Source organism: Cannabis sativa, chromosome 2 (assembly GCF_029168945.1).
Source record: "Cannabis sativa cultivar Pink pepper isolate KNU-18-1 chromosome 2, ASM2916894v1, whole genome shotgun sequence".
Classification (NCBI taxonomy): domain Eukaryota; kingdom Viridiplantae; phylum Streptophyta; class Magnoliopsida; order Rosales; family Cannabaceae; genus Cannabis; species Cannabis sativa.
In genome coordinates this window covers 89,707,954-89,770,280 of record NC_083602.1, presented here as the reverse complement: position 1 = coordinate 89,770,280, position 62,327 = coordinate 89,707,954, and the positions used below count along the sequence as shown (strand labels likewise).

Genomic DNA, 62,327 nt, shown 5'->3' with positions numbered 1-62,327 from the left:
TCCCTTTTAAGGGGGTGCATTGTAGAATCACCCTATAAGATATTATATATTAGAATTGAAGAAAGAACTTTAAAAGATGTAAGAAGATTAGTTATTATTCTGTTAAGATTAGTTATTATTCTGTTAAGATTAGTTATTATTCTGTTAAGAGGCGGTTAAATTTTCGTTTTACTTGCATATAACTCTTCAAGTTTAAATTTTGGCTGTAATTTTTTTTTAAATTACTAAAGTATTAATAAATTTAAAATTTCATTCGGTTAATTATATGTATATTCGTGTATAAATGACATATTTATATTAGTACATTTAACATTATTATTTTAAAATTAAACAAAAATAAAATATTTTAAAAAAATTATTATAATTTTAAATAATAATAATATTAAGTGTATTAATATAAATGTGGTCGTGTCACGTGTACAAGAGTGGATACATAAACAATTCAAGTTGACAGTTAACGTGAGATTCAATTGTACCTATATTTGTTGGCCATAAAATGAGAAATTTTAATTATAATTTTTTATTACAACTTCTTTCTCAATATTTGTCTTGAAATTACATTGTATACCTATTTTATTTTAGTTATTTTAATTTTTATCTTTATTTTTCGTATTCTTTAAAATGTACCTACTTTTGTAGATGATGTTCCTATTATACCCTTAGGTTAATGTAAATTATGTATTAGACTTAAGTGGATGAAGAGAGTATATTGGACAACTCACTCATAAAAGTAGGTATATTTTAATAAAATATAATATGAGGGCATTTTTGATTAATGGACACAAAAAAAATGTATTCCTTAACTTATATATGTTGAAATATTATTTTTAATTTATTTTATGACGATTTTTTTTATACTTATAACATCATTTCTTCGTAAATTTTTGAATAATTTACAATGTTTAAAATAGATTTGAAATTTTTGAACACGCATGGTAAATTAAAATATTAGGAACTTTGTTGTTGATATTGTAAATTATTTGAATTTTTTTTTGAAAATTTACTTGTTTGATATTACAACTACAATGAACATTACAAAAAAAAAAAAATAGAAAAAAATATTTTGGCATGTGTTTTCGAATGGAGATTGAGAAAGAGGTTGAAATAGAAGGTTGACTGTAATTTTTTTTTTCTCTATACAAAAATAAGAATGTATTTTTCTGGCATAAATATTATTTTAAATTCTATATATTACAAAAATTACCATGAACTGTTTTTTTGTTAAATTAAAACTTAATAATAACTCAATCTAGAAGTATTATGACGTTACAATTTTTTGCATCTATTCGTGCTATAAATTACCTTCAAGTTAGTTATATTAAAAAAAATTATCGAAAAATTGAGCTCATACTATTATTATGTAACTTTTACACAAGCACAAATTCATTTTAGCTAGGGGTGTGCAGAAAGTCATCCAATTCAATCCCAACAGACCGATCCAATCCCAACTGATCTAATAAAATTGGATCGGATCGGATGCAAATTTTAAAAATCCAATTGGATCGGATCGGATGTTGGATGAGACATCCGATCCAATGGATAACCGAACCGATCCAATCCAATATCATCCAATGTCTATCCAAACATATTTAATATTTAATTATTTTATTTTAAAAAAATATATTAATTATTAATAGATTTTACTGTGCACCTACACACATGATTAAATAAAAAAACCCTAAATCTTAAATATCAAATCTCAATCTTCCTAAAACACTACAGTCGCTGCCCATCTTGAGAGTGATTGATTTAATATTTTATATAATGTTTGCATTTGATGTATTGGACTTGTTTATTAAGATTTTTGCTTATTAAGTTAGATGTGTTATATTTTTATTATGGGATCATGAAAATTAGGTTAGATTTCGATTAAACTATTATTTATTATCTATGTTGGATTATTAGGTTTTAAATTATGTTTTTTCATATATTTTTTAATGAAATCAGCCTAAATAGTGGCTAAAATGGATTGGATTCATCCATTGAATCCATTGGATAGATCCAATCTAATCAAATAAAAAATCAGTTAAAGCATCAAATGGATGGAATCAATCCAATCCAATACATCCATTGAATCGGATCGGATTGGATGACTCAATTCAATTAGATTGGATCGGATGGCAAAATCTAATATCTAATAAATAATTAGATTAGATCGGATGCGTCCAAATACATTGGATGTGATCCAATAAACACCTTTAATTTTAGCCCTTTTTCTCCCCTCTAATATTTATCATTATTCTTGCTGAAAATGAGAGGAAAATCACTTACAAAAAAACAAAATGAAAAGAAAAGTACAAGTGAGTAGAACAAGAACTAAAAGGTCCACTAGTTTGTTTATTTATTGAAAGAAAAAGGTCCACTAGTTAAACGTGTGTGAGTTGTTTGGCAAGAAGGAAAATATGATTAGGAAAGGAAAGTGTAGTTTGAATGAAGTTGGAATGTGTACTACACTAGAATACTACTCTTCTTACTTAAGACTCTTTACTTGTCTTAGACAAATGAATAGATGACCCTAAAATTGACACGTTATGTATCAAATAAACATAACTACAACACTTGATTAGTTACCATCACCACCACCAACCTTCAACTATTTTTTTATTCCATATTCAAAAAACAATACTATTTTCAATTCACAAGTTTTCCCACCTTGTTAATGAGAGAGCTTTAAATGCCCAATTTCAACTTATATTTTTTTTTTCTTTTATAAAAAAAATAATATAGGGTGTGAATTTTGTTCTGTTACGAACAAAATAGTTTTATAATTATTGAATTAAGATTGAGTTGATTTAATAGTTGAAAATCAAATATATCAAATTAAGTGTAGAGTACATTCTACCTCAATTAAAATATGTCAAAAACAAAATTTATAGTAGATTAGAGAATAATTATGTTAATTTATAATACATCAAAGAATAATTACATTTTTTTTATAATAAAGGAATAAAATACATTTCCTATATTCATATAATACAACAAGATAAAAAAGAGTTAACATCACATGAAGACATTTAAGATTTGCGTGTGTTTTGAGGATTGTGTGGTGTGTTTTGATAAAAAGTTAGGGTTCACTTCAAAAATTAAATGTCATGTGCGAACATTTATGTTATTAGTAAAAAGTAATTGAATAATAATAATTATTATAACAATATAATAATAATAATAATGTTAATTTCTGGGTTAATACTATTTTAAACATTATGCTTTACAAAAATTACTAATTAGATTATTTATTTTGTTAAATAATAAAATTGATTATGTATTTTTTAAAATAGTATAAATAAGATACTGAACTCAATTTTTGATAATTTTTTTAATATAACCAACTTAAAGACAATTTTTGATACTAACAAATATTCAAAATGTAATCAGTTTTGTCATAACACATTTATATTATGTTATTATTAAATTTTATTTTGACGAAAAATCAATTTAAAATATTATTTTAAAAAATACAAGGTCTAACTTATTATTTAATAAAACAAATAATTTAATCAATAACTTTTATAAAATACATTTTCATAAATCATCTATTTTGTCAAAATTGCCAAGTAATAGGCAGCTTTGGAATACATGACAAATTGTTTGGTTTGTTGTTTTTATTATACACGTCTATTTTATTTATTTATTTATTTTTTTCAAATAAGAAACTCTTAAATGGAAGATAATGGGCCCACACCAAAGTTTAAAACCAAAAGAAACGTTTAGGGTTTGGGCACTGACCACACCTTAAATATGGTGGACCCACCCACACACAAGCATGCTTTGCGGCCTTGAGTACCATAGAAATGGCTTTTACCATCTTAATTGGGTTGTCAATGGGCTACACAATCCTTGGGCCCCATGTGGGCCCAACTTAAGACACCAACAAGGTTAAACTACTTCTCAAATGTGGGCCATATCTTGACCCACATATCTTCCAAATAAAGAGGGACCAAAGCAAAGACTACACAATAACACATGGGGACATGTAAGAGTGAATAACTTCTCTATTTGATTTTAGGATATTTCATATTATGTAGTGTTGTTTGTATTTATTTCAAAAAACCTAAATTTTACTGAGCTCTTATATTTTTGTGTGTTAAGGTTTGTTTTTATATAATTTATAGGTTAAAAAAATTATATTCCTAGCGGGTGTGGGACAAATAACAAATTATTTTATTTATATTTTTCAACAATACTCATGGTGAAAATTTTATTTTGTATTAACATTTGTAATTGTTAATTTATTATTAATTTTTATGGAGGTTAAGACTTTAAAGATACTAATGAATGAGAATGAGAATATGAATAAAATAAAATTTAAAATACATTAAAAAATTGATAAAAAAAAATTATTATTATTTTTTTTTTCATATTGTATTGGAATGAAATTTCCTTCTATTTCAAAATGAATAGTCATTCTACTAAAATAGTGTAAAAGTTAATAATGACAATCTAATATGTTTGATTGTATTTTGAAGTATTGAAATACTTTCCATCATTTTAGTAGAATGACTATTCTATTTCGAAATAGAAAAAAAGATTATTTCATACTAAATGAGAAAAACAATTAATAATTTTTTTACGCATTTTAATTTTAATTTTATTCTATTTATTTTTCTATTCCTATATTTTCATCCTTCCAACCAAACGCTACTGTAATAGCTATTAATGAAAGTTTTTTTTTTTTTTTGCCATATTTAATACTTTTGAAAACATAATCAAATACTCTACATTAGTTGTAGATGGAGGTTCAAATGTCCCCTATTGTATCTCTATTTTTAGGTGAAGCTAACAAATGAATATGATTTTTTAACCAAGCTTTTTTTTTTCTTTCAAATATTTCAATTCCAAGCAATTTTCTCTTTGCAGAAAAAATAAACATATACATATAAAAAAGAAATTAGGTAGGCATTTCCATTACTAGTGGATATTTATTTATAGACGAAAGCTTTAATTACAAAGATAGAATCCAATGAAAACACTATGACAAATTAGAAATATTCAGATTCAAGAATAAGAACCTCTTTACTTATGGAGACTTGCTTCTATGTTTTGTACTTTGATTCCAAATTATTAGTGGAAAGTTTAAATTCCAAATGCTCTTAAGAGAATAATACTTGACAAAAGGATATATGCTCCATTCATCTCTATGACAATTTGTTGAAACAAAAATCAAATGAATTTCAAAGGCTGATAATTCGAAGATGATAACTATATCTAACTCCGCCCACGAATGTTCACCAAGACCCTTTGAAGCGAGTCGCCCCCATGAGCCCTAATTAAGCGGTTAGACTCTCAAAGGAGCCACCGAGATTCGAGAGTAAGCACTTTGTCACTAGACCATTCGCTAAGTGGTAAATCTAAACACATCTTACCAACAAGTTGGGTCAAGTAGTTTAGTCACTAGAATTGAAAGACAATTAGACATATTTGTGAAAGAATGGTGAATAGCATATCAAGCTTCATAAATTGAAACCAAGAAAAGAAAAATAAACAAAAAGGTGAAAAGAAGAAACTTGAAATATATAAAAGAAAAAAGCACAAAAATTACAAGAGAGTGAGACCCTATTTTGATTTCCTAGAAACCAAATCTTATGTAGGATGCAAAGAAAGAAACATATGCAATACAAGGAAAGTTAAGAGAAAAGGAAACCAAATCCCCAACCAAAGAGAAACACTATTTCATCAACAAATTAATTCTAGTCAATCCAATACACAGAGGATAGAACCCGAAAAGGGCCAGGTCAGATTGCAGAAACTGGTTCCTTCTTTTTGTGTTAATCTTTCTTTTCTTTTCTTTTTTTTGAGAAAAAAAAAATATAGAATCTTACTTCAACAACCCATAACTGCACAGTTGAATACAAAGACACCACCATGTTCCTTCACACCTTGAATCTTCCAATCCAAAACGCCATCCCTAACAACGCCTGAAGTTGGGCGCCAAGCGTTGAGAACAATACTTTCACCTTCGGGACCTCTTTGCCCACCCACAACTAGAAGTTCTTCACCACAAGCCTTGAAAGCGAGCCCCCAACCATTAGCGGAATCAGCTCTCACAGGAAGCCTTCCCAAAACATGCCATGTGTTGTTAACCTTGTCATACTTTTTAACCATGTTGGTGAGATGCTCAACTGCATATAACTGGTTACTCACAACTGCTACAAGAGGGGGCGCCTGAGCCGCCCTATTCGCCTGTGGATACATATTCTCTATCCTTCTCCATTCTTTCGTCTCAAGATCAAACTCCTCTCCACAAGTCAATGAGACAGTGGGACTTGACATCCCACCAATCACGTAAAACTTTCCATCCATGAAAAACCCCGAGCACAATCTTCGCGGGGTTTTCATGTTCGGTAGCATTTCCCACTCACCTGTTGCGGAGTCATATAACTCTGCTGATTTCAATACAGTTCCGTTTTTATCACTCCCCCCTGCAACAATGGCGATTGAACCAAGACTACCGGACCCAAACAGACAGCGAGGGCGGTTCATTCCCTGACATTTAACCCAACTACGACGTATCAAACTGTACTTCCAAATAGCAAAATCCAACATTTCACGACCAAACACCAACAACTGACTACCCACAGACAGAGATTCCTTATCTGCATGATTGAAACACTCATCACAGGGTATTCTAGGCAATGTAATCCATTTCTTTTTCGACAAATCGAATGCTTCCCAACCTCTTGGATCACAAACAAGATAAACCCAATGCTCCACAATCCCCAACTGTTTCCTCAACCCATACAAATACCCACTATTAATTAACGTACTATACTTTTTATTAATGCAAGCTAATGAAGCATAATCAGATCTACAAGCCCAAGCAAGACAGTTCAAAGCCACATCATCAACAAGACCAGGGAGAAATGAATCACTTGATCCCAATCTAAGACGACCATCATTCATTCTACCCTCAAACCTCACACTATTATGATTAGTATGTACTTCTCTTTCCTCTTCAATCATCAAAGAATTCCTGTTTGGTATCTCTGTCATGTTAACAAATCTTTAAAAAAGTATACCTTTCTCTTTACAAAATCAAAAAACAACAATCTTCAAAAAGATGTTCATGCAAATAAGAATCCCACTTATCCTGAACCAAATTCTCAGAAACCAAACTCTGATTTTTGCACACAATCAATTTCCATCAATCTATTATTCTCCATATGAATTTAATTCATAACAAACTTCAGGCTCCAAATCTCCCAAATATCACAGCAAAAATCAGTTTTTCGTATATAAAAATCACTGTTTCAAAAATTATTTCAGACTACCGAATTACCAAGAAAATCCCCGGAAAACTTTCTCCCTCGATTTCCAGCTATCCAAACAGCTTTCCTGAAAGAAAAAAAAAATCAGAAGAGCACAAATCAAAACGACAAAATAGAAAGAAAAAAAAATTCAGCTTCCACAACAAAAATCAATAAGCAACAAATTTCTCTCAACACGATCCGAATCTAATGGAGAAACGAACTTTCCGGATCGAAATTCAAACAAATTATTCGGATCTCGTTCAAATAAATAAATTAATTAATGAATAAAGAAACAAAACTTAAAACACTTTTCATATCTGAGAAATGTTTTGAATAATTATATAAGGAAAATCAAATCAATGTCTCCATACCTTACTGTATGGATGAAAGTTCCGATCTCATTTTCGGTTCACCGGAGAATCTAGCCGGAAAACAATTGCATCGAGCATATCGCCGACGCCGGCGAGAAAGAAAAGGTTTAGAGAGAGAAAGAAGAGAGAGAAAGAGAGAGAGAGTTTGTAACGAATAAAAACTAAGATAAAAGCCAAAACAAAGGCCTGGCTTATAAAACAGGAATAAATAAAATATATATATATAAAATAAAATAATAATAATTTATAATTATATAATCTGAGAAAGAAAAATTCTATTTTGTACCTCTAAAATACACCTTAATATATTAAAAAAATTACGATTAAACTAATTTTTAAAAACTTATCAAAAAAAAAAAACTAATTTTTAAAAATCATGCTTAATATTTTTTTAAAATTTTTTTGTCATGTTATTTTCATTTTTTTTAAATCATTTATAATTTTTCTAATAAAAATTCACATAATTTTTTTTATTTTTTTATATTATTTGAAATATAATTTATTTTTGTTTGACAAGTATATTTTTTAAAAATTTAAATTAAAAAAAATAAATAAAAAAACTAACATAATTAAATATATATATATTTTATGTAGAATATTTTTTTTTTTAAAGAGGAGTTTTATTTGTAACTGAAAAAATATATAAAATATAGTCTATTTTAATAATTTTTATTTTACATAAAATATATCTTTAATTATATTTATTTTTTTCTTCCAATTTATATTCTTAAAAAATATACATATAAAAAAATAATTATATTTTAAATATTAATAACAAAAAGATTATATTAAATTTTATTAGAAAAAAAATTAAAATACATATTGAAATTAATAAAAAATGATGTAAGAATTTTTTTTTAAAAAAAAATTAAGTGATTTTTTAAAAATTATTTTAAGCTTAATATTTTTGAATATTGAGATTGTACTTATCTGAGGTGTAAATAGAATTCTTTTTATAATTTTTATGGTTTTTACAAAAATTGCAATATATTTTGAAGTATTTAAATTAATTTCCTTTTTAAAATTATTTAAGTACAAGTGGCACCTCCATCTTCCTTTTTTATAGATAAAACAAAATTTTTGGCTTATTGCAATATATTTTTATAAGAGTTTGAAAGGATTTGGTAACTATTTGTACAGTTTTCTTACTAAAATTGTAAATTTTTAAATGTTGGAATATATTATGTGTATATAAATAGTAACATTAATTGAATTGAGGGGTAATAAATTTTTTATAATTAAAATAAAAAAAGAAAAAAAAAAGTATAATTGGTGAGTCAATTATGGAGGCAGATTCTATGTCTTTGGTATTACTACGTGACTAGTGTGTGTAGTGTATAGTAGTGTCTAATGTTGACATAAGCACTACCATTTTAGCCTTTTTAATTCAATTAATCTATACCCTAATTAATTATTATTTTTTTTTCTTTAAAAAAAATCAAACACATTCCTATACCATTTTGAAAAAATGTTATTTGTTAAGTGTGGACTGGCATTAGTGACAGACTTAAAATTTTTATTTAGTGAGAGCTTAAAATAAGTATAAAAGTTATTTTTGTCTAATTTTAAAAATATTATATTTTGTGGGACTTAATTATTGTAAAATTTTATTTTGAAGGATATTTTGTGAATATTTAAGAAAATTAAAGAGAATTTATAATGTATATTTGTAAATATGTTTTTGTTAGTGAGGGCTTAAGCCCCGTAAGATCTTAAGTGGGCTATCCCTGGTTGTCGTTCTTTTAAGTTTTTAAGTGTGTCTTTGACGGTGTGAGTGGTTGAGGAGATGGTTGTGCTTCAGGGGCTCATGCTCTGTTCTCGCCTAAGTTTTTCGCAGTTGGAGGTGGGCTCGAATTGTCAGAGAGAATATGTATAGCCTTGATGAATAAAACTCCATTGTTTGGAGAATTTGGAAATATTTCATTTGATATCTTGTCTCTTTTTTCTGATATTCACGAGCTTCGTTGATCATTTATTGTAATGGTATTATTTAGTATTATTTTAAAAAATATAAGGTCTAATTTTTATAGATTATCTAATCAATTTCTTTTGCAAAACACATAATCAAAAATAATATTTACCTTTAATATAATTTTAGTTACTTTTTTTTATAAAATATGATTGTGAAGTATTTTTTTTTTGTTTTACCCCAATATTTCACATATGTTAACATTGCTAATAATATTTATAATCTTTTCAAATATGTTTTTTTTATATATATATATATAACTAGGTGATTGTTACGTGCCAAGCCACGTAGTGTTAGTTTTATTTGATATTTTAGTTTTTTATTTTAATTAATAATTAAAATAGTATAATTATTTGAACGATTTGTTTTATAAAAATAAAATATGTGTCAGTATATTTAGTAAGTAAAACATAGTTGTGTTATAATAATGTATGTTATTAATAGTAAAATGTACATTAATCTTCTAATTGAAAAAAGTTCTATTATCTCATTTCATATCTAATAATAAATTTACACAACTATATATTTATAGACTTTCACATTCTTTGCAAATTACTAATAAGCACCAATAATATTTTCATATTCTAATATTTTTCAACCTTCTCCTCTTGGTGGTAAAATTAAAAATAAAACTAAAAATAAGCACAAACATATAAGGTAAATACTAATTACAGCCCGAGATTATTAATATTTAAAAGATTGTTTATTTAAAATATTGTTTAATTTTTTGGTTTAATTATTGGGTTTATTTTTTAACGGGAGATCAAACCTAATCGTTAAATTTAACAGAATATTCTTTTATTTTTAAGTATATTCTGTTAAACCAAGAATGTTAAACCAAGAAATGCCGTTAGGTAGACACTTTTAATATATAAAGATATGCACAAGAGAGAGAGAGCATGTATATAAATTAACATATTTAATATAAGATTTTTGATAAAAAAAAAAAATATTGATCCCGAAATTGTTGAAAATAAAAGAAATTTATTAATTTCCTATATATATAAACATACAAAATGGGATGATTGCTAATATATGTACAATTTCATGCAACAATGTATCTTTCATGTTATAGAAAACTGATCCAAAAAAAGAAAAAAATCAAATGTCTAATCCTTAAATTTGTTCAATAATTTTAGAATTGTTACATACTAATTTCATAATAAAATAGAAAAGAATTAGGGTTTTTTGTTCTTAAATCTTCAAACAAGCACCTGGCCTTCTCTAGACTTAGACACAGTTTGATCGGATTGTATTTTATTACTACTGTCATTTAATTTTTGCTATTGTGATTAATTTTTTTTGTGTAACATGCTTTTGAATGTTTTATTATTGTTTCTGTGACATGTTTTTGAGTGTTCTAATCTTGTTTTTGCGACATGTTTTTTAGTGTTTTAGTCTTGTCTCTATAACATGATTTTAAATATTTTAATCTTGTTTGTGTGACATTGTTTTGAGTATTTCGGTCTTGTGTTATGTGACATGTTTTCATTTTTTTGTTGATTTTTTTTGTTCTTCAATGCGCGCCTCGTCATTATATCGTTGTTAGTGATTGGTAATAATAATTTTTTTAGCTAATTAATTAGGAATTTTTTTCCCCAAACTTTGACATGTACTAAATTATGCCCCCTGAGCTTTTAAGGTCGTTAAAAATTCTCATTGAAATATTGAGATTGTTAGATTTAAGGACCTTTCTCTAATTTTAGTAAAAAATTCTAACATGGATGAAAGTTCAGGGAGCATGATTTAGTACATATATCAAAGTTTGAGGGACATGATTTGGTAGATATCAAAATTTGGAGAGCATGATTTAGTACATAAACAATCACTGAAACAGTAAAATTGAATGAAATTAGACAAAAGTCCTTAAATCTAACAATCTCAATAGTTCAGGGGGAATTTTTAACGACCAAAAAAGTTCAGGGGGCATGATTTGGTACATGTCAAAGTTCGGGGGGAAAAATTCTAATTGCTAAAGGTTTGTCATATATAGTAGTGTAGTTACATACCTTACACAATAGTTGACTGCTCAAGCTATGTGGTTGAACCTGATGCAACAGATTCTAGTGTTGTGTCTTCTGCGCGGTGGATGAAACAAAATATAAGTGCTCTTAAGGTTAACTGTGATGCTGCAATCTTTTTCATCTGATTTTATTTTAATTTTTTTTGTGAAACGACCTAAAAATTAAGTGATTGATTTTTTAGTTCATTTTTTAATTCTAACCGTGATCGTATCTCTAACTCGAGAGATGTCCCAATTACAAGCTAAAATTTTAACTAATTGCTATTAATAAAATTTTATAATTTATTAGAATATATATAAATTATACTTAAACAAATAATGTATAACCGATCAATACATATATTAATATTTTTAAAATTAAGAACCAAAACTGTCTAATTGCACTTTATCATATTATTTATTTATTTATTTAATTTGAGTAAAATAATAGGAAGCACATCTTTTGTCAACAACAATAATAATAATTTTTCTCAATAATAATAATATGAAGCATCAGATCACATACCATATATATACATTATTCAATTTATTTGTGACTCTTAAATACAATTTAAATTAGATATAGACTTTCTTTTCTTTTCTAAAGTTAGATATAGACTTTTTTTTTATTAAAAAAAAAATAGATATAAATTTTTCATTATTATATTTCTAAATGGGTTTTGACTAAATTTTGTGGTAGCACATTATCTTATAACGATTTATTGATTTGAGTTTAATTAGTCCAATTTTTTATTTATTTTTTAAAAAAATAAATTGAAATTGGTCCATATTAAAACAATTAAATAATCCACCATGCATGAATGAATTTTAGTTTTATATTTTCTTTATTATAGATATTAAGTACTAGTACTACTACTTCACCAAAAATCTTCAAAATTCATGTGTAAATAATATTGTAATTTTTGTCCCTACAAAGAAAATATATTATAATTTTTGTTGTTAATTTATGTCAAATTGTGTAAAATCCATAAAAACAATATCTTAATTGATATTAGAAAGAAAAAAAGGCATAAAATGAAAGTATGAAAGTGCATGCCTTTTTCTAATATCAATTAAAAATAATAGGTTCTAATAAAGTTATATGATGTATAGAGTAAATATACCATTTTGGATCTTTATTATTAGTTTTATAAAAATTATAGATTAGATAATTTATTTTGTTAAATGATAATTTTAGTTATATATTTTAAAATGGTATAAAATAGTATTCTGAATTTTTATTAAAATAAAAAGATCTAGATATTTTATGACTAGACTAATTGTATTTTTTTTTTTTTACATTTATTTGTACTAAAAATTAATTTTAAAATTGTCATATTAAATAAATAATTCACAAAAATTTAGCTCATAACACTATTTTAAAAAATATAAAATCAAATTTAATATTTAACAAAATAAATAACCGATAAAGATAGCTCAAAATGATATTTACCATTAATATATACTATATTATATTTTTTTTGACCAAATATATGTATAACGAGTAATTGAAAATTAAATAATTATCTAAAATAATTTTATAAGTGCATGTGATAAATATATAATAATTTGTTGCATATAATATATTTTATAAAATGTTTTCAAAAAAAAAAATATATATTTTATAAAATAACTTCTTATTTACATTTCCTTAAGTAAAAAGATAAAGAAGAACAAAACGTGTATAGCATGCAGTGGATAATTAATTAACATGTATGATGATAAAAAATAATAGATCTAAAAAAAATAGAATAATAAGTAATAATAATAATAATAATAATAATAATAATAATAATAAATGATTATTTTAATTAAGAAGCAAACATAAGGTTGACTATTCCACACGGCAAAACGGTTTTGACTTTATTGGCATTAACACATGTCAAACTTTGTTAACTGTGATGATAACTTTGAATTGCCATTATTCCAATCCCACTTAAACATCATAAATTATTGAGCGTTACTATTAGGCACCAGTGGTGCCTAGCACCTTTCAACATGTCGCGTTGTGATTAGTTAGCGATACTCCCTAAAAGCTATTATATTAAATTATATGAGACCCGATACTTAGTTAGACCAATAGCGATATTGACACATAGGAGGATACTAAGCACCACTGGTGCCCTTTAGCATTTCTCTAAATTATTACCATCTTATTAATATAATTTGTAAAAGGTTTTATTTTAAGTGCTTTAAATTACTTAAAACTCGTGCTATAAAATTGTCTAACATATTATTATTGGTATAATTTAATATTAAATGGTAAATTTTAGTCTTTATGGTAATATTTATTTTAGGCCTTAAAAGTGATGCATTTTTAGGAGTAATGAGTGTTTGTGTGCCCTATTAGGTAGGCCATGATATTTCTGCGTGGAAGAGTTTCAGTTGACAACCATTTAAAGAGAGTGTATAAATTTCATTTAACTACTCAGGGGTTTTCGAGATTACTATTAAGTTGAAGTAGTGAAGATAGAATGTGCACTACGTGATCCATTCTGATGAAGAAAATAAAATCATATTTTATATAATTTTATTTAATAAAAATCTTTTTAGGATTTTTTTTGTTTCTACACTTCGAAGTAGTTTTCTTTTTACATTTTTACAGAAATCTGTATATAAACTCATATAATAATTAACAGAGTAATTTAAATTACAACTGAAATTTATATATCAACCCACATAGAAATTACTAGAACAACTGTAAATTAAATATTCTTTTAATGAATCAAAAAGTTGTATTATCCGACATGTGTAAATTTAAATTTGAATTTAAAATTCCTTTCATAATTTTTCAGTGTCTCTAAAATATATTACTTAAAAATAAATAATTAAAAAAAGCCAAAGGCCTTAATGTAATTACACATAAAAAATATTGGGCACTTTTGTGATGATCTGTTAAAACTTAAACAAATTATATTATACATTATTATATAAAACATTCTTTTGAATTTTGAATACAACCTAGATAAGTTCAAATCCTTGATTGGGAACTGCACACACAACACATGGTTTAATTAATTTCCCAACCAAATACACTTAAACTTTCATTAATAATATTATTATATATTATTATTTTCATGTAATTATAAAAAATAAATTAATAATAAATAGAAAACATTCTTTTGAAAATATATGTAGTACGAGTTAGGTTGTAAAAATAAATGTACATCTCTAAAAATTGAAAAATTCCAACCTCCCAAACTCACAATTCTCTTTCTAATTTTGGTAATTTATTTGTTTTAATTTCTCACCATTAATATGTTTGAACCATACTAATTTAATAGTACGGATAGTTTTAAGTTCAACATCACCTAACCATACAATATAAATATATATAGAGCCCTATATATCTACTAGGTGAATGTACGTGCTGAGCCACGTACTGCTAGTTTTATTTAAGATTTTGGTCTTTTTAATATTTTGAATGCATTTTATTTTTAAAGATTATAAATTTTTTGTTTGAAAAAATGAAATATTTATATTTGAAATATTATTTAATAATGTATTAAAAATAATATTAGTGTAATTATAAAATTGTAAATAAATTCATTATTGGAGTAGTAGATTATTCTATTTAGTTCTTTTTTTAACATAGCATTGTAATGTAAGTTTATATCTATAAATATTCTGTAAAGTGTTAATATTATATGAACATCTCCATTTATAAAGCTAAAAAGTGGGTCAATGACACAAGTGGTATATATGCAATCACACAAAGATAGAAGTGGGTTAATATATAAAGATTTTTCTTTTTTAAAAAATAAATAAAAAAAATTATTAATATTCTCCCGTTTGCTAGAGAGATATGTGGCTAAGATGATTTTTTTTTAATTTAAAAAGAGATTATTAATATTTAAAAGATTGTTTAATTTTTTGGGTTTAATTATTGAGTTTATTTGTTAACAGGAGATCAAACCTAATCGTTAAATTTAACAGAATATTCTTTTATTTTTAAGTATATACTGTTAAACCAAGAAATGCCACGTAGTGTTAGTTTTATTTAATATTTTAGTTTTTTATTTTAATTAATAATTAAAATAGTATAATTATTTGAATGATTTGTTTTATAAAAATAAAATATGTGTCAGTATATAGTAAGTAAAACAGTGTTATAATAATGTAAGTTATTAATAGTAAAATGTACATTAATCTTCTAACTGAAAAAAGTTCTATTATTTCATTTCATATCTAATAATAGCTACACAACTATATATTTATAGATTTTCACATTCTTTGCAAATTACTAATAAGCACCAATAATATTTTCATATTCTAATATTTTTCAACCTTCTCCTCTTGGTGGTAAAATTAAAAATAAAACTAAAAATAAGCACAAACATATAAGGTAAATACTAATTACAGTCCATTTCATCTTCTTTTTATTTTTTTAAGCTATTTTATCTTTTCTAGACATTTTATCTATATTTTTCTTTTTTAAAAAATAAATAAAAAAAATTATTAATATTCTTTTTTAAGATAGGTTTGTTAGAGAGATATTTGGCTAAGATGATTTTTTTAATTTATAAAGAGATTATTAATATTTAAAAGATTGTTTGATTTTTTGGGTTTAATTATTGGGTTTATTTGTTAATGGGAGATCAAACCTAATCGTTAAATTTAACAGAATATTATTTTATTTTTAAGTATATTCTGTTAAACCAAGAATTGCTGTTAGATAGGCACTTTTAATATATAAAGATATATCTCCACCAAATAAAATTTAATATATTTTATTATTTGAAATAGTTTATTTTAACAATGAATATTTTCAATAAAAAATAAATCATAATATCACACAATAAGTAATAATAAATCCCAATAAAAGAAAAAATTTCAACAAACCATAAAAATTCTCTTTCCACTTGAAGAGCATGCTGAGTTAATTCATGTACAGTCATATTGATCGTACGACCTACATATATGTTAAAGTTCCATAACATGATTAATAGAGAGAAAGGAAGAAAAAGAGGAAGAAAGAAAAGGAAAGAACAAAAAGAGATAACAAAGATAATGAAAGAGACATTACATTGAATGAATTGAGTACAACCATTATATACAAGATTAACAGATGCAATCTCTAACAGAATTAAAAACGAACTACAGTTAGCTAAACTTGACTTTACACTAATTGTAACAGCTAACTAATTCTAACAACAAGTTAACTAGCTTCTAACTGATTACTTCTTTTAACAATGTATTAGGAATACTTCAGGAAAATTGGGCATCAAACTTGCTAAATCTTCAAACAAAGAATCAAGTTCATTGATGAAGGAAGAGCGTTTAGAAACACATTTACGATTGCTAAACAATAAGACTCAACAAAATATAACGGAAGACCAACCGTAAAAGTCCAATCTAAAGCTACAAGCGAAGCCATATTCTGATTAAATAAGTGAGAAATAATCTACAAAAAACCATAAAAAATAACATTAAATCCCCATGTAAGAACTCAAAATATAAAAAAATATAACCAAAACAACCTACAAAGACAAACTAACAAGAAAAATACATTTGCTAATGATAAAAAACCTATAAAAAAACAACATTAAATCCCCATAGAAGATCTAACTCAAAAAAAAAAAATAGATATTGCACAAATATATATATTTTTAATTTTTTTTGAGAAATAATAAAGGATACTAATCATACTTAATATTATTTAGAATATCATAATTTTATTTACTTCAAAAAAGAAAAAAAAAGAATATCATAATTTTATTGGTATAATTAAAGGTTAGGTTACACATATTTTAATTTAAAATTCATTACAGAAAATCGTAAATTATTTGTAATACAGATAAAAGTTGTGACACATTTAAATTAAATAAAATTTTTGTATAATAATGTGCATTTAAGTTAAATTGCGGCATAAATACAAGTTTAATTTCCAGTTGTAAATAATTTTCAGCGATAATAATATTTAAGTTATAATTCTGTAATTTATGTAGGTTTTAAGTAAATTGTCACGTGACAATCCCTAATTGGTCTAGTTCATTATTTTTTTTTTTTTACAAAAAAATCAATTTAAATATACCAATAAGAAAATGACACGTGGATAGTGACTTGACATTTAATATCCAAACTCTTACGGAATTCTAAAAATATAACTTACATAAGATTACCGTAAAAAAATTAAACTTAAATATTTATTTACAATTAAAAATTAAATTTAAATATTTATACCCTAATTTTTTTTAAAATAATAATAATAATAAGAGTAATTTGTGGTATAAATACCTAAGTTTAATTTTTGGTTGTAATAATAATTAAGTTATAATTCTAGAACTTTTGTAGATACCTAGTTGTTAAGTATTAAGTAAATTGTTACGTGACAATCTCTGATTGGTCAAAGTCATTAAATTTTTATTTTTTAAATAAAACTTAGTTTAAATATATCAATAAAAAAATGACACGTGAATAATGACTTAATATATAATGGTTAGAAATTTACAGAGTTCTAAAAATATAACTTAAATATTATTGCCGCAAAAAATTAAATTTAAATATTTGTAACCGAGAACTAAACTTAAATATTTACGCTACAAATTACCCTAATGAAAATTAATTGAGTTAATAGTGAGGTTGTGAAAAAAGTCAACAAAATGGAATTGCAGACCTCAGTCAAAGTGGCGGCGTTTAATGGAATTGTGTGAAATTACGAATTAGGACAATTACTTGAGTTGGGGTCTGAGCAGGTCAGAGGGGCAAAATAGGAAAATAGAAAAAAACATACATAGCACAAAGTAAAGTACAAGTGGGCACTGCGGCAACTCACTCAGCCACTCAAAGCCTAATCGTACGAATTGCGTAACGAATTCAAAGTACCAAATGTATTGAAGTACCTAATCTAAAAATCTCTTCATTTCAAAAAAATAATAATAATAATAATAAATAAATAAAAAAAATCTCTTTTATTTCTTTTTTCATAATAATATAATAGTATATTTAAACTATTTTGTTAAATTTTAAAAAATTCGAATTAATTTATAATATGAGTTTAAATTAATTATTTCACACCTCTCAACTTATTATAATTTTAAACATTATATTTGACGAGTTGACTTATTTTATTTTTTTTTCGAAAATATGTTGATGTCTTAGAAAATTATGATTTTCAGTGTCACACACACATATAGGCGGGTGTACTCACATAGAGGCAAGGAAACATTCAAAACCTAAAAAAATCGAGAAAAAAATGTGTACGTATTTTGGTTAATTACAATATATATTTATAATTAAAAGTGATACATATATAGTATCAAGTTTGGTATATAATGGTTAAGTTATTTTACATATATACTAAATTAATTCTGGGTTTACTATAAAAAAAATATTTTGATGTCGAAAATATAAAAGAGTGCATTGATACACTTATTTTAGAGAATGGACGATGAAATTTCTCTATTTTATATTATTTGATTTATTATTTTGGGTAAAATTTAAGTTTATTAGAAAGAAAAAAGGGCAAATTGAAAAAGTCATAAAGCCAATAAGCAAGTTGCAACAAAAGAAAATAGTGCTATTTGTCTTGGGTTATTACCCAACTCAATAAGTTAGGTCTATTTTTATTTCATGGATAAGATTATTCCCTAAAATGTACAAAACATAATTATTGGATTATTCTTTTCAGAAAATTGAAAAAAATAGATGGTGTAATTTAAAAGTCTAAGATACGAAGATATTTTGGAGGATTTAATCATAATAATCATCAATAAAAAAAATTAAATATGGGTGATTAAATTGTTGCTCCTATGGTCTATCTTTAACAATTATTATTAATCTATAATAGAAGTATAGCTGTTAAAAAATAATAATAAACAAAAATTATTAATAAGTATTTTGTATTAAATATTATTTCAATAAAATTAAGGATATTATTAAAAAAAAAATTAAGGATATTACAAAAGCTACAAGTTTATCTATAATTATTTTGTAAAAAATATTATTTATTGACTAAATAAAAACCTATTATAAAACTGTCATTACTAATTTAGTAATTTTGTATTAACGGTCTTTACCATAAATTATAAATAAATAAATTGTAAAAAATATATAATTTTTGTACGAGCTAGGAGTGCTAATAATAATAACTTTTTAGTCAATCTCGACGCTTAAAATTATATACCAATATTTTTTTCATAATAATATTCGTTATAATTACAATATTATCATTCTAGTAAAATTTTGAAAATTTTCAAATAGTTTACGATATCGAAAATAGAGTTCATGATATTCCAGTGTACAATACATGTTCAAACCTATTTTTGGCACTGTAAATTACTTAAAATTTTTCAAGAATTTATTAGGAATAGTGTTGTAACTATAACGCTGTCATAAAAAAATTAAAAATATTCTAATATATATTTTCAAGCATTAAAATTGACTAAAAGATTATAATAAGAGATTTATACTCTTCTTTTAATATATTAACATTGTATATATGATTGTGTAATTATAATTAAAAAAATTAAAAAAAAAAAAGTTAATAAATTATGCTTCACGTTTTAATTTAACTAAAATGTATCTTTTAAAACATAAACATCATAAGATTGTATTTATTTTTTGGACAATAAAAATATAAACCTATTATTTTATAAATAGGATCAATTTTAGGGTAGGGCAGCTGAAGCTGTTGCCCAAGGCCCTTCGAAGAGGCTTCCAATTTTTTTTTTTTTTGAAATTTTTTTTTAGAGTAATTTGTAACGAAAACATTGAAGTCTAACTTTAAATTTTACTTAAATAGCTAAGTAAATTTTTTGACAGTTAAAATACATTTTGTTAAGATTTTGAAACTTTCATAAGAATTTATTTAATTTTATATATTAGATGTTAAGAGTTTAGATTTATTAAAATAGTAAGAACAAATGACATTGCGTGTTAAACTTTGTTAGTAAGCTATTTCAATTTCAAACATGAAAAGTACGTACCCACAATTATATATATTTATATAGCTTTTGATAATATATTTAATAATTAATTTAATTAATTAATTATATACATATTAATTTTAGCCGAAAGTGTCACCAAAATCCACTAATTATCTAATTAGGTTCTTTGGATTGGACCCTATTCAATTGCTTATCTCTTTAATTAATTATCTTTTTTTTCTTCTTTTGTCTTTGTCGTGTCCACTCCTTTTTTCTTTGTTTATGTTTTTTAATTAATTTTTTTTTGTTAAATTCGACGTGTTAATAATAATAATAATAAATTGTTCAATAATAATAATAATAATAATAATAATAATAATAATAATAATAATAATAATAATAATAATAATAATTTATTGTATAGAAACCCATTAGACACGTATAAAACGTTTTTAGGTCATTACTAAGAAAAACATCTAATTATTACTTTGTTACGGCTTGACTTGTTATATCTTATCTATAAGGAAAAATTGGGATCTATATATTAATTAATTAATTAATTAATTATTAATGGGGCTAAGTTACCTATTTATTTATTATATGATATATTCATATTAAGTTTATGAGAATGTTAAATACATATGGTCAGGGGCGGACCCACATTGTAGCGAGGGGGGGCAGTCGTCCCCCTAAAAAAAAATCGAGAAAAAAATGTATATGTATTTTAATTAGTTACAACATATATATGTATTAAAAGATGATATTTATTGACATAATAGTAACCTTGGTATAATGGTTAAGATGGTTAGTAAATAGGTTAGAGGGTAAAGGTTCAAACCCCACTAACTTCTTTTTAAATTTATTTACGCCCCCCCTCACTTTAAATTCTGGGTCCGCCACTGCATATGGTGTTTAATTGTGTATAATTAAATATTAAATTTTATATATTTTGATTTAATATTGAATAAATATTATTTTAGATTCTATGTTTTATATAAATTTACAATTAAACTCTAAATTTTATTAAGTGACAAAATGAACTTTATATTTCACAAAATAATACAATATACTATCCTATAAATTATTTTTTTATCGAAATAAAACTCAATAATCACCTAATCTTGATGTCTTATGTTACATTTTTTTTATATCTGTTCGTATCTAAATTATCTTCAAGTTAGTTGCATTAAAAAAAATATCGAAAATAGCTCAAGACATATTTTGTACCATTTCAAAAGTATAGGGTCCAATTTATTATTTAACAAATAAAAAATCTGATTAGTAACTTTTACAAAACGTAAATTCCAAAATAGTACTAAATCGTAAAATAATGGGATGTTTTATTTTTACGTTTCAAATCATTTTTTTTATTTTTGCATATTTACAGAAATCAACATAGCAACCAACACATACAACAACCTAAATTGCAATTAAAATCCACATAGCAAGCTACATAGAAACTACCAGAGCAACTACCAAAGCAATCCAAACCGTAAATGTTTTAAAAAATTAAAAAATTGTATATGGGGTAATTCCCATAAAATAATTTTTGTTTATTAATTTAGTAAACATAATAAACTACCAATTCTTTTAAGGTAAATATCATTTTAGACCTTATGTTTTGCAAAAATTACCAATAGGACCCTCTGTTTTATTAAATGACAAAATTGACCCTATATTTTCTAAAATTATACAAATAGGACCCTGAACTGATTTTTTGTCAAAATAAAACTTAATAATAATCTGAACTAAAGATGTTATAACAAAACTGATTATATTTTTTTTTACATGTTCGTGTTATTAATTGTCTTAAAATTGGTTATATTAAAAAATAAATTGTTGAAAATTGAGGGGTCCTATTTTTACCATTTTGAAACATATAGGGTTCATTTTGTCATTTAACAAAATAAAAGATCCAATGATAACTTTTACAAAATACATAGTCTAAAATAGTATTTACCCATTATTTTATATCAAACTCTATTTATTTATTATTTAATTGATTATTTATTCGAGTTTAATAAACGTTGTAAGTTTTTTTGGTAGCAATCTCTTTGTTAAGTTTTTAATGCATTATTTTCTTCCTTCATAAAAAAAAAAAAATAAAATAAAATTATTTGCTATAAACGCGTGATTATTAAATTCTATTGAATTGACCAGTTGACCAGATAGTTGTATAGATATGTTTTCAACACGAAGAAAGAGATCTTCATATTAATTAATTAATATTATATATATCTAAACACGTTTATCAAAATTTTGATAAGAAAACAAAACGTAAACGTAATTTCATAAAAAAACTTTTTAGTAAATTGTGACACTTTTATTTGTTTTTTTCTTATATTTTTGCAAGTTTTCGATTTTAAAATATTGTTTTTTTAAAAAAATAAAGGGATCACTTGATGCAAATCTTTTTCACACTTTTTCGGTCATATTGGCAATTTCGATGATTCCGGTTTTAATTAATCTCTTAAGGGTTCCCATCATACAGATGACACCACTTACAACTAATTAGGTTAATTCTAGGTTAAGGCGGGTTAGACCCGTGCTTAGAGCCCACCCACTCCAATTAAGGGCCCAAATAAAAGAATTTTAATAAATTCACATATTCTTTTAATAATTTTTAAAAATATCATTTATTATTATTATTATTATTATTATTATTATTATTATTATTATTATTATAAAAAAGGCCCAAAAAGTTATATTTTTAGGCCCAAATTAACTATAGCTAAGTTAACTTTTAGAATGGCCAAGCCTTAATCCCTTTTCGAATCCTTGACCCAAGAAAGATGACAGTAAAAATAATCTCTATCACCGCACAACACAACAACGTGGTTTAATATTTACCCCTCTCTCTTTCAAATTATAATGAAAATAAAGCAATTTATAATTTTCAACAAATTATACATGAAACGTAAAATGCCCAAAAAAGAAAAGGAAAAAAATGGGTTATTAATGGCGAGATAGAGGAAAGCCAATGCCATGGCGCCTACTTGGGAACGCAACAAAGAACAAACTACACACAACGCCGACTGCCACTGGCACAGCCACAAGAAGCTCCTTCGCTTCTTCAGAAGGCGAAGGATAGAAGCACTTGACTACATTCTGATCAAATGCTGCCACCGCCGCAAAAACAAGCAAAGATGCCAATGCGTGGACAAAATCTATAGCCCTAATGCGGTATTTTGAAGCCTCCTCAGGCGTAATGATGACCGCAAAATGATCAGAATCAGAAGATGAAGATGACGAGCCATCGATGATCCACAACCCTCCAAAGGTGGCTAGCCCGTAGCGAACCTTACCTCTGTGGTCCCTGAAGCTGTCTGTGAATGAAAGGAGGAAGCAGGAGGCGACACAACAGATGAGGAGGCCGAGTGTGATGGTTTGGCTGACTGGGGATCGACACTGACCCTGGTGAGTGAAAGCCGGGGAGAGAATCTGAAAGGCTAGAACTGAGCCGGTAGGGAGAAGGTTGGCCAAGTGCGCAGTGCCTTTAAAAGTCTTTCTAACAGCTTTCTGAGCCGGAGTTTTTGTCTGTTTATTATTATTATAGGTAGGGTCGACCTTGAGGTGAGGCGAGTCAGGCGTTCGCCTTGACCCCCAAACGCTCAGGACCCCGAAATTATGAAAAAAAAAATTATCAGTATATAAACAAAATATTAAATAATAAAGAAATATAACAAAATAATGTTATTTTAAGCTAAGAGGTCAATAGATCAATTTCTAGCATTTTTTTAGAATCATTTACTGTTTAGCTATAGATGATTGAATCTTGAAACTTTTAAGAATTTTAAATTGTTCTACTAAATTTAATTTAATTTTAATCTCCATATACCTTAGGACCGACCGTGTTATTCTGTGCTTCTGCTTCAATATTATTAGCCGTGAGAAGAGGTTGTTGTTGCTCTATAAGGTCTCTAATGGCAGCCCTGCATTCTTCATTTTCTATCTTTGAAATACTTTCCATCTCTGAAATAATTTCTTTAATTTCTCCTTAATTAAATTATATATATGTATATGTTTATGTGTCTCTTTTTTCTTTGGAAGTGTATATAGGTTTAAATTATATATATGCTTTGGATATAGAAACTGAAATAACAAAAAGAAAAGCTCAAAGCCTCATATTAATATTATGTTATGTAAATTTGTTCTTCTGTTTTGTATAGATGTATTAATTAACCGTTAATCAGTTTTTATTATTATTATTATATAATTATACATGAATGTATACGTTATATTAGACTAATATTTACTCTTAATTATAATTAAAGGTTTTATTAGGTTGGTCATTCTTGTTATAGTAAAACATAATATATATTTATAATAAATAGTGGTTTTCGGTTAGAAAAAATTATATTTATTTAGTTGTTCTCATTTTTTTCCAAATAATATATTAATTCTTTTTTAATCAATGTTTAAACCATCAGGTTGTAACCGATTTTTTCTTTATTAATTATATTAATTATACACCACATTTTTTTATTCATATTAGTAGTTGATTAGTAATGATACCAAATTTAAAATAATATAGATTTCAGCCAAAATAATAATAATATTCAATGTAAAAATATAAGTTATTAATTATTAAATATTATACATTAAAATTGTCCAATCGTTGCACATGTATAACAGATTAAATATAAAAGCTTTGGCTTTTATAATATTCCTAATAAATATTATTATATATTGATGAATATATTAATTATATTTTATTTATTGCACTTTTAAAAAAAAAATAATAAAACAAAACACGTGTTAAGATATAAATTATAATCCATAATCCAATTTAATTAATTGGCAAAGTCGGCTTAATTAAATAATATATAATTAAGATTTAAGAACGTGTACGGTTCAAAATGAAAAACGAAATAAATTCATTATTAATTTTATTAATTGAAAAAAAAATATTATATTCTAAGCACCAAATGCTTTATTTTTTTTTTAATACCACTTTTGATTTACATAATTTTATTAGTAAACAAATGGAATATATAACACAATGTGCATTAAAAGATGGAAGAGAATCTAATTATCCTACTTCAAAAATAATTATAATAATTATAAATAAATAAATAAATAAAAAGAAGAAGAAAGAAATAGATGGAAGAGAATCTAATACTTTTCTTCATTCCCAAAACAGGACCACTTTCTTCTAAGCCAGTTGTCATTCTTAAAAGCTTCAAACCTTTCTTGGTTAATATTAAAAATAAATTACATATACATAAAAATTAATTAATTAATGATTAAGATACAAAGGATTATAAAAAATAAAAAAAAGTAAATACTATTTTAAATTTGATATTTTTACAAAAGTTATTAATTGAATTATCTATTTTGTTGAATAACAAATTAGATTTTGTATTTTATAAAATTGTACAAAATAGTACCTTGAAATGATTTCTTATCAAAATAAAAAACAACAATAACTTAATTTAGAATTGTTATCATAAAACTTGATACATTTTTTGTATCTGTCAGAGTACTATTTTGTACTATTTTAAAAAATATAAAGTCAAATTTATTATTTTACAAAACAACAAGTTGAATTGAAACTCTTACAAATAAAAAATCTAAAATAATATTAATCCTACAAAATAAATAAGTAATTTATAGACCTCACGATTTTCATGTCATATACAAATATATATTGGGTGGTGGTCAGGTTTCATCACATGCATTTAGTTCGGTTCTGAGCATAAGCAGACTAGACATGTACCTAGAGCTCAACTAACTTATTGGTCCAAAAAAAATTCCTTATAAAAATACATATTTTTTTGACTAATTTTTAAAATTACTATATTTTTTAAAAATAAAAGTCTAAAAATAATATTCTTCTTATAATTCACTAAATTTGAGAGCAAACGTTACATGCATCTTTCAAACATAAAAACATGAAAAGAAAAAAAAAACACATAATAATTTTGATTAGGTATGAGAATTTTAGTGTTATATTGGAATTTATAAATATCATATCATATATAAATAGTTAAGTACAGGAGTCATAATTAATTTTTTTTTCCAAAAAATTATTATTACTAATATTGTCATTTTTCATTATAAAAAATAAAAATAATTAAATAAGAAAAAGATGGATTTTCAATCATTGAAGGAGAAACCAGCTATGAATATGAAACATAATTAAGAGGGTGTTTAAGAAATGGACATTTTAGGGTAGATGTATAGAAAGTGACAAAATTAAAAAGCTATATATTATTATTATTATTATTATTATTATTATTTGAAATTGAATCAATAATAATTAAAATAATTAAATGAATAGATAGCTAATCTAGCTTTGGATTCTTTAAAGGGTGGCTGGTTTTGAAGGTGTGAAGAAGTGAGGACCAAAAATTTGCCAGGATGGATATATAAATATATTTTGAAATGATTATTTATTTATTTATTTGAAAAAGATTTGAAATGATTATTTATGATATATCAAATATATATCTCATGTGATGTATGTGTGTATAAAATAAATATATCTTTTTTAAGATTATAATTTGTTGCTCAACCTATAATACATGTCCTTTTATAGCCTAACAAAATTCACTTTAAATGTTATTAATAAATAATTAATATCAAAAGTTAACTAAAGGAATTGGGAATTGGGACAAAATCAAAGTTTGAGCTTTAAATCTCTTGGTATAATGAAATTATTCTTAATTAATCTCAATTAAGTACCAAGTGTTAAAGATTAAAAATAACCACTTGGTGTTTAAGAATGGATAATTATAAATTTTAGTATTAATATTTTAGATGACTGTGTTTAGTTTGATATGTCAATGTCTAAAATTAATTTAACTGATTTTTTTAGAGGATAATAAAAGTATTAAAATTCAATTTTTTTTTTTTTTTTATTTTACCTCACTTTTAATATAAAAAAATTATTTTTAATTACAACAAAATTTATGACTGGAAGTGAAAATTTTATAACTAATTATAAATTATCATTTCTATGTTGTGACTAATAGACCCGTAATTAAAGGTGTTAGTCATAAAAATCACAATTTGTTGTGACTAAAATTAAATTAGTGACAACTTGTATCTAAATATTATAGTTTAGTCATAAGTAACTTTTTGTTGTGACTAAAAGTCACATTTAGTTACAAAAAATTTATGCTGTGACTAAAAAATTAAGAGGCCCACCCTAAAGAAGACCCTACTGAACTAAAAAATTTCGAATAATTTATTGTGTCGAAAATACGTTTGAAGTTTTTTGAACACACACGGTAAAGTAGAATATCAGGAACAATATTATGATATTATAAATTATTTAAAAAAATTCAAAAAATTATAGAGATAATATTTTAACTATAACGAATAATATTATAAAAAAAATTATAAAATATAATTTTGAGCATGAAAATTAACTAAAAAAATTATAATAAAATATTATAATCAACAGTTATACTTATTTAGAGTCATTCCAATGAGACTTCAAATTTGAGGTTATAGTAGAAATATCACTCTAAGGTAGTACAATTTCATCATTATATATGAGATTTAGCTACAGTACACTGCATATATATATATTTTTTTTTTGAAAATAAGTGTATTCACAGTACACTGCATATATACAGTAATATTGTAGCAGTTACATTTTTTTCTTATTAATATTTTATAGTTGATTTGTGTATATATACATTATTTAATGTTAAAGTATATTTTTTAGTGTAAATTTTAGTGTTGTAGTTTGAGCCAAAAGAGTTTTTGACATCAAATTTAGTGATAAATATGACACCAAATTTATTGTATAGGTTAGAAATGTTGTGATACATGGATAAAGAGTAGATAACATAATAGTGTGTGAAAATGATCAAATATAGGTAGGTAGGTAGCTAGGTGAGTGAAAGTTGTGTCAGAAAATCCAAGTGTTGTACTTGTTTTACATGTTTCTCTATCTGTTTAGGTTCTGAAATAGTGTAAAGAGGAATGCTAATTACAAACTCGTATTTTAAATATTTTTGAATAATTTACAGTACTGAAAACAGAGTTCCTGATATTCCAGTTTACCACGCGCGTTCAAAAAACTTCAAAACGTATTTTTGACACTGTAAGCTATTTGAAAATTTTCAAAATTTTACAAGGATGATGTTGTAAGCATAACGAACACCCCCGTGAAAAAAAAAATATTCTGACATGTATTTTTGAGCGTGAAGATTGATTAAGAGGTTTTAACAGGAGATTGACAGTAGCACTCCTCGTAGTGTAAATCTACTCTCTAGTCTCGTGCATGGATGCCACCACTCTCTCTAAGTCTAAAGTAATTACTGCCCTAAAAAAGTAATCGGTTAACAAAATATATATTTGCTTTTTTTAGAAAAAAAAAAAACATATTTTTATATATTTTTTTTAAAAAATAATAAATAAATAATTCTATCATTTTTTATAATAACTAGATAGAGTGACTATTTTATTATGTTATTAGTAGCAAAAAATGCTTCTTCTTTTTTTTATTTTTTTTTATTTTCCAATTTTTCATATATATATTTTTTTTTAATGTCATACCTATATATGTAATTTTAGTAATACGAACTTATTTAATTAGCATCAATGTGTGGCAATGACAACTTAGCTCTATGTAAGGCCACATTAATACCACATGATAAGCATCATTAATTAACATAATTAATTACTAGACAGTGACAGAAAAATCATTTTAATAACATAGTATATTTTTCAAAAAAATATATATATATTTATCAGGATTGTGCCCCTGAACTTTGACATGTACCAAATTATGCTCCCTGAACTTTTAAGGTTGTTAAAAATGCCCCCTTAACTATTGAGATTGTTAGAGTTAAGGACTTTTTTCTAATTTTAGTAAAAAAAGTCTAATATGAATGAAAGTTCAAGGGGCATGATTTAGTACATATTAAAGTTCGAGGGGCATAATTTGGTAGATATCAAAGTCTGGGGAGCATGGTTTAGTATATAAATAATCACTGAAATAATAAAATTGAATGAAATTAGATAAAAGTCCTTAAATCTAACAATCTTAATAGTTCAGAGGGCATTTTTAACGACCTTAAAAGTTCAGGAGCATGATTTGGTACATGTAATTGTTCAGGGGGCAAAAATTCTAATTAGCCTAAAATATTTTTAAATAAGTTTATAATAGTTTTTTGAATAAATACTATTTTAGACCTTGGGTTTTGCAAAAGTTACTAATTGGACCTTATGTTTTGTTAAATGACAAAATAGACCTTGTATTTTCTAAAATGGTACAAATAGGACCCTGAATTAATTTTTTGTCAAAATAAAATTTAATTATAATTCGATCTAAAAGTGCTATGAAAAAACTGTTTATATTTCTGTATTTATTCGTATTAAAAATTGTCTTCAAGTTGGTTATATTAAATAAAAAGTTGTCAAAAAGTAAGTTCATGATCTTATTTTTATTATTTTAGAAAATACAATATCCATTTTGTCATATAACAAAATAGAGAATTCAATCGGTAACTTTTGAAAAATACAGGGTCTAAAATGGTATTTACCTTAATTTTTCTTATAAATAAAAAATACTATTTGAAATTAAATAATATGTAATAAAAATAAGAATACATTCAAAAAAAAAAATACGTAAATAATTTTTTTTTTTTGATTTTTTTTAAAGTAAATATAATATTATTTTCAAAATTTTAAAATTAATTTTTAAATAAAATAAATATTATATATTAAAAAAACGCCTTCCACTAAATTAACCCATTCTTTTAACGGGTTTTCCTTTTTTTTTTTTTTGATTTAAGCGTTTATATATTACAATCATGCATAAGTTGGCACTCGAATTCAGGACCTCCAACACACACGCACCCTCCTATGGCCACTTGAGCTAGCCTCAAGTGGTTATTCTTTTAACGGGTTAAAATAGTCCCAAGCTCGTGGGCAAAATGTGAAAGGATAATTATCCAATCGCATCCTAACTCAAAACTACACTACCAAACATAGCTTAGGATTATTTTGTTCAATCCCAAATTATCCTAAGTTCCAAACATGGCCTCTATACAGGCCCGACCCTGGGCATAGGCAGGCTAGGCCTGTGCCTAGGGTCCACCCAGCCCAGGAGCCCAATTTTTTTTTTTCTTCTTTTAGAATTATACATTTTTTTTTACCGATTTTAAAAACTATCACATTTTTTCTAACATAAGGGCCCAAATTTTTTTTTTCCCTATGTTTGTTTCAGGGCCGGCCTTGCCTCTCTATATATAAATATATATATGTGGGAAATTTTAATTTTTGTGCAATCAAACTAACTTAAAATGAATCAACAAATAGTTAGTAATTGACAAAATTAACCAAACAAACAAAAATTAGAAGAATAAAAGAATATAATAGAGACGATAAAATCAAAAACAAACAATGCAAGAAAACCGTAAAGTCAACACTAAGAATTATACTGTTCAAGTTCGTTATATCGATGTAATCTATGGCGTTGCTCTAGGAAGAACACATGTACAATACAGTTGAGAGAGTTTCTCTATTTAAATTCTCTCAAGATATTTTCTCTCTAACACTCTTTCTTGAGAAGCTTCTTCATCTACAGAAGTTTCTCCTTTACAAAACCAAGACCCCCAATCCTCTATTTTCTTTGTACCTCTCTCTCTAGCTCTCAATCAAATCTCTCTCTCAAAGAACTTGCGTACTCTACTTCTGATATTTCGCATTGTCTCAAATTAATAGAATGGTTGTATTTATAGATCGATTACATGAATTCCAAAGACAATATCTTCAAATAACTAAGTAGTTAATTCTGATAAGACTTAACCCACTTAACTGGTTCCTTACTATGAGATCTCCAAGTCAGCTCTTGGCATCGAGCTCTCTCTGGACATGTATCGCGCTTCCAAGATAGACGTCCCAAACTGATGAAGCGCAATTTGGAAAAACGTCCTGAATAGGCACAAAGCCTACTAGAACAAATTATCAAGAATCTTTTTCTGGAGGAAACAACTAGTCTTCTGGAACTCCTTTTCAGATGACAACTAGCTTTTTACAAGACTTCTTCCAGATGGACAAGCTAGTCTTCTAGAAATCCTTTTCGGTGACTACTAGCTTTCCTAAAAATTCGATTAGAGATCTTTTTATTTGAAGAAACTACACACAAAATCTAACAAAATTATAATGGTTCTCAAGAGACAATGACACTATTATATAACTGACACTATTATCATTTAGTTAAAGTTTTTTTTTTCTTCATTCAAATAATAATAATAACAAAGTCTTCTCTACAATTTAAGGCTATCACGTGAGAAGAGTCCATTATTTCATAGGATTATTAATTAACATGAATTATGAGCTTACAAAACCATATAAAGCCACCCTTCATTAAATTTTTATTTATATATTTAAAAAAACTTAAAATAATAATAATAATAATAATAATAATAATAATAATAATAATAATAATAATAATAATAATGTCACCATGGGTAAAATTTGTTGAAATGATTAAGTTTGAGAAAATGCATGAGTGTTGGGATTTTAATTTAGTTTGCATCTATGTCTACCTTCACCTACTTATAATATATAAATATTTGCAATATCAATAAATCCCATTTTATTAAATTAAAATTAGAAAAAATTACAGATTTTATAATTTTTTTTAACTATATATGCAAAAATATGACATAATATATATTTTTTTTAGAAACAAAGTTATATTTTTACAATCTTATACCTTAAAAATTATAAAAAAGTGAAAATAACCCTTAAAATTAGAAATTAGCAATATAGAGATCACATGTGCAATTATGCTTAAAATAGAGGATGATTATGCAAATGTCAACCTTCAAAAAAAAAGTCCCATTTCCATAATTTTGACTAAAAATAGGGGTATGAATTTTGTCATTTTGCATAGGGGCATCATCATCATCTAACTAAGTGCACATGTTATTCTTCCTGATAATAATGCCCAAATCTTTTTTGGCTGCTGTCCTATGGTAAAAAGCAAAAGAAAAGCACCTAATTACTTAATTAGGTTTATTACTCTTTAATTGTACGGTTAGAGCTTTTCATATATTTTAAAATTAATAGTCAAGATTACCAAAAATAATGATCACTAATTAGTGCTCAACATAAGAACTACAATCTCTTTGTTTTTATATGTCAAAGTGTCAATAGGGGAATTCTTACTAGGACATTATGGTAGGGCTAATAGGTTAGGGACTCTACTTGGTAAAGTAGCATAGCCAAAGAAACATTTGAGAAAGACAAGAAGAATCCCATCCTATGGTGCCACGTGGCTCACAGTTGGAATGTTTTGTATTGTACACCCCTTAAAGAATTCTTTTAGTATACATCTCTCTATCTGTGACATATTACACCTTAATTAAGAAAAATTGTAAATTTTTATAAAATTATAAATAATTAACAATACAAAAAACAAACATAAAAAAAAAATTACAACAAAACATTTGAAACTTATGTTCAACACGTAAATAAATTATTTGAAAAATTTACAAATACTACTAAATGATTATAACGTACACAAACAAAAAAAAATTAAACTAAAAAATTATTTTAAATACTGACATAAGAAATACACAAACAAAATCCCTTTGAGGGTATTCCAAAGAACATTATATTTAGCACCAAGGACAACTAACATCTTTTAAAAATTGTGTCTTAAAAACTCAATATTTAATTGCACGAATAGTTACATCCACGAGAAAGGTACCAGGATGCTTTTTAACATATCTTATTCCAAAAAAAACCCTTTTAAAGGTGTACTTTGAAAGACTACTATAAAATTACCCTGAAATAAAATCCACATACAATAACAAGATGTGTATGATTTTGTTCCAAACAATGTATGTATATATATGTTCATTTATAAAGATAAGCAAAATAAAGGATTAGAAAGGAATACCAAAGACATCAAAGTGGATACCATATGAAGAAACACAAAAGAAGACGTGTTAAAATGTGCTTACATAAACCAGGAAAACAATAATTGAATCTTTCAATTGAATATATATATTATATTTATATATATATATATATATGTGTATATTTATTGAACCCAGAAACCAAATTTAAATGTGTTACAAAGGCAAGGAAGATACTGTCAAAAAAAAATAGAATAAGAACACCAAAAGGTACAAATGGAAACCAAGAAAATTTGCCAAAAATAAAAATAAAAAATATAAATCCAAGACAGACAATCACCAGTTTTTGCTAATAAGATTTAAATAAAGGCAAATAAATAGGAATATGATGAACTGTACAGAAACAAAACCAACCTAAAATAATTTAGTCAGTATGGGTTACTAATATTATGAAACTATATCATCTTTGTTCCCATCAAACTCTTCTTGTGGTCTCTTTCGTTTGCACCAACATAAGTACTGAGGGAGCGGTCCGTGGTCTCCGATTACCCATGGATGTTCTGCAATAGCTTCAAGACTCAACCTTTGTAATGGGTCTGCACAAGAAAATTTCGATATATATATCTTATTTAAAGAAAAAAAAACACCTAGTAGCCATAACCAAGATTGGAATACTAAACAATTCTTGAAATCTCGCTGACCTTTGCAAAGAATCCCTTCTATTAAATTCTTCAATTCTGGGTTCATATCATCGGGAAGTATTATAGGGTTATTAACAATCTGAAAAGGAGAACATAATGTATTACAAGATGTTAAGAGGAAACACAGAGCAAAGGATATAAGATCAGCAGTGTGTGAGTGTCTGAAACATACCTTCTCGTATGTATCTTGTAGTGTCTCTCCGAGAAACGGGTATTGCCCCAAAATCATACAGTATAAGGTGATGCCTACGGCCCATGTGTCCGCTGCTCTACCTCTATAAGTCACACCTACATAAAAAAACCGAGGCCTAGTAAATTTACATACCAAAAAAATTATCGCTTTTAACTAAATTGGGGTTGTCGCTACCTCATTTAAATATGATTCAACAATATCCACTAACAATTTCCAGTTAAAATCAGTTTACCCCGAAATTTCTAGTCCAATTGACCTGGGAATTTTTTCTTTACTTAGACAAATAAATAAATTATTTACCTAGACAACATTCTGGTGCAGTAAAAACAGGAGTCCCGGGAGATCGCCGTAGCTCATCATTATCATCCTGAAAAAAAGAATGAAAGAGGTTGATATCCAATATTCTTTTGAGCAAAGAATGTCCATAGAAACTTGATGATCGAACTGGACAATTGCATGTTATAAAAACTATGCATGACATCTCTCAAAAGATAAATTTAATGCATTGAAATACTTAGAAAAAAGTGGCAAAGATCCCAACAGCCCAATTACCTCAAAAACTTGGCTAACACTGAAGTCTCCTATCTTCACTGTACCATGACGTGTAACCAGTAAATTATCAGGTTTAATATCACCATGAACTATTTTCTGTTTCAAAGAAAAACAAGCACCACAATATCAATACCAAGTGATCACTTCATATGATTGAAAGTAAAAGAGCTCATATTAAGGAAGCACATGGGGCACATTACTAATACTCCAAATTCCGAATGTACAAAACTGTGTCATTTATCCCTATCAGTCTATATAAGAGAAACCGAAGTATCAAGATATCCAGATATTCACATGTGATGTGCTTGGTCCAAAACTAGTACAAGCAGAAAAATGTAAAGAAGCCTAATGATGCATAATTAGGAATGCACACAAAAATATGAAGGGGTAAGATTCACGCAATCATAGATATAAAGCTTAGTAGCCGAACTTTAACATTCATACATGATCATGAAGGTACATTAGCCCTGAAACTATGTCCCGCAAATACTTCCTAGCAGTACTTTCTCCTAAGCCAGAAGCTGGACCAGAACCCTCACATACCCATTTGCCTTCAACATACTCGAGAACTGGGATAAGAAAAAATAAAAGGTTACCCAACGGGTACCTTGTAAGAGATCTTACAGAAAGCTTGTTGTATAAAAATATTTTAACATATTACTGAAGGTAGAAAGATACCCATATAAAAGTGATCAGTTTCTGGATCATCAATGACTTCGACAAGATTGACTATATTGGGATGGTTCAGCATCTTCATGATTAGGACCTGTAAAAAAAGGGTTAATACCACTTAGTGGACACCCAACTTTATAAATTTATGAACCCACATCCACCAAAGATATTAGAAGAAAAAAATAACATCAAATCAATCATTGCGCTATTTCTCTATGCTCTGTTAATTAGATATATGTAAGAACACAGCAGAAAAAGGAAAAGCAAAGAATGCAAACTCCAGTTGATTGTGAAATTGGACAATAGGATGCGAAATTATTCACTAAAAGATATTGCAAAAGATGTTCCCCAAGTTAAGAGTAAGGCAAGACTTGTTACCTCACGATAGACATCAGTCATAGCTGTCTCTGATGGTGCAACTCGCAGTTTCAACAAATGAGACTTATGAAAGGCCTTCATACAGGAGGAAGAAAAAAAAAGGTTAGATTAGGATAAGATCAGATTTTCTTAGTTTGACACAAATCTCGAAGTTCAATCAAATATGCACAAACAATAACATGCAGAAGAGCAATTTAATTCGTTTATAAGTTCAAGTTGTTATAGCAATTCAGATATTATTTTTTTTAAAAAAAAAATAAATAGAATATGATTGTTAACAACTATTACCTACATAACATTAATGAAAAAAAAAATGTATGAATTCCATATATCAAGACAAAGAAGTATACCTTGATTGCATAATGCTTTCCATCAACGCGGCTTCGATAAAGAACCTGCAGAGCACATTAAGGCCAGAAAATGTTAAAGATCTCAGTAAGAAGAAGGATGAAATAATTTGTGCATTCTATACTTACCACTTTCCCGTAGCTACCGGCACCAATCTTACACTCGCGGACATATTCATTGATTGTCTTATTCCCATATTCGTCCTGGAGAATGTTCAGAAAAAATCAGATATCATCACTCAAGTCCTGAGGGGCTAAGGAAAACCAATAATGCATGCAAGTCCAAAGGGATCATAGTATACACTAAACATCCAAACTTTCATGACAGCCAAGGAAACAGTAGTACACTATAAGTTACTAATTAAGACACATGATGAACAACCAAGTAAAAATATTAGTTAAATTTAATCTCGCCCCTCAAACATGTGACTAATTGCCTACGCATTGTAAGTGATATTAAGCTGCAATAAACTGTAAAGCATGGAGATTTATTCCTTAAACACAATACAAAACTTAAGAGCCAAACTATTCCACTATTGACACATACATAATAATAATCACTGCACGCAGCTTTTGCAGTAATAATCTACAGCCCCAAGTATGTAACTGTAGCAATTGAATTTCATTTACCTCTGCTCGAACAAGTCTATGGGTTTCCTTGACAGGGCATTGCCTGCAAATCATTCCATTCTCTGCCCTAATGTGAAGGATATCTTCTGAACGTTTGGTGCGAGTTTGTGGCTCACTCTCTTCACAATGGTCGCTGTTAATTAAATCGTCATTTGATGAACAATTATCATCATCTTCCGTATCTCCTCCTCCTTCCAATAATAACTCTTGTGAAAGGCGATTATTAAAGCCAGAAGAAGGCTTGGCTGGTTTACGCTTTCTGGTGAAGCCAAAACAACTACAGCAACCCATCATTTTAGCAATAGAACAACTCTTACTCAACATGAGAAACTTGGTGTTTTCGGTGGTTAGTAATTAGAACTTCCAACTGCAAAATACTTCAATTTAAAAACCTGTAAAAGAGCACAAAAGTAATTTCTCTCAAAATCCCAACAAAGAAACTACCTAACAAAAAACAAATCAAGTAATCAACCTTCAAAACTCCCATCAAAAACTTCAACTACGACAATATGACAATACAAGTTTCTAGATTCTTCAACGCAAAAGTGCATACATAAACATTGTCCAAAGAAATCAAAACCTGATTTTACAGGAGGAGAAGGGGCCTGGAGCCCGAATGAGCTTTGCTATTCCAGTGGATGCCATTCAGCCAAATGGGAAAAAGAGCTCGTACGAATAAACCCATCTGTACTTTTCAAACCCAGCATTGTGATGAATCCAATTAAGGTCATCCAACTCAGGTACAAATCCAAGAACCCTCCAACCAACAATAAGTTGACCTTGTCCTGTATTAAGTACAGGACTCACCCTATTATTGAGAGGAGAATAATATTAAAAATATAAGATTGTACCAAACCCTAGAAAATTAGGATCAATATTATAATATCAATATTATAAGATTGTACCAAACCCTAGAAAATTAGGAAATTTCATAAAAAAGGACACGTCTAGGAGGAAGGAAAAAGCAGACGCCATCAATCACGACTGACAACGATAATAATTTATTTTTATTTTTTTAGAAATAAAAAAAAATTGGTAAATTCTCATCAAAAACTCGTCTTACATATGGAGAAATAGAAAACAAAAATCACTCGTTCAAAGTGATTTTAGACTACCGAACTACCAAGAAATCCTAGAAAACTTTCTCCCTCGATTTCCAGCTATCCAAACAGCTTTTCAAAAACAAAAAATAGAAAGAAAAAAATCGGTTTTCACAGAATAAGCACGAAATTTCTCTCAAAAAGAAAATCTATCTAATCCAGGAAAACGAACTTTCTGGATCAAAATTCAAACAAATTATTATAAATAAATAAATGAGACACTTTTATTGAATAAATTACATAAATCGATAGGGAAGTCAATGTCTCCTTACCGTACTGTATGGATGAAAGGTCCGATCTCAGTCTCGATGCAGCGGAGAATCTAGCCGGAAAAGAATTGCATCATCGGCATGTCGCCGACGCCGGCGAGAAAGAGAGATAATTTGTTAAGGAATAAAAAGTGAGATAGAGGGCAAAACAAGGTTTTTATATATAAAATTGAAAAAGGGGATTGGTGGAAAATAGAAGCGTAACCTAATTCCGATAAAGAAGGAGGCGAAATTGGGGGTGGATTCGAAACCCTAGATTGGTTGAGAAATTTGGAGAAGGTAAGGTGTGGTGTGGCCAATGGTGTTCTCCTACTCTTTTTGAGCGAGCTTAGTATTAAAGGCTTTCAATCAAGTGTTTTCATGTCAAATATTATAATTATATATTTTTGCTAAAAGAAATTTAAAATGTGATCTTTTTTTCAAATAAAAAATTAAAATTGAATTTATAAATGTATCATAGTTTATTATTATTATTTTATAAATATCTAAAAAGGATAAAAAAATTGCAAAAATATGAATCTATAATATTTTTAATGTTTTTTTTTACATTGTTTAACTAATGTTATTTTCACATTATTGCTACTTTGTATTATGTTTTCAAAAGAAAAATATAAGGAAAAAAAATTAAAAATACAATAATTTGTAAAAAAGAGAAAAAAAAAAAAAAGTGCAAAGTTCATCTTTCAAAAAAAAAAAAAAAAGAAGAAGTTGAGTCGGTTATTGAATTTAACTATTTAAGTGTAATTTAAGGTAATTATTAAATTTGCGTATTTTCTTAATTATGTAACATTTTGTAGTAATTAAAGAATTTCAATTTTGTTTTTCAATTTTCATAACTCCTAACAAAGTGTAAAAATTATGTTATTCTCACCTTTGACTTTCTTGGTAGAAGCAATCCAAGTTTTCTTCCTCTATCTTATATATATATTAATCTTTTTATTGGAATATTTTGTATATCAATTACTAAATAATATTAAAATTTTATGTAATAATTGCTAACTAGTTTGTTAAATAAAATTACGAGAATTTATATGTAATTGTCAACTTATATCTAAAAATATTATGTATATTAAAATATAGTCTACGTATAAAATTATAGAATTACTATAATAATTACATAGTTATTTTTGAATTATTTACTGTCTAAACTCTTTTATTAAATTTGATTAATGAATTGATTAGTTAGTTAGAAAGTTAGTTAGGATGTTAGCTCACAGTTAGTTAGTTGATTAGTGTATTTGTTTCTCTTGTAATCTCAACTGGTATAAATAAGATGATAAACACTTTGTATCAATTTAGTTTTTTATGAATACAATTCTGTTAATTCATTTCTCTCTTCCTTTCTTTCTCTCTTTCTTTCTTACTCTGTTTCAAGCTCATTCGAGCTAATATGGTATCAGAGCTAGCAAGCTCTTTTTCTTGATTCTGGTTCTGGTTTGTTGTTGGTGAATCATGGCGCGAGGTGGAGGAACTCAAGCATGAGGAGGAGTTCATACTCTTGCTAATCGTGAATCTGAAAATAACTCTAATGACTCAAACATGTTCTCTGTTCTTGGAGAGAATTCTCGATCCACTAATGTTAATAGTGATCTTTCGAATCCATACTTTCTTTCCAATGGTGTCAATCCAGGTATTGTTCTTATTCCAAAAATTCTCAAAGGCATTGAGAATTGCAGTACTTGGAGAAGAGCAATGTTGATTTCTCTAGTTGCTCAAAACAAGATTAATTTTGTCAATGAAAAGCTTCCTCAACCTGATGAGGATTATGAAGACTATGATAGCTAGTGTAGATGCAATAGCACTGTCATTTCCTGGATACTTCATGCTATCTCTGATGAGATCGCAAATAGCATAATGTATCTTGACAATGCTGCTAAAATCTGGATAGAGCTACATGAGAGATTCAATGAGAAAAATGTTCCTCGAATCTTTCAAGCTAAAAAGACTATGTAGAGTCTTACTCAAGGATCGAACTCTGTTACTACCTACTATACTTGATTGACGGCTTTGTGGGATCAGATTAGAGAATATAGACCACAACATGTTTGTACTTGTGGTGCAATGAGAATTATTCAAGAATATTAGGAAGAAGATAGATTGTTGGAATTCTTAGTTGGTTTGAATGATTCGTACAACTTTGTTAGATTTCAAATCTTGATGCGTGATCCTCTTCCAAGTGTGAATAAGGCTTATGTTGTTGTGGTTCAAGAAGTGAGGCAAAGAGGATTAAGTAGTAGATTTAACAAATCATCTGACTTAGATAAATCTACATCGAGCAATGTTGGATAGTTTGCTGGAGCTGTTCAACCTTTTCGATCAAAGTACAATTGTACTCACAGTGACATGAATGGACACTTGATTGAAAGATGTTACAAACTCAATGGATATCCCTCTAGTCACAAACTTCATGGAAGATTTCCCAATCTTGATGCCAAGGGACCTCCAAGAAAGTCTGATGGTGTGAATTTCTCTGGTACTGATGAAGGAAAATCAGAGGAAATGCCACTGGAGAGAGCCCTAGTTTCTAGCCTCTCCAATGTGCAATGTCAGAAGCTTATGGCATTACTTGCTAAGAAAACCAGTGAGACAAGCAACAACAGTGCTCCCAGTACCTCTAATGAACAACCTGGGATTTTTCATTTTTCTGGTAAAAATTCTTTTGTTCCTAAAGATAGTTGGATCATAGATACAGGGGCTACACACATCATGTGTGCCCTGATATTTCCTTGTTTAAAACTACTCATAGTGATCCTAATCTAAAAAATGTTCTCTTACCTAATGCTTTGCATACTAAAATATCTTGCCTTGGAATAATTGTTTTAACACCTAATCTAATTCTTAAAAATGTCCTTTATGTGCCTAATTTCAAGTGCAATTTGTTATCTGTTAATTCTCTAACAGCTACAGCTGATTGCACTTTCTCATTTTCTCATGAAAACTGTGTCATCCAAGACACTTTGAAGACCAAGGTGATTGGGATGGGTAGGAAAATTGGCAACTTGTATTACATGCATTGTAATCAGATCAATAATAAGTAAAGTGTTTCTATTTTTTCTTCCATTTCTAATTTCAAAGTCACTGATGACACTGTATGGTATTATAGATTGAGTCATCCCTCTTGTATAAAGACTTATCCTTTGAATAAAGCCATTTCATGCCAATTCAAATTCTCTATTTTATTGTTCCATTTATCATTATGCCAAACAAAAAAAGTTGACATTCATTTTTAATTTTAATATTACTTAAAGTTGTTTTGATCTTATTCATGTTGACATTTGGAAGCTATATAACACCATGAGAACTAAGGGATACCACAAATATTTTATATGTGTACACTCATAATCTTTTGATTTTTTATGAGTTTTACATGGATTCCACACACTAGTGTAATTATAGTTCCAATTTAGACAGGAAAACACTGAGATTAATATTGGGATGGGATTTATGATGGGAAATTTGATTTTCTATGCTTAGAAAATCAAAAAATTTGATTTTTAAACCAATAATTAAAACCCTAAAAAAACTATACCTTTTTTTTCAAAACCCCAAAAATACCCCCAAACTAAAACTATCTCTCTTTCTCTCTCTATCTAGCCGGTCCCAATAATCCCACACCCCAGGTCCGATGGTCGGACCATGGGGTCCGATGGGGTCCGACCAATCGGACCCATCGGACCCCAAGGTCCGACCATCGGACCTCTCTCTTCCCTCTCTCTCAAATCGCGAAAAAAAAAAAAAAAAAATTAAAGCCGGGCCGGACCTTCGGTCCGATGGGTCCGACCATCGGACCCATCGGACCCGAAGGTCCGACCATCGACCCTTTCTTCCTCTCTCTCCCTAATCGCAAAAAAAAAAAAAAAAAAAAAAAAATTTCAAAGGTCCGATGGTCGGACCTTGGGGTCCGATGGGTCCGACCATCGGACCCCAAGGTCCGACCATCGGACCTTTGTCTTCTTCCTCTCTCAAATCGCAAAAAAAAAAAAAAAAAAGTTTCAGAGAAAATCGCAGGAAGTGGGTGGGGGCGGTCAAGAGTGGGTGGGTGCGATCTAGGGTGGGTGGGTGCGGTCTACCGTGGGTGCGGTGGTTCACCGTGGGTGGTGGTCGATCGGCGTTTTGGTGCTTTCTTAGTTGGGTTTCGGGTGGGATTGCTTTGAGAGAGAAAGGAGGAAGAGAGAGAGATGGTTGAGAATAATGAGGGGGGTATTTTTGGGGTTTTGAAAAAAAAGGAATAGTTTTTTTAGGTTTTAAATTTTTGGTTTAAAAATCAAATTTTTTGATTTTCTAAGCATAGAAAATCAAATTTCCCTTTATGATTGTGTTTTATGTACTTGGATATATTCTATTGGGTATCTAGTGTTGAGATTCTCCTAAAATCATGTTTGGGTTATGATTTTTTTATGTGTATTATTTTAATTATTTATTTTGACAAAATTCTTCTATGCATTAGTAGAGGATCACTTTCAATATTGGCCATGGATTTTATATTTTGATTTCTAGTAGAAGAATTAAATATTATTTCAAAATGTTATTATTTGTCATTGTCAAGTAATGTAATAATCACTATATGGGACAAATGACAATAATGTTAAAAATCTCTGCCTAACAACTTATAAGATACAATTAAGTCATTTTATAAAAAGATACTACTAATAATTTAAGATTGTGAATGTTCTATCAAAATATATTGTCATTTTACAAAACTGGCTTGTTTCTCAAATAATTATTCTCTTTATTGTCATTATGGTTATCCATTTCAAAAAGCCTATAAGAAATTTCTCCAGCCCACTTAAGCTCTCAACTCATTTGGGCCTAAAATTGTGTAGCTGAATTTTTTAAAATGTCTACATATTTGTAAAAATACCAAAAATACAAAATGTTGAAAACAATATAAAAATATATTATTGGGCTATAATCGTAATTACACAATTTTTTTTTTCTCTATTAACAAAAATTTGCAAATTTATGTTATAATTTTATAAATAATAGTTACATACTATTTTTTTTTTAGAAATCAGGATCATTGTATTACACCGAACTATTTTTACAACTTAACAACACCTTAAAATCCTTTTAATCTACTAGCATAAAGTTACGTACAATGTACGTATATATCTAGTTATACACTTAGTTTTTCTTCTAGGTTGAGTTTAGAATTTTAAATATTAGAATAAAATTGTAAATTTCGAAAAACTTATTAATTTCAAAGACTTTAAGCAAAAAATTTTAAATAAAAGTATTGAGTCTTGTCATATATGCAGTTCATATTCCAAAATAAAGTAAAAGATTATTTATAAAATAAAATAAATATCATTAAATAATGTTAAAATTGAAATCATGAAATACTTTATGATAATTTGGTTCACAAATTCATTATTACATAAATATATATACAGTTTTAATGATATATATTTTTTTTGCAGTCGAATCTTTGATTAAAATCATTCAGCGTATTAGTTTGAATAATTTAGTTTCTTTACTCATTAGTTTTGCATTTTGTGTAATTCTTAATAATCTTTAAGTGCTATGCAACAATATAAAAGATATATACTAATACTTTAATTAACAATCAAAGCCAAATGCAAATTTAACTCATGTGGTCCTTTAGACTTTGAAGTCTCTGTTTTACGAAAGAATAGAACTGTACAAGATAACATAATGCAGAGTCCAATTTTAATTAAAATTAATAATGTAGTGCAAGTAATGAAAGTTTTATATCAGAATATGGACAATAAGAACAATGACTAATACAAAACTTATCAGGTAATTTATCTGGTTACAGGTATACACCTTTAATATCTCTGTAAGCTTATTAGCACCATCCTCAGCTGGTAGGCCAAGAATAATATAGTGATCTATATCAACATCCATATCTATTTTAATGCTGAAAATTATAAAATATGCAGGAATTTAGAATATACAATGTCCAATCAAAACATAAACAAAAAAATTAAGACAAAAGGGTGCTTATTATTATCATATTAGGGTTACTTGGTAAATTGCAAAAGAATAAATGAAAGGGAAAAACAAAATTATAGGAAATATAAATATATATAATAATTTGAAGTTTATAATTATGATCTTAAATTAGTAAGAACAACAGATAATAAAGTTATCAAATCGACAATACAAATTGAAAGAAGCATCAGTTTTATTTGATCATTTCAGCCCTCTACAACCCTCTAATAATTTATTATAAGAATAATAAGATGAAGATGAATCAAGTGATGATTTTTCTTCTTCTAATATTGATGATATTGTTTTCATCTCCTCTCTGTTTAAAATTATCTTACCTGAGATGATTACCAAAATTAGAAACATAATTAATATGTTATTATACAAAATTAAATATATATATATAATAATAGGAGGTTTTTTTATTTTTATATTTAAAGTAATTTTTTTTATATATTTTTACGAAAATATATATAAGAATCAACAGATTAACTTAAATTGCAACCAAAATACCAGGATCTATATAGCAACTAAATTTGAAAAAAAAAATTAAAAAAATAATATATAAAATAATTCTCCAAATAATAATGCATATTGTATAAATAATAAACTCACCAATTATTAGTCATAAAATTGAAATTATTCTCGTGATCATGAGATGACATAATTTCCCAATTAGATATTGATGATGATGATGATGCTGCTGATGAGTCCAAGTAACTCTGTGAAAAATAAATAAAAACTCAAGTTGAGATTAATTGATTAATTATATAATAATAATAATAAAAATGAAGTATAATTATAATTAGTACCTTAGAGAGAAGATTTTCATGATGATGATTATGATCAGTATAAACCAATAAACGTCTTCTCTTTGATTTTTTAGTGAATTCAAACAAGGCATCTTCTAAGTAACCAGTTGAAAAAACATCATCATCTTCTTCTAATATTTCTGAGCTTAATAAATTAGGAGACAAAAGAAATGAATTATTCTCACTCATATGTGCAAATATAACAGAGAGACTTAGAAACAGAGATATATATACAAATATAAATAGTGAGTAAGTTTGGAGAAAGAGACAAAATTAAACAGTCCAAATGGGCCCACACAGACCTCCAAACCAAACAATTCTCAGCCGTCGGATTAAAAATGAATCAATTGGAGACCGCTCGAAATACAATGCAATGACTCTTAATGGTTGATGATGCAATGCAATTGGCCTAAATCAAACAAGTTGATATATTTTGATTGAAAGTAGGACCAACTCTCCCACCTGGCAAATGTAAAGAATGATGTAATTTGTAAATATTCTTAGTTACTATAACCAAAACAGTACTAATAAAGAAAAACATATGGTAATTCGGTAGAACAATTGTAGTTTTGAAAACAAACAAATAAGTAAATATAAATCAATTTGATAAAAAAGAAAAGAAAAGAAAAGAAAAAGATGAAGATAAAAAGAAAAACTCACCTTGAGCTGTATGGCTATCGTGCTTGCTATCACAGGTGGAACAAGCGAGGACAAAATGGGAAATGCCAGGAACCACAATCGTGAAGAGAACGAATACCGACCACGAAAGGCTGGCCATCCAGATGGTTGATTGATCCACGCACATACAGCGGAGCATTTTTGCTGAAGATAACACGAGAGAGAGAGGGAAAGTGAGACGAAGCTTTGGTTCGTCGGGCTGTTAGTTTCAACGATCTGCGACTGGAGGTTGATACTCCGAGGATCTGTTGGTTCGTCAGGTAGAGGGAGGCGATGGATTTTTTTTTAAAAGGGAAATATAATTTTAGAAAATATTCAGCTATAAGAAGGGTTTGGGGTTCGTTTCCAATGGGGTTCGTTTCTATGAAGAGAGTTTTTAGGAGGGATTTAAGGGATTTTAAAGGATATGTAACTGTATAGGTAATCTTCCTTTATTTTAATTTGATTAAATATATTTATTTGTTATTTTGTTGATTGTTGATAAGTAAACTCACGTTAACTTTAACGGAATCAAAAAATTAAAAAAACCCAAAAAAACGTAAGTAAACTCACGTTAAGAATCAAAAAATTAACAAAATAAAAAAAAAACGTTAAACCAAGAATTGCCGTTAAACCAAGAATTGCCGTTAGATAGGCACTTTTAATATATAAAGATACATTGTAGAACTTCTATAATCTTTACAATTGTTCAGGCCAGTCCATTTTTTATGAAATGACCGATCCATATTTATTAAATGGGCCTAAACGGGCCTTTAAAAATTGCTATTTTTTTTTACTTTTCAAATTAATTTCTATATTTTAAAATACAAATAGATTGTTTCAGTTAAAATTAGCTTCAAAATGACAAAAAAAAGCTACAATTACATGTTTAATAATCAAATTAATATCACCATAATTGTAGTCTATTACTAAATTTTCACGTAAAGTTGTACATAATGTTCAACATAATCTCTTTCAGCAAAAAAAAAAATAAATCAATATAATCTCAATAAGAAATTATGTTTGTATCCTATTTTTATATGAAAAAGAGTAGATGAATTACTAAATAAAAATATATTTAAATAAAATAATTTTATATGAAATAGTAGATGAATTATTAAATAAAAAATTATTTTATTGATTTGAATATGTATTTTATGTCGTGCTTCCGTGAGAATAAATTCGTGTTTTTGTGTCATGCTTTCGTGCTTTCCGTGTCGTGCTTAAACTTATATTATTCGTGTTGTGTCTGGGCCTATATTTATTCGTGTCGTGTTGGGTCCAAGCCAATATTCTTTCGTATCGTGCCATACTCACGTTACTTGTACTCGTGTTGGTTTCGTGTTGTGTCAAAAAACTTAATCCAAATGTACAATTTTAGTGACGGGGACCTGTTGATTGGGTACTTAATTATATATATTTGTAAATAATTGAAATTACCATAAATTGTAATATTTTTTTTTCCAAAAAAATTGGGAGATTTCTCTTGGCAAATTAACTTATATTGAAAATTTCTTTCACACCTTAAAAAAAATCTTTCCTAAGATACAATTAATGTGCACAAAGCATATAATTAGAAAGTCAACAAGACACATAGATTAATTCTTTAAGATAATATTTATCAACACCATAGAAAAGATCATAACAAAAAGGACAATCTAATCAATATCTTACAATGCTTTTGAAACTAATTAAGCTTTCCCATTTACAAACTTGGAAACGATCTTAGACCAACACAACCATGCATTTCACAATAATATTTGCTAGACCATTAAAATACCTACAAATTAAAACTTACATATGCAATAAAAAGTCTTACATAAATCTGAAATAAAAATAAAAAACTACTATATTATATTTCCAATAACGTATATCAAAAAATAAAGCATGTATCATCATCACCGTCACTATCACTATCACCATCACCACCATCGTCATCATCATCTTGGTTCGCACGGTGAATGGTGACATCGAATATAGGTTTGTTGTGATTAGTTAGAGCGAAGACGCAAACATCACCTACGACCAACCTATTTTCCTCAACGAAGGTTCTCCATCCACCACAAAATCTAGCTGTTGTTTCATTCTTAAGCTTATGATGTGTAAATTTCACACACCAACTTTTTCCACTTGGAATCCTAAGCTCTATTTTTGAACTACTTTTACTTTTTAGATAATCCGTTGCAAAGAATGCTGGAATCCTCTGAAAGAAAAAACCGATATGAGAATTAACGCAAACAATTATTTCATAATACTCAAAAATAACAAAAATATTTACATTTTTACAAATCTACAATACATATTTGGGAAATTCTCATTTTTATAATTTTTAAAGTATAAAGTTGTAAAAATGTGGTTTTTTTAACAGTTATTCAATTAAAAAAAATTTAAAATTTTTAAGAAATATTAAAAAAATAGTATAAAGTAACTTTTCCTTATGGTAAATAGTTACCCTAAGGGTACATGATTATCCTTACCTAATTTTTTCATATTTTTCAGAAAATTTCGATAAAATATTTTTTTTTTTAAAAAAAACCATGTTTTTGCAAAGAAAGTATAAAAACTCATAAAATTTATAATTTTTTATACTTTATTCTCTTTATATATATATTTTCAAGATATGAAATTTGAAAACACGACACTTTATTTAAAATTTATAATTAATTAATAGAGAAAGAAAAGCTCACCAAGCGAGGATTCTTCGGTGTGACATAAGATGGTTGCATTAGAACTTTGAAGAAAGGTTTGTTCACAAAACCTTTAGCTTTATCCAAAGCTTCAAACTTTTCCATTGATTTAATTCTATCAAGTGTTCTACTTTTTCTTTCTCCTTTTAAATAAAATAGGAAAATAAATACACAAATTAGCACTAAAAATCCCTAAAAAAAACAAGAGAAAATTAATTTACATATTTTCCTAACCTTGCTTTGATGATTGGCCTTTTTCTTTGGACATTGTTTGGTGGATTGGTGGTGGTTTAGGGTAATCAATCTCCATAGTTGTGTAATTAAATATTGAAGCTTCAAATGTAGAATTACCCAAATATTTAAAAAATATTAGATAGCCATACAATATATTATAGTGCTTAAAAAATTCAGGCCATCCCTCTTGTAGATAAAGTTGCCCATCAATACAAGCCAACCCTATTTTCCATTTTGAACCACATGGAATATTTACTAATATTTCTTTTGATAATTCTTCGCCATGAATTCTCTGAAACTTAACTGGAATATGCTGCAATGTACGTATATATAACAAGGAAAAATACTAAGATTCTCATTAATTTATGTAAGAGTACGTAACATATTAACAGAAAACAATATCAAACAATTTAACCGTTAGAAACTTGTTAAGTTAGTTACATTTGTGTTATGAGAGTTAGAGTGCACCTAGCTAGGGTTAGTTAGTTTCTATTTAAGGAATATTGGTAATCACTTTAGTAAATGTTGTTCAAAATAATAAGATCGAACATAAGAAAGGGAAGTGTGAGTGCGAGAGTTCAGAAAATCTGATCGAAGTTCAAGATTAGTGTTCTCAGAAGAAAAGCTCGAGCTGAGTTTTCGAGGGGTTTTGTTAGTAAATAGTCCTCTTTTGAGAAATGACAAATCTCCCAAAATAATCTAAAGTATTATCTCATTTCATATCCATTAATTTATAGACAATTATATATTTATTTAGAGGCTACCTCTATACATGTTACTAACAATTTACTAAGCTCCTATGCTATATTTTCATACTACATAATTTCAAGCAATGTAACCAATGATTAGTGGAATAATTCAAATTGGGGAAGTAACTGGAAGTAGGTTCTTTGTTTGACCGATCCAACTAGGATAAAACCTTTGTCTCTTTTATTTTCAAGTTTTGAACTTAATTTTTTTAGTTTTGATTTGCTTGATTATTTCTCATATAAGTTTGTGCTATCAAAATAATATTTTTCAAACAGAAAAAAATAGAAAACTTACTATCATATATATATTTTGTTTAATATGTTAACATTTAGTTTTTATAACTCTAAATAAGTGGTATATATATTATGAGATAATTAACCAACTAAGCTAGCTAACAATAACATAGATTAAGTACTACTAAATTAACATTGCTTTGATCTAACACTAAGAAATTAACACAATATATTTATGTAATATTATTTTTCAGATTGAAAAAAGAAAAAACTTACCATCATATTTTGTTCAATAGTTTTTTCAGTGATAATTTTGAAAAATTTAGTACTTGCCATGGATTCTTTTAACAACTGCAGAAGAAATAATCAAAAACAAACATAATCAACATTGCAAAATAATACTGAAAAGTCTCAAATTAAATTAAATTAAATAAATAAATCCCACAAAATGATTTCAACACATAATCAATTAGAAGTGATCAAATAATATAGTGATAGGCTAAATATTCAGCCAAAAAAAGAAGAAGAGGAGAAATTATATATGATATTATAATTACTTACCAATGAGAGATTTCAATGGAGTAGCAATATTCAATATTCAATATCCTAAATCTTATAATTATAAAGTAGAGCAAAAACAAAATAGAAGCAAAAACAGAGAGAGCTAATTATAATATATAAATTAAGTTAATTATGTATAAATAAAATATGCACAAAATTAACTTATGCCAGCCAGCTAGCTGTAAATTTATTGGCACATGTCAAACTAAAATAGTAAAAAAAAAAAAAATAAATTCATTACACTAATTAACAAAAATGAATACACTGCTATCGTTCATAAATATATATATAAACAAAAAAGAAAAAAAATATTAACAAAAATGACTCATGGGCCAAACCATGGTCCCACATTTTATTGTGGTAGAAACTTGTATATTTATTTTGGAAATAAATCAATTTATGTAAATGCAGACTGCATATATATAAATATCCTTAATAATTATTCAAAATGAAATTAATTTATGCTAAAAAAACACATTAATTTCCTTAAAAAAGAAAAAAGAGGATGAGAAACTACAGAGGGGTGCAAGTTGAACAGGGATGATCTCATCTCATCATAAAGTCTCATTTTATAATTTTGTCTTTTTGACTAAAAAGAGGGTATTAATATTTATGTTAATTTGTAAGTTCATTAATATTTATGTTAATTTATGTAAAAAAAAATTATATCATAAAACACAATACCAAACTGAGAAAAAACTCATCCTCTATAATTAACCAATTAATACACATGTTATATATTTTTGCCTCATAATTAATAAAAATATTTAATTAAGACCTAAAAAGAATACAATGCCCAAGAAAAGCACCTAATTATTATTAGTTCCATTAAAACTTTCCATATATTTTAAAATAATGATCAAATAAAACCAAGATTAATAAAGATCAATCTGTCTTTCTCTCTCCCTCTCTCTCTAAAAAAAAAAATAATAAATGAGAAAAAAATGAAGAGAAAAAGGAAAAAAAAGAAAGATCAAAAGAACAAGATGAAATAAAGTTATATATATACCAAAATGAAAAATGTATATTTATCTATAACTCAGAAACCATATTATAATTTAGATGCATGTACGTTACAAGGGCTACAATACTGTCATATATATTTAAACTCAGAAATGTTAACAATATATATACACAAGTGTTATATATATTCAAACACAAAAAGAATTTATATATATATATTTATATATTTAGAGAAAAACGGACAAAAGCTTGGGAACTTACAGGAGCCTTGGAGGAGCTGATCAGAATTAATTAGCTATTGCTTTCTAATAAGAACATATATATATATACACATATATATATATATATATATATGTTGCTGCCATATTTAGAAGAGAAGAAGAAAAATTTAAGAACCCTAACCCTAGAACTTGTGTGCGGCTATAGCAAGAAGAAGAAGAAAATAAATATTATAAACCCATAAAACACTTGCTGCCATTTGAGTTGAAGAGAAAGAAAAGAGAAGAAAATTATAGAAACCCTAACCCTAGAAAACCCTACTGCTAATTCCAAAAGCTGCAGATATTTTGGTTCAAAATTCCAACATATATAGAGAGAAACGTGAGTGTGGAGGGTTTGGTGATGGTGACCTCGATATTTATACAAGTACAGTTATTGTTTGTATCTTTCATGAAAATAAATTGGATTTTAGATAACTTACTTAAGGTGTTTAAACTATTATATTTTATATATATACGATTTATATAATTCAGAAGAAATATTTTACAACAAAAAATAATTTATGGAACAAAATTCTACAAAAATTATAATTCAGCTGACAAAAATTCTTTTTAATTTTTTTTTTTAAAAAAAAAACAAAAAGCTAACTAGGGTAGCTAATACTGACTAGGGCTCTGCATCTGCATGCCAAAATAGTAATATATATAATAGCTTTATATATAAGAAACACTCTGAAAATGTAATATTTGTGGTATATTATTGGTTACCAATTTTGGTTTTTGCTATTTTCATTTACATGAGACTATATATGACTTAATTATAATGAAAGAAAAAGTGGAGAGATGTTTAATTTGAGAGTTAGCAAGTCATATAACATTACTTTTTGCTTATATATATGTAAATAATTTAAAATCGCCTAATCATTTCTCTTCTCAATCTTAGTATAATTATATTTATGTATATATAATTAACCTAATAAAAAGAAGTAAAAATTAAGAAAAATTGTAAAATTAAGCAGTCTATACAACTTAGATGAATACATGTTTATTTTTAATTAATTTAAACTTAGAAATCTTTGGATAAAATTCTAAGAGAATTTATTAGAGAGTCTCATATTGAGAATCTCATCCATATTGCATCTTACATTCTTAACATGATATGAGAACAAAAAAAAAAAACTAACAACTATTCGATAAAAAAAAATCAATCGAAACAAAAAGTAGAGCAAGCAAATTTCCAAAAAGTAGAATCAAAGTAATTAAAAAAAAAAACTACTTATGATTCAAAGATAGTGAGAAAAAAAATAAAAAATAATTGCCATCTTAAGAGGATACTGTTATAAAATTTTACTTTGCTAAAGTGTAATTAATTTTTACCTATGCATTTTATCCTACAAACCATAATTACCTATCTCAATATGGAAATATAGCCATGTGGAGCTTTTATTCTCATGCATCTTTTAGTTTTCAAATAAAGAAAATGGCAATAGTACTGGTGCCTAGTGATCATGCAAAAATAGTAATATGCCATGATAATTTTATTGCCTTACCCTTGAGCCCTCTAGAGTCTAGATATTTTTTATTTTATTTTTGATGCATTGTGTTAAAATTTGGGATTAAAAGAATGAGGTTCTATTTTAAAATTAATTAGTATAATAAGAGGAGTAGCTCATTTATCTTATATATGATAGTTTATTCCCACACATTAGCAATATAGGACTAACTCTAATACATTCTCCTCACGTTTGGACTTAGAAAGTGTGGACCCCAACACTAGAAACTGACACACATTGACCGAAAGGTCCTAAATGGAGGGATTAAGGCTCATCTTTTTGGACCGGCCGCGACACTTTGTGCTCACAACAGATCACAAGAGACTCTTTTGGAAATCAAATACTCATTAGAGTTTAGTTTGACTCTGATACCATGTTAGAATTTTGGATAAGATGAATGAGATTCTATCTTAAAACCAATTGACAATGAGAGAAGTAGTCCATTCATCTTATATATGACAATTTATTATTTCCACACATTAACAATGTGAAACTAACTCTAATACATTGGGATGATAATTATTTGGATTTTCGGAGTGATTGAAATATGAAAATAAAATAAAATCACGGGACATATGATTATCAATAAAGAAGATGCTTATTGAGAAAACTTGTATATTAATTTAAGGGTAAATAGCGGCATAAGTATACTCAAAGTTTCAAGTTTGTAAATGACATAATCTTAATGTTTATTTTTAGTGGCATTAGTACCCAATGTTTGTAAAACTATAATTTTTCTCTAATTTCGTCAATACAAACTCTGTTATTTTCTTAAACAGACCACATATACAGTCCAGATTCTTGATCATTGGGTCTAGACATAAACATGTAGTATCAATTACTTCTAAATGTTCTTTTAATAAATTTAAAACGGAATCTGTACTAACAAAATTAAAGGAAAATTACAGTTTTACAAACATTGGTACTTATGCCTCTAAAAATACACATTGAATTTATGCCGCTTACAAACTTAAAACTTTGGGTACTTATACCGCTATTTACCCTTAATTCAATTATTACTTTTTGGCCCCGAAATTGAAACTACATCCCATAAAAATCAGATCAACTTATTTGGGTATTAGTTTGTGTTTGTTATTTATTAATTATTTATTGATTTATTATGTTTAGGTTGTATATGTTATAGACACCTGTAATTCTCTTAAGAAAAGTCCTTAATTATTATACAATATTACTTTTTTATATAATTATCTTGTGAGAGTATAATTATTATCCAATTAATTACAACGTCTAATAAATAAACATGGTCATTTCTTGATAATTAGGAAAAATTAAAAAGAAATAACTTATTTTTAATTTTTTTAATAGTGCTTTCATTTATTTATTTTTTTTTTCATTTTCTTGAACAATTTTCCAAGTAAAAAAATGATCACGTGGGCAGAAAGATAGAAACATCATGCATGCATGTGAAAATGCCTTTATTGGAGGAAGAGATCTACTAAGTTCCACGTGAGCACCAAAACTATAACTGGCCAATGGCATACACTACACGTGGACTAAGTTGACTTTTATCTTAACGACTTTTAAATAGAGACTTTGTTAAAACAGTATTGCTATGAGATACAATTGGTGTACAGTACCTTTTATAGGTGACATCAGGGCGGTCTTGAAATTTAGTGGGTCATAGTAAAAAAAAATATTTTTGAACCCTTATTTAGAAAAAAATGTCGTATTTTTCAAGATTGATAAAAAATGTATAATTTTAAAAGGGGATAAATTTTTTTTGGGCCACTGAGTTAGGTGAGTCCTAGGCACAGGCCTAGCCCGCTTATGCTGATCAGGGCCGGCCTTAGGTGACACCCAACGATTATTTAACGATATTTTTTAAAAGTTATTTTTTTAAGTTATATATAAGACCCGCTACTTAATTACACTAAAGAAGGTGTTAAGCACTACTAGTATTTTTTAGCAATTTTCTTGTCAAAAGGTAATATTGGTGCTTATAACATTTTTCTCGGTGTTTTATCGATATTAATGTAATTAAGTATTGAATCTTATATAATAACTAATTGTAGAATGTTACCTATTATAATGTACGCTACAAGAAAAATGAGCATTAATGAGGACAAATTTCGTTGGTAAAAATCCTTGTTTTCGTCAGTATTGCGCATCAATGAGGACATTTCGTTGGTAAAAAGTCGTTGGAAATACTTCGTTGGTAAAAACGATTATCAACAACGACTTTTTACCAACGAAATGTCCTCATTGATGCGCAATACTGACGAAATGTCCTCACACATTCCCAACGACAATGTCGTTATTGAAGATTTTTTCAATAACGACATTGTCGTTATTGAAAAAAAAAGTCGTTATTAATTAACTATTTTTTTTTTAAAAAAAAAAACTGAATAGCTTTCCCAACGATAGGCAAATGTCGTTATTGATACCCTCATTTTTAATGAGGACTTTTAGGCGTTGGTAATAGTGGCGTTGGTATTAACCATTATTCTTATAGGTACGATAACAAAGCTCTTTAAGTATGAATAAATTGTACGTTAAAATGAATTTGACTTCACAAAACTCAAACACTTTTTTTTAATTAACAATATACTAAACTCGACGTGCATGGTTATATAAAAAAACGAAGAACATATTTATATTATAAAGTTATTGGAGGTGAAATTTCTTATGTTGTAATTTTTATAAATTTAACTTTTTTATTTTATTTTTTTATTGAAAAACTTTTTTAGGTTTATTTTTTTTTTATAAATTTAAGGCGTAAGTTAAATATCACCGAATTTTGAAAGTAATATACTATAATTTAATTAGTAAAATTTTAACGATAATATATATCCAACTAGTATGCACTTCAAATTTAAAAAAAATAAAAACAAAATTAACTTAAGTGTATAAAATTAAACTATAAAAATATTTCGCAATAAATAATTATATTATACCATATTATATATTCATATCTAGGAAGGTAGAATTAAGATTAAGTAGTAATTAATTAATATGGGATTGGGAATCCCAAGGCTAATTAAATTAAAATTAGTTAATGATGTTAATTAATTAATAAATCATAATTACTAAGAGTAACATAAACGTAAGCGAGTAGGTTAGCCATTAAGATTTGTGTTTTTTCATGGCTTAATTAATAATAAATTTAATTAGATGGGTCCATATTTGCAGGATTAGACAAGCTTGGCTTGCTTCATGTGTCCTCTTCACTAACATTATTATTTTTATTATTTGTAAGAAAATATTATTATAATTTTGAAGTGTTCACTATAATATTATTTCTTATTTGTTTAATTGGTTTATGAAGCAGGTACTGAATGCTAATGTCATTATCATACTATATATATATGTATATAGATATGTATATATATTCTTATCTGTACATATATAGAACTGAGAAATATCCCAAACTAATTATTTGAAATGTTAAAATTTATAAAATAATCTCACTTAATTTATTCTATGCGACTATTATGGTTGCACAGTATAAATCTGTGACAATCATGTATAGTCTTGTGATTTGTAAGGAGAAATACTGGATAAGTTTTACAATTCCACATCGCTTGAGGAAGGTCAAGCTAGTGTAATGATTTTAAGATTGTGTAGGCATATATGAGATTACACAGTTGAATATGGCTTAAAATTAATTGATTGGTATTATCTATATCAACAATGTGCATCTTGTTTTCTTGTAGCTCATCACGAAATAACTTCAGTTAAGCGTGCTTGACATGAAGCATGCGAGTGATGACAAAACACGCTGTAAACACTCATGTTATTCTGTAGGGTCAGTCATCAATCCAGGATGCAGCTAGAGTGACGTACTCGTGTATAAAAGCCATATTCGTGGAGGAAGATCCAATTGAGCCTTAAAGCGGGGGCTTTACAGTAGTTTTGCAATTATCACTACAAAAAATATTACTTTTGCCAACACATTTTTGTGTTGGCAAAAGTTGGTATTCCGCTGGTAAAATAGAATTTACTTGTGATGTGTTGGCAAAAGAGGGTTGACAAATCAATGTTGGTATTAGAGCTTTTACCAGCATAAAATGAAAAGCGCTTGCAAAAATGACTTTTCCCAGTGCCTAAATGTATTGGTAAAAATTAGATTTTAGCCACTCACTACAAGAAAAATAGGCTTTAATGAGGACAAATTTCGTTAGTGAAGAGTGTCATTTTCGTCAGTAATGACCATTAATGACGACTTGTCGTCAGTAAAAAGTCGTTAGTAATACTTTGTCGCTAAAAATAAGTATCAATAACGACATTTAAAGTCGTCAGTAAAAATAAATATCAATAACGACAATGTCGTTATTGATAATATACACATTTTTTAAAAAAATATATATATAATTGATTATTTTATATAAAATTAAATTGTATTAAATAACTAATTTTTTAAATATTAATATACAAAATTAATTGATTTTTTTATAATTTTATTAATACGATAATAATTTAAGCTTAAAATAAAGTTTTTTTTTACAAGTTCTTTCCTTTTCAGACCAAATTCAAAAAGACCAAACAACAATAATAGATATAAAAAATTTCTGATGAAGAAAAAAAATAATAAGTATAAAGATTAATATTATAGAAATATACAATAATCCTAAGCAATCCCAAACTAAAATAAAAAGGAAACCAAATATAAAGATTACAAAAAAAACAAAACCCAAACCAGAAAATGCAATAAAGAAATATCAAATCTCCAATCCGCAAGCTCCGACCGCCTCTCTAAGTGTTCACTGTGAACTTCGACGAAGCAAGCCCAGTCCGAACCTCCAATCACCGTCGTCGATGGCAGATCTACATATGAGAGATCTTGTGGAAGAGAGGAAAAGATTGATTTGGTGAAACGGTTGGGCCCAGTCGAACGACGTCATTAGCTCGTCTGAAAAGAGCACTGCTGACCGACCATTGTGCCGCCTAGCGTTGCTTGCCGACTGACCTTCACTTGCACCACCAATGCATAAACGAGGTGAGAGAGAGAGAAATACAAAGGAGTAGAAAAAATGAGAAAGAAGAACAAAACTGAAAAAAAAAATAAGAAAGAAGAACAAAATTAAATAAATGGGGCGGCTGCTAGGGTTTGCTTGAAAGATAAATGATACATATATATATTCAATTAAAATTATTAAATATTAATAAAATTAATTAAATAATATATTTTGAAAAATGGGAAGGTGTTGAGCCGCGTGCGTGAGTCTTCCAAGAATTTTTTTGAAATGCCCAATGTTCTATATATACATGTTAAATGACAAGTATATGTAATATTAATGACGACATTATCGTCATTAAAAGCTTGTGTCGTCATTAATGTTTTATATAAATAAAAAAGAAATTTATCAATGACGATTGTGTAATGTCGTTATTGATGGTGGACTTATTAATGACGACAATTTGTCGTTATTAATACTGACGTTAGTGATACTTACTTTTCTTGTAGTGACTGTAAATGTACGCTGGTAAAACTTTGACTTCTTTGCCAGCGTAGTTTGCGAAATGTGCTGGTAAAAATGACATTTTATGTAGTGTATAATAGTCGTTTATGGTCACACAATGTAATTCATATATTTATTTTTTGACTATAGAAAATTATTTTACTAATAAAAATTTTTGTAAAGTTATTTTACTAATAACAATTTTCATAAAAGCTAATTTTTACAAAAACACTCCATATATAGTTTTATAGAGCTATATGTATAAACTTGTTTATTTTTACATTAATTTTTTTGGCTGTGTATGTTTTCTAATTAATAAGATTATATTATTTTTCTTTATGCATGTGAGACTCAGTATTATATTAATTAATTTTACCAAAAAAATATATATAGTATATGTATATGGAATTTTATGAGCTATTGTGTAATATTGGTGCTAATGTGCTCTGTAATTTTCATTTTTTATGCTTATATACTTATGTGGCTAGCTAGCTATATATATATTTTGGTAACTTGTTCTTAAAACTAATAATCTGACTACGTTTGGAACTGTACGTGTTGAATAGTTCAAAAAGTAGAATGAAAATAATAATATTTATATATAGATATAGGACCTTAAAATATAATTTAAACACATATAGTTTTAATTATTATATAAAATTTATTTTCAAGACAAAATGGGGAGTTTAAATTAAGTAACTTATATAATACATTAATCTAGTTTTTTTTTTTAACGGAGAATTAGTAATGTGCAGCAAAATACAAAATATCATATTACACATATAATACATATAGTTTTTTTTTTTCTTAAAGATAAGTGTTGGTAATATTAATTTATAGATAAGAGATATATGGATTTCAAAGTTGGTGACTACAAATGCTAAGTTGTTAAGTTAGTTATGACTTAATAAACTCTACGTAGTGAGATCTCTACGTAGGCACAAGCAAAAGTGCTTGCAGATGAAAGGTTAACTTCTAGGACTATGAACCAAAGTGAACGTTGAAGGGACTTCTTAGATAGGAATAGTGATAGCTAGAGTCGACTATTCATGATTCCCTTTCAGGAGAGAAGAATTAACTATTTGAAACTCCTTTCCGAAAGAAGACTAACTTTCTTGAAGACTCCTTTTGGTGAGGACAAAATAGACTTTCAAGAACGTCCTTTCGGACGACGTCTATCATTTCACGAGATCACTTCTTCTAAATGGACAAATGCCCTTTCAGATGACTTTCTATAACAAGAAAAACTTTTGGGGACCTTTTCATATGGAAGAACTGTATCACAATTTCCATTAACCACCTCATCTGGCATTAAGGTATATATCTTAATAAATATTAAGTGCCAAATAATAACAATATTCTTAAAATTAAAAATAGTAAAATTAATAAAATTTAAAACCACATCCTTCAATTATAATTTAATCCACGTATAATAATTATTTACTTTTAATTATTTGCTGTATAATTTTATTTAATTGGTCAATCACACCGTAATCTTTGATGGAGTTCTAAGCACAATTCATCATGACTTGCTACAAAAGATTTAAAAAATTAAAGCAAATAACTAATTTGAAAACTTTTATTCCAACATTCTAATTCTAATGGAAAATTATTTTGTACATAAATTAATATAGTGCAACTTGTGCAAATTAAGCTGTCTATATACAAAGACAAGCAATATCTAACCACTTTCACTAATTATAATTCTTTCAAATAATAATAATAATAATTAGATTTTTTTTGGTTGCATACTATTGCATGCAATATATTCCACGTAATATATATCAAACCCCATTTGGTCAAAATCCATAGATTATTTATTAATCCAATGTCCCCAATTTTTTTGTTTTGTTTTATTAAATCAAAGCTAAGCTGAGCTGTTTAATTAGATTTAGAAAAAAAGAATTAATCAATATAATTAATTAATAAATAATTAATGCCAATTCTTAAGCCGAAATCCAAGGCCTATATCTAGCTAGTATATAGTACGTACACTTGATTATATTATATATGTATTATTATAATAAGTAGCTATATATTGCACTATTAGCTATAAGTACTATAAATACACACACTCATATCTCATAATTTATAGAAGAGAATTAATTCAGATAAAAAACATAATAATATTGTGTATTTAGATATGGGTGACTTAACAAAGTCATGTGTATTATTGATGGTGTGTTTCTTGGTTGTGTTAATCTCAATGGAATTGGGTGTTGAGGGCCAAGGCCAAGGTGGTGGTTATAAGAAGGAGAAGAGGCCCGTGGATTGGGCGGCTACCACAAACTACGACGTTTTAACGCCGCTAGCATCGGGAAGAGAACGAGCATTTTGCAAAGCAAGAGGGAAATGTACTTCCAAAACCCTAACTTGCCCCGCGCAATGCCCGGAGCGAAAGCCTAAGAAGAATAAGAAGAACAAGGGTTGTTACATTGATTGTAGCAGCAAGTGTGAAGTCACTTGTAAATGTAAGCCCCACTCCTTAGATCTCAAATTAGCTATATATAATTTTGTGTTTTTGTGTTGGAATATATACATGTATTACTATATAAAAAAAATGTCACTTTTGCTAACTTATTAGCGTAAAAATGCGTTGATAAAAGTTAATTTTATTTTACCAGCATAATATTTATAATTTTTATCAACACAAAAATACATTAACAAACGTCTATTTTTTGTAGTAAATGCACTGAAAATAGATGTACATATATTGCTTCTAATTAAATTGTGTATTAGAAAAATTACTTCTAAAAAGTGATTTTTATAGTAGTGCTAAACAATATCTATCTAGTATATATATAGATCTTATTTTTATGACTGCACTTACTGATCTAATCTAACTATATATTATATAGTTTTATATGTCATTTTGTTCTATAAATAAGTCAACCTTCTTTTTTTAGTACATTACATGTTAAAACTATTTTAAATAATTTCCAACTCAACACAACCTTCTCATGAGAGGAGAGTCACAATTAATGCTTTTCTTCTTTGATAGAATTAATTATTATTGGTAGTTGAGAAAATACCAACTTCACAAATCACTCTCCATATTTAAAAAACACACATTGAAGTTTAATATTATTTTCCGTTAATTAGTTTCTTATATTATTTATTTAATTAAATTAGATAAAATTTGATATTAAATTTTACTATATCGATAAAATATTTATTTATAGACATGTGATTAGAACTCAATATGCATTTGTGACATCTTAAAAAAATGATTTTTTTTTTTTTTTAAATTTGTTGTAATTTTTGCAGTTAGAAGACCCAATTGTAATGGCTATGGTTCCCTTTGCTACGACCCACGTTTTGTTGGCGGTGACGGTGTAATGTTCTACTTCCATGGCGCAAAGGGTGGAAATTTCGCCATAGTCTCCGATGAAAACCTTCAAATAAATGCCCACTTCATCGGAACAAGGCCTCAAGGAAGGACCCGAGATTTCACATGGGTCCAAGCCTTGTCTGTCATGTTCGACACTCACACCCTTGTTATTGGTGCAAAACGTGTTCCTCTATGGAGGGATGACGTGGATGCCCTCACCGTCAGCTGGGATGGTGAGTCCATCCAAATCCCAACTGACGGTGAGGCTGAATGGAAAACCGACAGTTCTCTCACAAAACGACAAGTTGTTTTGGAGAGAACTGACGATTATAACAGTGTTAGAGTAACTGTGACAGGTCTAGTTCAAATGGACATTAGAGTGAAACCTATTGGGAAAGAAGAGAATAGAATCCATAACTATCAAATCCCAGAAGGAGATTCTTTTGCTCACTTGGAAACTCAATTCAAATTCTTGGATTTGTCTGATTCTGTGGAAGGGATTTTGGGTAAAACTTATAGACCTGGGTATGTGAGCCCCGTGAAGATTGGAGTTCCAATGCCGATGATGGGTGGTGAAGATAAGTACCAAACGACGTCGTTGTATTCTACTCTTTGTAAGTTTTGCAAGTTTCAGAGGCCAATATCTAATTCCGACGACATTGATAATAATGGTGAAGAAGTTGCTCTATCTTCTTGATAATATAATTAATCTAATTGATTAAATTAATGGAAATAATATTAATACTATTTTAATTGGTTTGGAAATATTTTAATTAACATGTTTGGTTTTATGTGATATTATGTAATTTAGCATTGTATCTGAAC

The 62,327-nt window shown here is 27.3% G+C and overlaps 6 protein-coding genes across 10 annotated transcripts in view; 1 reads left to right on the top strand and 5 right to left on the bottom strand.

Moving 5' to 3' along the window:
- Positions 1–5,490: 5,490 nt before the first annotated feature.
- On the bottom strand, positions 5,491–7,841 carry LOC115718990 (F-box/kelch-repeat protein At5g60570). Its single transcript, XM_030647823.2, has 2 exons — positions 7,619–7,841; positions 5,491–7,332 (listed from the first exon to the last, which is right to left on the bottom strand). Exon 2 carries the CDS (start codon positions 6,988–6,990, stop codon positions 5,821–5,823), a length of 1,170 nt encoding a protein of 389 aa, XP_030503683.1. The 5' UTR covers positions 6,991–7,332; positions 7,619–7,841; the 3' UTR covers positions 5,491–5,820.
- Positions 7,842–23,291: 15,450 nt separating this feature from the next.
- LOC115720972 (protein DMP7) lies at positions 23,292–24,986 on the bottom strand. Its single transcript, XM_030650195.2, has 2 exons — positions 24,295–24,986; positions 23,292–23,993 (listed from the first exon to the last, which is right to left on the bottom strand). Exons 1-2 carry the CDS (start codon positions 24,424–24,426, stop codon positions 23,412–23,414), a joined length of 714 nt encoding a protein of 237 aa, XP_030506055.1. The 5' UTR covers positions 24,427–24,986; the 3' UTR covers positions 23,292–23,411.
- An 8,537-nt stretch (positions 24,987–33,523) lies between these two features.
- Positions 33,524–38,531, bottom strand: LOC115719299 (serine/threonine-protein kinase GRIK2). 3 transcript variants are annotated; one of them, XM_030648280.2, is made up of 13 exons: positions 38,135–38,531; positions 37,343–37,547; positions 36,763–37,154; positions 36,262–36,336; positions 36,136–36,180; positions 35,786–35,860; positions 35,414–35,501; positions 35,180–35,304; positions 34,736–34,831; positions 34,484–34,550; positions 34,163–34,278; positions 33,991–34,069; positions 33,524–33,885 (listed from the first exon to the last, which is right to left on the bottom strand). In XM_030648280.2, exons 3-13 carry the CDS (start codon positions 37,084–37,086, stop codon positions 33,737–33,739), a joined length of 1,239 nt encoding a protein of 412 aa, XP_030504140.1. In that variant the 5' UTR covers positions 37,087–37,154; positions 37,343–37,547; positions 38,135–38,531; the 3' UTR covers positions 33,524–33,736. The 3 variants fall into 3 exon arrangements, with proteins under 3 accessions (XP_030504140.1, XP_030504139.1, XP_030504141.1); XM_030648279.2 differs by having other exon boundaries at positions 37,343–37,570; positions 38,135–38,485; XM_030648281.2 differs by lacking the exon at positions 37,343–37,547 and having other exon boundaries at positions 38,135–38,485.
- A 5,177-nt stretch (positions 38,532–43,708) lies between these two features.
- On the bottom strand, positions 43,709–46,005 carry LOC133035165 (uncharacterized). 3 transcript variants are annotated; one of them, XR_009686448.1, is made up of 5 exons: positions 45,556–45,997; positions 45,198–45,357; positions 44,896–45,035; positions 44,699–44,805; positions 44,189–44,421 (listed from the first exon to the last, which is right to left on the bottom strand). XR_009686448.1 is itself a non-coding variant. In XM_061110991.1 (4 exons), exons 2-4 carry the CDS (start codon positions 45,082–45,084, stop codon positions 43,841–43,843), a joined length of 468 nt encoding a protein of 155 aa, XP_060966974.1. In that variant the 5' UTR covers positions 45,085–45,357; positions 45,556–46,005; the 3' UTR covers positions 43,709–43,840. The 3 variants fall into 3 exon arrangements, 2 of the variants coding, with proteins under 2 accessions (XP_060966974.1, XP_060966975.1); XM_061110991.1 differs by lacking the exon at positions 44,189–44,421 and adding an exon at positions 43,709–44,012 and having other exon boundaries at positions 44,896–45,357; positions 45,556–46,005; XM_061110992.1 differs by having other exon boundaries at positions 44,896–45,357.
- Positions 46,006–47,216: 1,211 nt separating this feature from the next.
- On the bottom strand, positions 47,217–50,919 carry LOC115720519 (B3 domain-containing transcription factor VRN1-like). Its single transcript, XM_030649666.2, has 4 exons — positions 49,733–50,919; positions 48,474–48,786; positions 48,240–48,382; positions 47,217–47,755 (listed from the first exon to the last, which is right to left on the bottom strand). Exons 1-4 carry the CDS (start codon positions 49,790–49,792, stop codon positions 47,426–47,428), a joined length of 846 nt encoding a protein of 281 aa, XP_030505526.2. The 5' UTR covers positions 49,793–50,919; the 3' UTR covers positions 47,217–47,425.
- A 9,316-nt stretch (positions 50,920–60,235) lies between these two features.
- Positions 60,236–62,327, top strand: part of LOC115718855 (uncharacterized) — a 2,125-nt gene continuing 33 nt past the window's right edge. The window contains exons 1-2 of the mRNA XM_030647664.2: positions 60,236–60,642; positions 61,439–62,327. The exon at positions 61,439–62,327 is cut by the window's right edge and continues 33 nt beyond it. Coding sequence (XP_030503524.2) covers positions 60,315–60,642; positions 61,439–62,199 — 1,089 coding nt within the window. The 5' untranslated portion in view covers positions 60,236–60,314 and the 3' untranslated portion in view covers positions 62,200–62,327. The remainder of the gene's footprint in view (positions 60,643–61,438) is intronic.

Excerpts from the sequence above, each read along its gene's own strand:
- LOC115720972 (XM_030650195.2), bottom strand. The coding sequence starts at position 24,426 with ATGGAAAGTATTTCAAAGATAGAAAATGAAGAATGCAGGGCTGCCATT. Across the intron at positions 23,994-24,294 it reads ATAACACGGTCGGTCCTAAG|ACAAAAACTCCGGCTCAGAA; the intron begins GTATATGGAGAT and ends AATAATAAACAG.
- LOC133035165 (XM_061110991.1), bottom strand. The coding sequence starts at position 45,084 with ATGAGTGAGAATAATTCATTTCTTTTGTCTCCTAATTTATTAAGCTCA. Across the intron at positions 44,806-44,895 it reads ATGAAAATCTTCTCTCTAAG|AGTTACTTGGACTCATCAGC; the intron begins GTACTAATTATA and ends TATTTTTCACAG. Across the intron at positions 44,013-44,698 it reads AATTTTATGACTAATAATTG|CATTAAAATAGATATGGATG; the intron begins GTGAGTTTATTA and ends TATAATTTTCAG.
- LOC115718990 (XM_030647823.2), bottom strand. The coding sequence starts at position 6,990 with ATGACAGAGATACCAAACAGGAATTCTTTGATGATTGAAGAGGAAAGA.
- LOC115720519 (XM_030649666.2), bottom strand. The coding sequence starts at position 49,792 with ATGGCAAGTACTAAATTTTTCAAAATTATCACTGAAAAAACTATTGAA. Across the intron at positions 48,787-49,732 it reads CTATTGAACAAAATATGATG|CATATTCCAGTTAAGTTTCA; the intron begins GTAAGTTTTTTC and ends CGTACATTGCAG. Across the intron at positions 48,383-48,473 it reads AGGCCAATCATCAAAGCAAG|GAGAAAGAAAAAGTAGAACA; the intron begins GTTAGGAAAATA and ends TTTATTTAAAAG.
- LOC115719299 (XM_030648280.2), bottom strand. The coding sequence starts at position 37,086 with ATGTTGAGTAAGAGTTGTTCTATTGCTAAAATGATGGGTTGCTGTAGT. Across the intron at positions 35,305-35,413 it reads AACTGATCACTTTTATATGG|TTCTCGAGTATGTTGAAGGC; the intron begins GTATCTTTCTAC and ends TTCTTATCCCAG. Across the intron at positions 34,551-34,735 it reads GTGTTAGCCAAGTTTTTGAG|GATGATAATGATGAGCTACG; the intron begins GTAATTGGGCTG and ends TCTTTTTTTCAG.